At 43.2% G+C, this 67,629-nt stretch overlaps 1 protein-coding gene across 1 annotated transcript; it reads right to left on the bottom strand.

Moving 5' to 3' along the window:
- Positions 1–29,558: 29,558 nt before the first annotated feature.
- Positions 29,559–53,805, bottom strand: PDCL3 (phosducin like 3). Its single transcript, XM_044285061.1, has 6 exons — positions 53,564–53,805; positions 49,648–49,771; positions 47,048–47,138; positions 45,476–45,619; positions 38,351–38,559; positions 29,559–29,762 (listed from the first exon to the last, which is right to left on the bottom strand). Exons 1-6 carry the CDS (start codon positions 53,567–53,569, stop codon positions 29,620–29,622), a joined length of 717 nt encoding a protein of 238 aa, XP_044140996.1. The 5' UTR covers positions 53,570–53,805; the 3' UTR covers positions 29,559–29,619.
- Between the last annotated feature and the right edge of the window lie 13,824 nt (positions 53,806–67,629).

Raw genomic sequence — 67,629 nt, 5'->3', positions numbered from 1 at the left:
CCCAGGGCTTTGAAAAATTACTCCACCGACCGGAGGGCCAGAGAACCGGGCGGCAGAGAAAAAGCCCAGGATTGCGCGTCCCCTTTAAGCAGAGACATGATGATACCAACCCTCTGACTTTCATCACCTGACGAAAATGGATGAAGTCGAAAATACAGTTTGCATGACTCTTTAAAGCAGATAAAATCACCCGTAACCCCTGTAAATTTCTCGGGAAGAGCGACTTTAGGCTCCCCACCAATTTGACTTGCACCTGATGCCAGAACACTCTGACACTGTGTGACCGAACTACGACCGAAGATCCGCAACCTCCAGGGATAATCCCTGCATGCGGTCAACCAGTGCATCAACTGACGCCATCACAAAACCGCTGAGTAATGGCAGTCACAGTATGGCGGGTTATAATGTCACGGCGGACAGGAACTCAGATACACAAACAACCAAATACACAGGTGTCTAGGCTAGATGCTGGGGACAGGTCACCTCCTAGCACATCCCTGACTTCTCTCCCTATGCTGCTAAGACCACTTTCAGACCTTGATGGTAGGTAAGAAGTGTCCTCGTGACTGGGCTGCAAACACCCTAGAATCCCTGAGATGGTGAAAGGGGAGAAGGGGCAGAAGACACACAAAAAGCCTAGACCGCAAACAACCCAAACAGAAATGAAACTTATCTGAGCTGGAACAGACAATCCTTCCTTCCTGAATCCAAGACCAGAATGAATACTATAACCCACACGGCCCTCTGGGATAGAAGACAATTTAAGCCAATGACCCCACCCAGAGCACCTGAAGGAAGGCGGATCCAGCATGACTCCAAAACAAACAAAAAGGTTAGACATGTGCTGCCAATCTGACAGACCTCCGCACACCGTCCGAGCAAGGCATGACAGAAACACTACCTTTGAGGTCCTTGCCCTAAGCTTTTGAACTACTGTAAATCCCTAAAATCATTTTAAGGACGCTCTACCTACCTCTAACTTTGTCATTAGTTCCGATAAGGACCATGACTGCTGGATCATTCCCAGCCCCTCCCAGTAATCTGTCAACCCGATCCGCGATGTGTCAAACTCGAGCGCCAGGAAGACAACACATCGTTTGAAGATCCCGTTCTTTGTGACAGATCGCCCTATCTGTACCCCTAATAATTGGATCTCCCACTACCAGCACCTGTCTGGCCTACCCTGCTCTCTTGGTCCCCTGCTTACTGGAGCTGACATTCCCCTGACTGGCAGAGGAAGGGTTCGGCTGCAGCAGTGCTTTTCTTGAACTGACATCCCCCTCATCTGCCAACCTTGAAAACTTGTTGGACTATGTTAGATCAGGGCTAACCTCCCTGGGCTAGTCAAAATGCAGGTTGGGTTTTTTATAGGCCAGTCAAGACCCGGCCTGGAACATGGGGAGTAGTCAACCACCCATCACTTTGACTACTCCCAATAAGAGCCGTCCCATATCAGCTATACAGCCATACTAAAATAGCAAAGTGTCAATCAGTATTAGCTACTGCTGACACCTGAAAATACCGGCTCTTACTTCACCAAGGCCGGCAACCTCGATGATACATACCTTCCATCAGAACTTTCTCCCCAACAGATAATAGCGGAGAGACTCGAGTGCCCATTTGAAGGCCAGGCACTCTCTCTCCACTATACTGTACCTAGTCTCGGCTGTGGTGAGTTTACAGCTCAGGAAAACAATAGGATGTTCCTCCTCATTGATCTCCTGAGAGAGTACAGCTCCGAGGCCTACTTCAGAGGCATCGGTCTGTACCACAAACTCCCTCTTGAAGTTGGGCGTCGCCAAAACCGGTGACCCGCACAGGACCGACTTCAACACGGAAAAAGCCTCTTCTGCCTGGTCATTTCAGCGGACTATCCCGGACTTCCGTCCCTTCAAGAGCCCTGTCAATGGAGCCGCTAAAGTGGCAAAATGGGGAACGAACCTCATATAATAGCCCACCATTCCCAGAAATGACTTTACTTGCCTAGTGGTGACAGGTCGGGCCAATTCCGAATCACCTCTATTTTACTCACTTGGGGCACCTCTCGCACTGCGAACATGAGATAGGGCAGAAGAAGGTCCCAGTCCCTCCCATCCTTAGACACCACTCTTTTAACATGTTTTTTTAATGTTTGATTAAATCTTTCTACCAGGCCATCCGTTTGTGGATGATACACGGACGTCCGTAGCTATTTTATATGGGGCAACTTATGTGGAGTTCCCTCATGACCTTGGACATAAAAGGGGTCCCTTGGTCAGTCAGAACCTCTTTAGGTAGTCCCACTCAGGAAAACATCTCCATTTACTCCTTAGCTATGAGTTTGGCTGATGTATGTCGCAGTGGCACCGCCTCCGGATACCAAGTGGCATAGTCGAGGATGACTAAGATGTGTTGGTGCCCTCTAGCAGACTTCGGTACTGAGCCTTTGAGATCCATAGAGATTTGCTCAAACAGGACCTCGAAAATCGGGAGAGGCACTAGGGGGCTCCAAAAATGTGGCTGGGGGCTATTTATCTGGCAGGTTGGGCAAGACTTACAAAACTCTTCTACCTCTATGAACACACTGGGCCAGTAAAACAGCTGTAGTCCTGCGTTTTCTGCCACCCCAAGTGACCCCAAAGAACATGTTGGTGGGCAAACTCCAATACGAGCTTGCGATATGCCTTGGGCACCACCAGCTCACCCCGTAGTTGGTTTATCCGATACAGCATTTCCTGGTGAATGATAAAACAGGGAAACATCGACTCAACCCCAGGTTTTTGTGGTTCACCATCAATTATTACCATATCCTCCCATGCCCTGGATAAGGTTGGGTCCCGGGGTTGTGCGGTTTTTAAATTTTCAGAGACATTGAGGTCTGCAAATTCAGGACCCAGCGGCAAGTCCTCAACGTCTCCTACCAACACACTCAGCAGAGTTGTCTCCCCCTGCTCCACTGAAGTGGCGGTCACCCCTACCACTGGCCCTTCGGCTTCGGGTTCCCAGGGTTCTGGCCTCCCACCCGAGCCAGGCCACTCTGCTGAAGTTACCCCTGACTCAGGGGCATCAACTGCTCTCACAGACGGCCACAGGGCCAGAAAGTCTCTCCCTATTATTAGTTCATAAGGTAGAGTGGTGGCAACGGCCACCTCATGGGTCCACTTGCCGCCTCCCGGGTGGTGGGGTAGTCCTTTAAATCTCCATGTATACACACAACCCTGATTTTCGACCAGTATACTCGTCGGGCTGCACCAGGGACACCATACTCCCTGAGTTCAACAAAGCCACTGCCAGAGTGTCTCCCACTTCTACCTGGCACTGGTAGTTATTGTCTATAGTCTCTGTGATTCCTGGTGCACACAGCTTCCTGGTGTACAACGCGTTTCGGAATCCATAGTTAGTCTCCATGGGTTCGCCCTTACGTGGCCAGGCTCCTGACACTGCCAGCATACTATCGGAGCCGGGTCTACGGGGGTACAGCCCGGGCAGGCTTGGTTGGCACAAGTCTCTGGGTCTGGGATGGAGATTGCTGGGGTTTGGCTGCCCCCTCCCAAACGAACCCCCTTTCCAATTCCTGGTAGCCTCATAGCGTTCCACCAGGTCCACCACCTCAAGGGCATTACCAGGAGACACCTGGCCGATCCAATGATGGAGGGGGTATGGCAAAGCCCTCCAGAACACATCAGCCAACAGACGGTCCAACATAGCAGTGGTACTCAGCATGTCAGGTTGCTGACATTTTTTGCAACAGGTGTAATAGGGTATAATACTGGGGCCTCGTGGGTTCATCCGGGTTAAACTCCCACTGATGCCCCCGCTGGGCCCGGACTAATACATTCACCCTCAGTCACGCCAGGATCTCACCCTTTACTGTCGGGTAATCAGCCGCTTGATCATCCGGTAAGTCAAAATACACTTGCTGGGCTCGTGACGCCAGGAACAGAGCGACAACCTTAGCCCATTGCTCCCGGGGTAGCTTCTCTCTCACGGCTACCTTCTTAAAGATCGCCAAATAGGTCTCGACGTTGTCTGCAGGTGTTATCTTGGGGATCGCCGCACGGACCGCTTTCCGTACATAGTGGACTCTCTGGGATGCTCCTGCTGCTTGTAAAGCCATCAGATGTTGTAACAGCAACTGGTTCCATGAGGGCTTTCACAAAAGCTTCCATTTTGTCGAGGGACACGGGTTGTAATCTCGCTGGTTTGATGTAAGACATCCAACCGTGCCCGAAAAAAAATAATATTTCAACCTTCACGCCAGCCTCACTGCAATGCGCGCATCCTCCACCATTTGTGGGCATTCGCTCTGGTAGTTGGGATAAGCGGGTGTAGCACAGAGGCAAAGTACAAGTTCATAATTCAAATGTCCGTGTTTATTCACACATAAGGTCAAACAAATAAACACACTTTGCAAGGTTGGTGTTTGTTCACACCAAGTAGAATGTTCATGCATAACAAAAAACGTCACCTTGTCGGTGGTTTTGCCTCCAGCAGTCAAAATGCAGGCTTTAGGTGGCCTGCTCTCCCAACACACAGGTCTCAGCTTTTCAGCCCAGCACAGGGCTCAGTTAGCACACCAGCGATTCCCAGAGCTTCTCTATCAGAGAGAGGTAATCACTCACAGCTGACACTGATGGCAGTTTTTTTTATAGGCCAGTCAAGATCCGGCCTGAAACGTGGTGAGTAGTCACCCACCCATCACTTTGACTACTCCCAGTAAGAGCCGTCCCGGATCAGCTATACTGCCATACTAAAATAGCAAAGTGTCAATCAGCATTAGCTGCCGCTTACACCTGAAAATACCGGCTCTTACTTCACCGAGGCCAGGAATCTCTGTGACACATACCTTCAGTCAACAACGGACCCTTGCGCCTTCCTACATCGGTTAGATATGCGATGTGCGATTCCAAACGGGGAATTTGCTCACATTTTGAACAAAGATATGCAACCTCAAACGGCTGTTCCAGGACTGCATACATTAGACAAGATGTGCACTGGACTGCGCTGTCAATAATGGAACACATACTAAATAGGGATTACGCAATGTGACGAATACCACGCCCTAATGCCCGCTTGACGTCACCTACGTCGAGCTCACGAGACGCAGTATGGTCATTTGTTACCAAAAGCGTGATGTTACGCCCTCCAGAGGAGCAGGTATGGTCAGCTTGGTACAGTTTACACAGACACCTCATGTCTACACGGGCACAGAGAGGCAACAAGCTGAGAGAGCCTTTTCACTGCCGCAGTGAAAACAGCGCTGTCTCTGCCCGGGAAATCTGCCACCAGCTTCTCGTTTGATATAAGCCTGGTCCGCTAACGGGATTAAATAGGGTGAGAAACCAAGAAATTGAATTGGATTGGGCGTCACTCAATATCAAGCAACCATATAGACAAGTTGGATTGTATCAGATAGATTTTATAATATCACACTCAAAATTATTTACATGTTGCATAAATCATATACATTAATTTTTTTAATTAAACCCTTAAAATGGCTAAAATCCTATGGCACTGAGACCCTGAGAGGGGCTATGTGGCTGTAGCTGTTAGCGAATGGCCCCAACGCTATAGTCCAGAGACACTTGTGACTATAGATTACACAGTTTCTGATGTAAGCGGTTTCCAGGTCTTTCCAAACACATTTGCACGATGTGACCCCCCTTTCAGAAAAAGACACTGCCCGTTGGCTTGCATGGGCTTATGATGAACTGTAGCCGGCTGCTCCCCACCTATGTGTAGGGTCCACCACTCCTTCTCTGGTGCTGGCAGCAATTGACCCATAAAACCCCTTAGGGCTCATAGCCCCAGACCAGAATTTCGCAGGAAGATGGTTCTGGGCCCAATTGATCCACCTGGGTTCCGGCTACAACTAGAGTCCAAACATGGTGCCGCGATGTGTTTTCTGTGCAGAGATATGTATATCTCCCCTCCCGGGCATCCTATCCACAAGCCAGGACTACGTGGATGTTTGCCTTTGCCCCAGGATAGCAAAAAGATAACCGAATTATGCCTGGGATGGACGGACGATTCATAATTCGTTATGAAATGTAGGTGCCAACATGTCTGGGAGGTATCATTGATCCTGAGCAAGTGCTGAGACCTCCTGCTGGGGGGTTTTCTTGCAGGATTAGCTTGCCTCCAAACTGGCTGGTTTGAGGTGTGACTTTATTCACCTGGGGCCTTCTTGAAGCCTGGACCCTTGGGGCTTGCTAGCTGACATCAGATGGCTGGGGGGTGCGAACATATTTTGCATGTACACTCACTGTGTACATGCCAAAAGGTGAATCAAATAACAATCAGGGCTGCCAATAAATGATAATCTATATTCCTCACACGCAAGAAAAGAGAAAAATACAATATGGTGCAGTGATAAGAATCTAACTTACTGTAGTCCCTGAATCTCAAGTCACGTAATCTAAAGTCACACACTTAATACAAACACACACTTGAACACAAATTCACGTTGTTTGTCTGCTTGTATAAGTGCAGCTCTCAAACCAGACTGCTTTTTTTTCTTCTGGATTCAAAGAGTTATCTCACAAAATCAACCACTCACAGGCATTAGTGGCGGTCTGCATTTCTCAGTTATTGCCAAAATTCTCATAGAGAATGAATAGAGGGGCAGAGCACATGCTCGACCACAGGGCCACTGTTCTCATGATGGTTCTCTGAATATAACTTTATGAGTCAAGGATATAAAAAGCAAAGCTCCTTATAAAGTATAAAATAGAGGGCCCTCTTGGATATTAGTAATTACATCAAGATGTCATTTTTTGGTTTTCCTGTACTAGTGTGTGACACCATGCGGATCACAGGCAGCATTATGGGGATGTTGGAGTACAAGAGACATACATTTAGACTGTATCTACTACATATTGAAGTTTTGATGTTGTTTTGAATTCTTTTCTCTTATAATATTAATAACCTTTATATAGTGTAACATATTGTACAGAAATGTACAATTCAGAGGGTATATGTACTGACAAAATCAACATTACAGAGTATCAAACTAATAAGCAATACAGACAAGAGGCTTTAGGGCCCTGCTCACAAGAGCTTACAATCTATGAGTGCAAAAAGTGTAGGGGATACTGATGAATGAAGGGATCAGGTTCTGAGGAGTCAGATTAGAGAATGTGATAGGCCTGCCTAAAATATGTGTTTTCAGGGCACGATTAATACTGTGGACATTGGGAATCAATGTCTGGTATATGGCATTTTTTTAAGACAAAATCAAAAGTGAATCAGAAAAGTTGGAGAAATATAGCAAAGCACTCAGGTTACGTTCACATATGGTATATTTGTTACAAGAATTCTGAAAATATATTCCATAATCTGAATGGGGTTGCTCCTGCAACATGTGCAAACCTCATTCAGATGTTAGGGACAGTCACAAAAGTTTCTGTAACAAATAAACTGCATGTGAACCTACCCATACACATATCGGGGATCCAGTTTTGACCACAACAAAATGCATTTAAAACTGCACTGTGCCTTAGACCTCTTTCCATTTAAGTTCTGTTTTTTTGCGTTCCATATACTGTCCGTGTACGGAACCATTCACTTCAATGGGTCCACAAAAAAAACAAAATGTACTCTGTATGCATTCCGTTTCTGCATTTCCTTTTTTTCCGTTCCGTTTAAAGATAGAACATGTCCTAGTATTGTCCACATAAGGGACAAGGATAGTACTGTTCTATCAGGGGCCAGCTGTTCCGTTCCGCAAAAAATGGAATGCACACGGAAGTTTTGGGGGGATTTTTTTTGCGGGCCGCAAAATACTGAAAAAGAGGTCTTAATGAAATTATTGACTTATTTTTGAGAATCTGTAGCATGCTTCTGGATAGAACGTAACCAAACAGTTAAGTACAGTATGTCATACACCAGAGTAATGAACTTAAATAACTATGACCTATAATAATATAATGTGAATACGCTGTAATCTGCGAGAACACAAGCTGGCTCTATAGTGCTACCTTTTGGATGTAAGTTGGACATATAAATCAATTTCTGTCCCTTTAAACATGACGTGGAACAATGACTTGGGATAGAAGCCAAAACCAGAACCAGAAAAGGACACCCATATGCAGACAGCATTTTCGAGGTTTTTGCTCCTCCTCAGTGCAGGTCAGGGCACTGGTTTGGCTGTGTGAGAGGCCTTTGACATGAGTCTGGGGGAATTAAGTCTCTCCTATAAGACAGACATTATTAAAAAGCATTTTGGACAGGATTTTTATATAGGAAAGCCTATATAAACTAATGACTGAAAGTAAAAAAGCTGCCAAATCAGCACTGACCACTATTCGTATATCACCAATATATAGTGGTTATTCATTCTTCCTATGTTCACATCATGAGGATATGTTTCACTACAATTTTCTGTAAACCTACAGTCCAAAAAACATCCATGATAGCTCATTGTGTAAATTCCCAAGACTTCAAGCAGGTTCTCTATTTTAGCTGGCGACAGATGATAGCTGCAAAGTAGGTCAAAAGCTCCTTAGAGATATATTGGCTGCATGTGAATTTTGTACACTGAAGTTCAAAGCCTATAACAAAGCACTCAAAAGGGAGATATTGATTTATCTAAAGTATGAAGTACACAGGGAAGCAGATCCCTTTATACAAAATAGATATTTTGAGGGATATCATACACTGTTTTGTATAAAGCACACATATCCATTCTTCAGACATTTTTTTGTATTCATCAATTCTATGACCTAGTGTTCAACATGGATAATTTAGATAAAGAGAGAAACACTGCATAGATGAGAAAACCTGGGCAGGATGGACTTTCCATTATGCACTGCTTGTTTCCATGGTTATGACCACCATGCAATCCAGCAGTGGTGGCCGCGCTTGCTGGTGGTGGCCGTGGGCGCTGACATAGAGTGGTGCTTTTTTCTATAGTGTGCGAGAACGGCCACCGCTGATGGATTGCAGAGCGGTCGTCACCATGGAAATGAGCAGGGTATAATGTGATGGAAATATTAATCCAGCCAGAAAAGGAGGCAATATGGAGAATCACAATACATTAGAAAGTGGCTTGTATTAACTTTCTCTACATATTAAATGCTACACTATTTGCTGAAGTGACACAACCCCTTTAAGTCCAACTTTGCTATCAAAATGTTTTTACATTTCTACTTCATCTAAATATAAAAAAGGTGACTTTGCAAATATTCTTGATTAAAAATATGATAGGTATTGTACAACTCAACTGCGTGGAAAATTCCTCCTTATACCAGGGGTGACCCCATCTGGAACCTGACCTTCAAGCGGCCAATTCCCACACCAATGTCCCTCACACACCACTCCCAACATGACATGTTTCATCCCGTAGGTTGCGAATCTTTCACACCACAGTGAAATTATAGGATTATCCTTGGCTAGTGCTAAATAGTGGCCCCTCCCATGATGCTCAAACAGATGGAGGGGCCCTCAATAGCAACCATAAGTCAATAGGCCAAGGTTAGGGAGATAAGTAGTATCACTACCATTAGCCAGTGGGCCTTGGTTTGGGAAATAGGCAATATTCCATTAACGATAGTAGTCACTGTGCTTGATTTCATGGAGCAGACTCATCAAATCAAAGTAAAAGTCAATGAATCTTGAGATTTACAGTATCATTAGCCACAATCAGACAGATTGGAAGAAGGAAATAGTTAATAGTTGAAACTGGACTCAACATACAATACCTCAGAATCAGATCCAGCCAATCAAGGACTGTAAGGACTTATCTTTCAGTTATCTGCTTATTTTTCTTAAATCTTCATTTTCTCTTATCTTGGATGACATTTTGGGACTTTGGAACTGATTACTCAATGGTTTCAACATACAATCGTCGTCCTGGAACCAATTAATATTGTAACGTGAGAGGCCACTGTACTATTCTGTACAGCAATAAACCAACATATACTGACTGCTCCAACAGAGAGTAAACAGACATTCTTTCAACTCTGTCAGGTGAATGGAGGCAGGGCTGGTGCAAGGATTTTTGCCACCCTAGGCAAAAGCTAATTTTGCCGCCCCTTGACTCCGCCCATTGACCACACGCATTGACTTGACCCTCCCCTTCGGCTACCTATTTAATGATTGTTGCATGCAACATTTTACTTGACCAGCTTATTTTAGATATTCTTCAGCAGTCCCGTTACAAACCCCCCTCCCCAATCAGCGTTTCGACAAAATAGTAAAAATAGTAAAATAGAACATTTAATTAAAACATTTTAATTGTAAACATTTTCTCATATGCAAAACATAAAATATGCAGCATTGCACATACGGTATATCAAGTGCTAACAAGATTTCCAAGCATAACATAAAAATTACATGGTAAAATAACAAAAAAATGAAAAACAGGAGAGATATTAAAGACTAATATTCCAATATTTCTAACACCTCAAATACAGTACAAAAAATAAAAATAATGTCAATAAACTGAAGTACAAAAGTGCAAATTGTATTTAAATTATAGTGCAAAAAAAGTGCAAACTAACATAAGAGTGCATAACAGTACAAACTTAGATACAATCAATAATGCAAGTGCCAATCTGTGATCTTTACACTGTACAAGCATAATTTCACCAAGGCTATTGGGTCTACAAAAAATTGACTTTCCTTCAGCAATATTTAAAAATCAATATCTTGAGCAATGGCATTCTCAATAGACAGCATGGCAAGACCCACCAGCCGTTCTTCAGACATTGAAGAACGCAGATAATTTTTTATGATTTTCAGTTTTGAGAAGCTTCTTTCACCTGAAGCCACTGTGAATACTTACCTAGAACGCTGCGGCTCCTCTTCCTTGTGCTCCTGTCTTCCCGCCGGTGCTGCACTGTAACCTGACAGCGTGCAGCGTCAGGTCATAGTGCGCACACTACTATGATGCTGTGCGCACGATGTATGCCGCTCAGGGACATATGGCCCGCTCATGAACCGTATGTTTCAGAGGGCATACGGTTGTGTGCATGAGCCCTAAGGTAGAAAAAATACATTTGTCCATCCAGTTCAGCCTGTTATCCTGCAAATTGATCCAGAGGAAGGCAAAAAAAAAAATTGTGAGGTAGAAGCCAATTTTCCTAATTTAAGGGGAAAAAATTCCTTCCCGACTACAATCAGGCAATCAGAATAACTCCCTGGATCAACGACCCCTCTCTAGTAGCTATAGCCTGTAATATTATTACACTCCAGAAATACATCCAGGCCCCTCTTGAACTCTTTTAGTGAATTCACCATTACTACCTCCTCAGGCAGAGAGTTCCATAGTCTCACTGCTCTTACCGTAAAGAATCCTCTTCTATGTTTGTGTACAAACCTTCTTTTCTCCAGATGCAGAGGGTGTCCCCTCGTCACAGTCCTGGGGATAAATAGATGATGGGAGAGATTTCTGTACTGACCCGATATATTGATACATACAGTTGTGTTCAAAATAATAGCAGTGTGTTTACAAAAGCGAATAAAGCTCAAACTCCTTCTAATAGCTTTTATTTCCATACACACAAATGCATTGGGAACACTACACATTCTATTCCAATTCAAAACATGAAGAAAAATATATCAAATTTGTGTTGCTCCTCTAAAAAAATTAAAGAAAAGTAAATATTATACTGTTAAAAAAAATAGCAGTGTTTGTATTCTTCTTTACAAACTCAAACATTCACTACATAAACTGAAAAATGTTTGAAGATTTTGCTTTCCTTTGAATCACTTAGCTAATATTTAGTTGTATAACCAGTGTTTCTGAGAACTGCTGTACATCTGTGTTGCATGGAGTCACCACCTTCTGGCCCCTGTGAACAGGTATTCCAGCCCAGGATGATTGGACTACATTCCACAGTTCTTCTCTATTTCTTGGTTTTGCCTCAGAAACTGCATTTTTTATGTTACCCCACAAGTTTTCTATTGGACTAAGATCGGGGATTGGGCTGACCACTCCATAACGTCAATCTTGTTGGTCTGGAACCAAGATGTTGCACGTTTATTTGTGTGTTTGGGGGTCGTTGTCTTGTTGGAACACCCATTTCAAGGGCATTTCCTCTTCAGCATAAGGCAGCATGACCTTAGAATGATTTTGACATACATCAACTCTCAACCTTTGTTTCAATGCGGTAATGTGTGATACAGGACTGTTAATCCCTAGGGCTGTGATGGCTAACCTCTGCAACTCCAGCTGTGGCAAAACTATGACTCCCAAGATGTAGACTTGCTTGGCTGCTCTCAGAACTCCATAGAAATGAATGGAGCATGCTGGGAGTTGTAGTTTCACCACAGCTGGAGTGCCGAAGGTTATCTATCACTGCCCTAGGGCATGTGTATATCTTTGAGAATATCTGAATGCAGAGCTGACACCAAGTGTACAGAACCCTTTTCAACAGCAAGTAGGCTCCTAGTCTTCCATGCCCTCATCTAGAGCATATTTACAGAGACTGCCACGTACCCTATAATCTGCTCATACTTCTCACCCCTTTGTGAAAGGGTTTTAAGTGATTTTTAGCCTTCTAAAATTACATGCAAATGATTTACATGCAGTAAGATTAGTAAAGTACTAATGTGGTGGCTGTAGCTGAGATGTCTGTGCAACTTGGGTGTCATTGTATACAGTTGAATATACAGTTGAAACCAGAAGCTTACATACTCTATATAAAAAGACACACATGCAGGTTTTTCTCAATATCTGACATGAAATCAGAATGAACCTTTCCTGTTTTTGGTCAATTAGGATTACCATAATTGTTATTATTTGCCAAATGCCAGAATAATGAGAGAATGCTTTAAGGCATTTTTCTTACTTTCTTCAATGTCAAAAGTTTACATACACTAAGATTACTATGCCTTTAAACAATTCTGGACTGCGCATATGATGATGCGATAGGTAGATCAGTCGGCACTCCGTAGTTTAGTGAGCGGTGCACGTGTCCAGGGTCAGCGTCCCATACATATCCATGCAAAGAAGACCGGCACTCGCTGATGTCAATACGATAACTTTTCTTTTATTGTTGTCACATGGAGGAACAAGTACAGGTGACACTGCTTAAGTGTCATCAAAGGGGAATATTTTGTACATCCACACTCTGGAGAGAAATTTCTCATTAAAGGTTTTTTCACCTGTGACAGCAGTTTTATAGTCTATATTTTGAAATGTCCATGTGGATTGTTGTATGTTGGGGAGACATCGACCAGAATAAAAGATAGGTTTTCTAAACACAAATCGACAATAAGAAAGAAAAATGTACTGTTACCCATACCCTTTTATTTTGATCGCTGTCGTCACAACATTTCCCAATTATGTTTCCAAATTACAGAGCAGGTACAACCTCCTCGTAGGGGAGGAGATAGAGTTCAATTCCTAAGAAAATGTAAGGCCTTCTGGATCCATAGGTTACGAACCTTGGAACCAGGAGGCCTAAACCGTAAATATGAACTAAATGCCTTTTTATAGGATCTAATCTGTATGCCTTTGTTTCCCTTAAAGAAAACTTGATGTGAAATGATATCACCCCTACAGGTTCTCTTTTCCTTTTAAATATAATATTAACTACTAATTATTGAACATCTTTGTATATCATTTATTAAGATATCTTGTATTTTTTGTCCTTAATATTTCCTAATTTTGGCTATTCACATTAATTTTATTATCTTGATGTTCCTCCCCCTGTGTATTTCCGCCTAGATTCTTGTGTAAGCTCTCAATCTATTTGTTTGAATGTTCCCCTGGTTACGGAACATCACTTCCGCTGACGTAGTAACAGGAGGTCTATTTAAATATACTAATTTTGTACTCACATTCACTGGTTTGACAAAGACTTGTATAGAGTCGAAACGATGCACCTGTACTTGTTCCTCCATGTGACAACAATAAAAGAAAAGTTATCGCATTGACATCAGCGAGTGTCGGTCTTCTTTGCATGCCCATATGATGATGTCATGTGTTTGGAAGCTACTGTTAGGTTTGTTGGCAAAATCTGAGTTAATTAGAGACACACCTGTGGATGTATTTAACTGCACATTTGTTTAGCATCATGGGGAAGTCTAAAGCCAAGATATCAGGAAGAGAATTGTGGACTTGCACAAGTCTGGCTTAACCTTGGGTGCAATTTCAAGATACCTGAAGGGGCCTCGTTGATCTGTACAAACAATTATACGCAAGTACAAACAAGATGGGAATGTCCAGCCATTATTATCAACCCAAGAACAAAAGCAAAAGACCTTGTGAAGATGGTGGCGGAAGCTGGTAAGATTGTGTCAATATCCACAGTGAAACGAGTACTGTATCAACATGGGCTGAAAGGCCAGGAAGAAGCCATTACTCCAAAAGAAACATAACAAAGCCAGATTAATGTTTGCAAACGCACACAGGAACAAAGACCTACATTTTTGGAGACATGTCCTGAGGTCTGACGAAACTAAAATCAAACTGTTTGTCCATAATGGCCGACGTTACATTTGGAGGAAAAATGGGGAAGCTTGGAAGCCTAAGAACACCATCCCAACTGTGAAACACGGGGTGGCAGCATCATGTTGTGGGGTTGTTTTGCTGAAAGAGGGACTTGTGCACTTCACAAAATAGATGGCGTCATGAGGAAAGAAGATTATTTGGAAATACTGAAGCAACATCAGCAAGGAAGTTAAAGCTTGGGCGGAAATGAGTCTTCCAAATGGACAATGACCCGAAGCATACTGCCAAACTGGTTACAAAGTGACTTAAGGATAACAAAGTCAATGTTTTGGAGTGGCCATCACAAAGCCCTGATCTGAATCCTATTGAAAATGTATGGGCAAAGCTGAAAAGACAGGTGCGAGCAAGGCGACCAACAAACATGGCTCAGTTACACCAGTTTTGTCAGTAGGAATGGGCCCAAATTCTGACCAACTATTGTGAGAAGCTTGTGGAAGGATATCCAAAACGTTTGACCCAAGTCATACAGTTTAAGGACAATGGTACCAAATATTAATGAAATGTATGTAAACTTTTGACTTTGCAGAAAGTAATAAAAATGCCTTAAAATTTTTTCTCTCTCATTATTCTGGCATTTGGCAAATAATAATAATTATGGTAATCCTAATTGACCAAAAAGAGGAAAGGTTTATTCTGATTTCATGTCAGATATTGAGCAAAAAACATGCATATGTTTCTTTTTATATAGTGTATGTAAACTTTTGGTTTCAACTGTATATATAAACTCCCCACTTGTCTCCACTCTGCTTCATGTAAGAGACGTCATAGATCACATGCCTCTACTGCTCCCTGCTTCCCGGTCTCTGCAGGGAATTGTTCCACACGGTAGGCAGCAAATTATGGCGTCAGTGAGAAAAAGAATAATGGCGCAGGCAAGGTGTAAAGGCACTACTTTACTAATTGTAATAGAAAGCTATGCAGGCAGCTGTAAATAGAAACGTTGAGCGTCAATTAATAAGATCACTATGCCAGTTTTTGGCATAAAAAAATTTGCAAGACCACATTTTTCAACTTTTAAATGTCCATGTTACAATATTTTGTCGCATGGGCGTTTTTACGCTGTCCTCACCACTGCTATAACCCTGGCAAATTCACTTACATTTATGCCTGTTTCCCGGCTTAAAGGACATAAAATCTAGGTGCACAGACTGCCAGAGGATGCTCATGTCTCCTTATATGTTAGGCACATCTTCTTGCTTAAAACAACCACCAATGACTGTGAAAGGAAAGAATCATGCAAATTGTAGTCCTTCACATAGATTAATTTTTCCTCAGCAAGCCCTAAAAGAATCAAAACAAAGGTTCATCACAGAGCTCTGCAGGACAATGAAAAATAACTACCGTATCTAAATGATGGAGCATCATTTGGTGAGCATTTAGCTAAGCTCTTTAATGTTGAAACTGCAACACAAAGAAGGAAAAGTCAAGTAATTATGGAAATCGTGGGATCAATAGACATACGGGAGCCACATGCAGAAATACATACACTTACAGTGCCTTGTAAAAGCATTCATACCCCTTTAACTTTTCCAAGTTTTTCACTTTACACCCACAAACTTAAAGGATATGCAGGATGTTTTTATTTATTATTATTGCATTGTACTCATTTTGAGCTAAAAATCATTTTTTTCAACTGATCTTTATTAAAACGTTGAAGCCACGGTCTTTGTGCAGCCCTGAGTTTATCTAGTAGCAGGCTCTGAATTCTCACATTGTTCCGTCAGGCAGCTCACCTGATGGGCTCCTTACCGCTGACCTTATAAACACTCCTTATAGCTCAATTCATATCTAACTGATAATAATGTGGCTTAAATAACTGTTTATGACCTCTTAGTAATTTAGAGATAACATTTATTAAAGGGCACAAAGTTAAAGTACATTCACACAGCTCAATATTTTTAATAAAAAACTATTGAAAAATTATTTTTAAACACAAAATGAGTAAAATGCAATCATCAATCAATTGCCCCCGAAGGTGTACATAGTCTTTAAATGTATTTTAATGGCATTTATGTGATAGACCAACACAAAGTAGCAAGTATGGTATGTGTCAAGTGCAAAGAAAATAATACATGGTTTTAAAAATGTTAATAAACAAAAAATCTGGAAAGTGTGGTGTGCATTTTTTATTCAGACTTATCCTGAGACAATACTTTGTAGGACCAACTTTCACTGCAATTACAGCTGCAGTTCTTTTGGGGTATGTCTCTGCCAGCTTTGCATATCTAGAGGCTGAAATTTTTGCCCAAAATAGCTCTCAAGCTCAGTGAGATTGGATGGAGAGCATCTGTGAACAGGAATTTTCAAGTCTTGCCACATATTCTCAATGGGATTTCGGTCTAAACATTGACGGGGCCATTATAACACATGAATATGCTTTGATCTAAACCATTCCATTGTAGCTCTGGCTGTATGTTTAGGGTCGTTGTCCTGCTGATAGGTAAACCTCCACTCCAAGTCTTTTGCAGCCTCTAACAGTTTTTCCTACAGGATTGCCCTGTATTTATCTCCACCCATCTTCCCATCAACTCTGACCAGCTTTCCTGTCCATGATGAAGAAAAGCATCCCCACATCATGATGCTGCCACCACCATGTTTCATGATTGGGATGGTGTGTTGAGGGTGATGTGCAGTGTTAGTTTTTGACACACATAGTGTATTGCACTTAGGTAAAAAAATTCAACTTTGGTCTCATCTGACCATAGCACCTCATGTTTGCTGGGTCCCCTACATGGCTTGTGGAAAACTGCAAACAGGATTTCTTATGGCTTGCTTTCAAAAATGGCTTTCTTCTTGCCACTCCTCAATAAAGGTTAGAGATGTGGAGTACACGACTAATAGTTATCAACAGATTCTACCACCAGAGTTGTGGATCTCTGTAGCTCATGCAGAGTGACCGTGGGCCTCTTGGCTTCTTCTCTGGCTAGTGCTCTCCTTGCCTGGGCTGTCAGTTGAGCTGGACTGCCATGTCTTGGTAGGTTTGCAGTTGTGCCATACTCCTTTCATTTTCAGATGATGAACAGTGCTTTGTGAGACGTTCAGAGCTTGAGATATTTATTTCTTACAACCTAACCCTGCTTTACACTTCTCCACAACATTATCCCTGACAAGTCACCACCACAAGCTGTGGTAGCACATTTAGGCCATGCAAGCTACTCACAGTAGGCATGAGCAACATCTGTCCTGGCATTGTCATGCTGAAAAATGGCTCTTGGGACAATTTAGAGAAATGGCCATACCACTGGTTCCACGACCAAATCAATGTACCTCCAAGATGTTAGTGTACCCAAAATGAAGACTAGAGGGACCTACCGTAGCTACCGTAAATTATGCCACCCCACAGCATAGTCCAGGGAGTAGTATTAGTGTGACATTTACAGCAGGCCCCTTCACAGCATTGCCCATGTGATCTCCAGCCCAATCTCTGGCCATCATTGTGTTCAATGTTGCGTAGCGTACATATAAATACTGATACAAAGTGTGTATTTTTTAATCATCCTCACTTTCAGGGACTTTTAATGTCATTTTAGACCAATTGTGTCAAGTAAATACATTGTATTGCAGCTTGAGAGTGTTATTTTTTACGTGTTGCATTCATTAACTTCTGGCTTTAATTTTGTTCATTCTAACAGTCTAGAAAGGCATAATTCTGCCGTTTGACTATAAACACACTGTAATTTGCTTTAAGACATCTGTTTTTCCTTGCATATGGAATGCCGCTAATAATAGTACCTTTCTATATTTAATGAACTTGTTTTGCGTTTCATAGATTCCTCTTCACTATTCTTTGGTAGTGTGACAAGCATGACAATGAGCCTATACAAAAAGAATGGAAGTGCACCACCTACAGTGTCTTTGCGGATATGAATATAATCCTCAAATAAAACTTCACATTAAAATCATCTTATTTTGTCCTCTAGCATCTTCATTTCTCGATGCTAACAATAGAAATTAACCACATGGTAACCAAGCACATTTTGATCATAAGAATTTATTTTGCTATGGCGCGACCGCTGCAGCCAATCATTTGTCCACAGTGGTCGAGATCGGAGGACAGCGATTGGCTGCAGCAGTCATGTGCCATATTCAGGCACTGCCCCTGCTGCAGTTTGCAAATGAGAAAGGACCACTTACGACTGAGGGCTTTTTGGGCAGAACCAATGCCGAATCTGGGGTAGAAATCATACCTGAAGCTCTCATGGTCAAGCTAGTGGGCAGGCTCAAGAAGCCCCCAGGGGTGAACAACCCATTTAAACTATTGGAGAGCTTTCTGAGAATTGTAATTATCTCAAACAACCTCTTTAAGTGACATAAGCAATCTTTTTTATTTTCTTTTGTAAATTCTTTATTTTCAGAGTTTTTCAGTCAAGAAACAGACATACATTGGCCTATTGGCCCAAAAAAGGAATTACATCAAGCCAATGGTACATGTATACAAGCAAAAAAGATAGCAACTTAAGGTAACATCATGCAGCCATATGTGGTAGTTCATTTTATCGGAACAAGATCAGACTTCTATTTAGCTCCTAGAGGCGTGTAGTATTGACTAGAAAGTAGTCTAGTGGGGCGCCTAAGGAAGCTAAGGCTGCATGGATAAGATACACAATTATAAAATACATTATAGAGGTAAGATAAGAGAGAAGAGAAAGAAGAAGAAGGCAGGGAAAGAGAGAGAAAGAAAAGGAGAACGGGAGTTTAGATAAAGAAGAGAGGGAGAGGGGGGAGTATAGGCTATTGTCATATAGCTTCAGTATGCAATGAGATTATATGTAGGTGAAAGGGCAAGCCCCTAAATTGAGGCACCGGTCAGGCGATGCTATCTCACTATTATTGGCCATGTGGTCACCAAGTTAATTTATACACTGCCCATCACCCATCAGCCTCCAAGGGAGCCAGGTTTTCATAAATTTCTCGTGGTTCCGGTTAATCCAACTGGTCATTTCTTCAAATTGGCAAATTTGGTTTACCTTAGCTATCCATTCCTTTACTGAGGGAGCGTTGGCGTCTTTCCAGTGAAGAGGTATGATGGCTTTGGCTGCAGCTATGAGATGGGTTACTAGGTTGTGCTTTGATGGTCTGTAAAGTTCGGTTGGGAGTGAGAAAAGTACCATCTTAAGTGTAATTTTAAGCTCAATAGGTGAGACTTTATTTTTGGTCTTGTTAACATCATCCCAGAAGGGAGTGATTAGGGGGCATGTCCACCATATGTGGGACAAAGATCCCTCTCCCTCGCCACATCTCCAGCAGGCCCGATCCGGGGATAGACCGCACTTGTATAAGAACTCAGGGGTCCTATACCATCTGGATAGGAGCTTGAAATGATTCTCCTGTAATCTTGTGCACGGCGATGATCCATGCGAGAAAGCTAGGAGTTTTTTTAAGTTCCTGCTCTGAGAAAACAACGTCAAGCTCCCTTTCCCAGTCTCTGACATATAAGGGTTTTTTCGCCTCACCCTCGGCCCCTACCAAGATGTAGATCGCTGAGATTTTTCTCTGTTTACGAATTGAGGATAGGAGCGTTTTTTCAAACTCTGTCAGTTGCCTCGGTGAGTTGAGCTTCTCTCTCAATCCTCCGCACACAGCACCTATATATGCCCTTGTGAGAAAAAAGCTAGGAGAGTTTTTTAATCGTTCTGGAACCCTGCTTAAAATTGACGTTTCTATGTCTAGTGTTAACTCCCCCAGTCGGACCTGAGCTAGATGCGACCATATTTCCTGGTGGATATCTCCGTTGATACCTAAGAGGTCTGGGATGAGGTTTGCAGGCATTAGGGGGGACGGGTCAGGTGCTAGCTTTTTACCTAGCTCCTTCCATGTCTCTCTTATCCCTTTCAATAGGGGGTCCATAGTGCTACCCTTATTTTGACCAGTATCACTTAGCCATAGAAGCCGTTGAAGTGTAGGTCCAACACTAAATTTCATAAGCTCCAATACATTTGGTTGTCTCTGGGGGTCTACTGATTCCAGCCATCTATTTAGTTGGATTGCTTGATAATATCTTGAGACGTCTGGAAGTCCTAAACCGCCTCTCGCTCTGCTCCTGACTAACAGGTCGTGAGCTAGTCTGGGTTTTTTCCCCATTCCACAGGAATTTCAGGAAAAGTTTCCTGATTTCCAGAAAGAATGGTTTTGGTAAGTGAATTGGTACAAGTTGCATGGTGTATAGGATCTTGGGGAAAATATAAGCTTTGATCACATTCTTTCTACCAATCAAAGATAAATAAGGCAGGTTATATTTCAGCAGTAGTTGTGTGATATCCTTTTTGAGGGGAGTGTAATTACATTTGAATAAATCATCTAGATTTTTTTGGATCATTATTCCTAGATATTTTATTGGTCCTTTGGACCAATGAAAAGGAAGGCTGTTTTGTAAAGAGGTAGCTTTGAAGTCAGTGAGTGAGATGTTCAGGATTTCAGATTTAGAGTGGTTGACTTTAAAGTCAGATATCTGGCTAAACATCTCAATCTTTTTGACCAGTTGGTCAAGCCCTTTATCTGGGTTGGTCACTAGGAATAGGTCATCTGCGAAGGAGGTACATTTTAGTTCTCCCCTTGTGTGCATTTCTTGAGTCTGTCTGACTAGCTGTGTGAGTGTCTCTACGACTAGGATAAATAAGGAGGGTGATAATGGACATCCTTGTCTGGTTCCATTTGATATTTCAAATGTTGGGGACAATGTTCCATTAACTTTTAGTCTGGCATGTGGTTGTTGATAAAGTGTGAATACTGAATGAATGAAGGGGTCAGGAATGGCAAATCTCTCTAATGTCAGTTTCATGAAGTTCCAGATGACCCTGTCAAACGCCTTTTCAGCATCAATGCTCAGCAGGGTCAACGGGAACCTCTTTGTCTTGGCGGCATGGATTGCGTGGAAGATCCGATGAGTATTGTCTCTCCCTTCTCTACCCAGGACAAATCCCGACTGTTCTGGGCCAATTAGGTAAGGAAGTATTTTACTTAGCCTGGAGGCCAATATTTTGGCCCAGATTTTCAGGTATAGATTAAGGAGAGAGATCGGCCTATAGCTCCCACCGTTCTGGGGGTCCTTGCCTTCTTTATGGATAAGTGTTACATATGATTCCTGTGTCTGTCTAGGCAACGAACCTCCTTGCAGTAATATATTGCATAAATCTGTGAACCGGGGGGTTAAGATATCCTGGAAGCTTCTGTATTACAGTAGGGGTAGGCCGTCTGGGCCTGGGCTCTTACCCAGGGGGAAACTGTGAATGATCAAAGACACTTCCTCTAGAGTGACCGGGGAAGTTAAAAGAGCCATGTCCTCTTGGCGGACTGTCGGGAGCCTGAGGGAGTTTAAAAATTTGCTAATAATAGTCTGTCTGGGGACAGTTTGGTCTATAGAAAAAGGCTTATTTAGGTTGTATAACCCCTCATAGAATTGTTGAAAGGCTCTTGCTATTTCAGGTGTGTCCTGGGTAACTCTACCATTAGGCTGTTTTATTTTGGGAATGTAAGTTAAGTTTTTTTGTCTTTTTTTAGCAGTGAGGACATCAACTTACCCCCTTTGTTTCCGTGCGCATATACTTTATGCTGAAAATTCAACATTTGTTTCCTTACTTTCTGAGCTAGGAGGTTTTTGAGTTGGAGTCTAAGTTCTGCTAGTTCCCCCTGCTTCTGTCTACAGGCAGACATTTTGTCTAATTTCTCTAGCGTCATTATTTGGGCTAGTATGGAGTCGACCTTCTTCTGGTGTTCCTTCTTTACCCTAGTGCCTATAGATATGAAGCAACCTCTGATGTAGGCCTTATGTGTCTCCCACTCCATAGGTGAGGTGCTGTGTGCAGAGGAATTGATCTTGAAGTACAACTCTAGTTGAGACCTAACCTGGTCGAGGTGTAGTTTGTTGTTCAACAGGGATTCGTTAAGTCTGCAGTTCCATTCTCTCCTTGATAGTGAGGCCAGAGCGAGGGTCAAATGGCATGGTGCATGAGCAGAGATGGTAATATTCCCGATCATAAGCGATCTTTTTTATAAGGCATTGTGACTTTTTTCTCTCAGTCACCTACTGACCTCAACAATAAGAAACATTTTTACTATCATGGATCACGTCAAAACTGTTAAAGATACCATTATTTTTTAAAATAAAAGACACACTGATAACACATGTCTGGTAGTTTGTTGTCTAGGGAGTTTTGATTGCCAGGGATGGAGTCGGGAGGGAATTTTTTTCCCGCAAGAGGAGGAAAATTGGCTTCTACCTTATTGGGTTGATAACATGATAACTGGCTGAACGGAATAGACATTTATCATTTTTCAGTCTTACAAGACATGTAAATCAACACACCGTAACATGGGAAATGAATTAACCCCTGCCCGCTGCAGCAATTTTGTATTTTACTCCCTACCTTACATGATGGTATGAGGGCTGAATAGTAACAGTTACTATCTCTTTTACTGTACTGCCCCCGTGAGGTAGAAGCCGATTTTCTTCATTTGAAAAAATCCCTTCCCAATTCCTAACTTCAGAATTACTCTCTGGATCAACGACCCCTCTCTAGTAACTATAACCTGTAATATTATTACACTGCAGAAAACATTCAGGGTCCTCTTGAACACTTTTAGTGAATTCACCATCACCACCTCCTCAGTCAGAGAGTTCCATAGTCTCACTGCTTTTACAGTAAAGAATCCTCTTCTATGGTTTGTGTAGAAACCTTCTTTCCTCCAGATGCAGAGGATGTCCCCTCATCACAGTACAAGTCCTTGGGATAAATAAATGATGGGAGAGATATCTGTACTGACCCGATATATTTATACATAGTTATTAGATTGCCCCTTAGTAGTATTTTCTCTAAATTTGATAATCTTTCTGGTTTATGTAGTTCACCCATTCCAGTTATTACCTCAGTTGCCCTCCAGCTCTGCTATGTCTGCCTTGTTCACATGAGCCCAGAACTGTACACAGTACTCCATGTGTGGTCTGACTAGTGATTTATAAAGTGGCAGGACTATGTTCTCATCATGGGCATCTATGCCCCTTTTTATGCACCCTACAGTATTATTGGCCTTGGCAGCAGCTGCCTGACACTGGTTTCTATAGTTCAGTTTGCTCTTCACTACAATATCTAGGTCCTTTTCCATGTCAGTGTTACCCAGTGTTTTACCATTTAGTATGTCTAGGTGACTTGCATTATTCCTTCCCAGGTGCATAACCTTACCTTACATTTGTCAGTGTTAAACCTTCTCTGCCCAAGCCTCCAATCTATCCAGATCCATCTGTAGCTGTATACTGTCCTCTTCAGTGTTAATTACGTTACACAGTTTAGTGTCATCTGCAAAAATTGCTATTTTACTGTGCAAGCTTTCTACAAGATATTATATTACCTATATATATATATATTCACAATAGGGCCAATACTGACCCCTGAGGTACTCCACTAGTGACAGTGACCCAAAGTGAAAGTGTACTGTTTGGGGTTTCTGTCACCAGAATTAACCCTTATTAAACTAGCTGACATAAGCAATGTCAGCTTAACCTAACTAGCCTATTCCTACTTTTATCTATGCTCCCGTTACTTCAGAAATATAACTTTAGCATATTATTAATTAGGGGAGGGGGCGTTGCCCCTGCTCCTAGAGGCTCCGGAGAAGTCAAGATATACGACATCCATTGATTCGTCGCTGTCAAGTCTAGAACTTACCTCCTGATAGAAACTAATTAAATTAGTTTGACATGACTGATCCTTAATGAAGCCGTTCTGATATGCCGTTATTTTCATTGAGGTCCTCCAAAATAGCATCTCTTAGAAAACCTTCAAACAGTTTACCCACGACAGATGTGAAACTTACTGGCCTATAGTTGCCAGGCTCTGTTTTTGACCTTTTTTTGAATATTGGAACCGCATTTGCTATGCGCCAATCCTGTGGGACACTATCAATATAGAGTCCTTAAAGAGGACCTTTCACTAGAACATCTAAACTAACTATACAGACATGGAGAGCGGAGCCCAGGGATCTCCCTGCACTTACTGTTATACCTGGGCGTCGCTCCGTTCTCCCGGTATAGCCTCCGGTATCTTCATAGTTAGGCTCCACCCAGTTGAACCTGCCAGCGTCTCCTTCTCCCATGCTGTAGCGCTGGCCAATCGGAGCGCTCAGCTCATAGCCCGAGAGGCTTTTTTTTTTCCTCTCAGGCTATGAGCTGAGCGCTGCAATTGGCCAGCGCTACAGCCTGGGAGAATGAGACACCGGCAGGTTCCACTGGGTGGAGCCTAACTATAAAGATAGCGGAGGCTATGCCGGGAGAACGGAGCAGCACCCAGGTATACAGTAAGTGCAGGGAGATCCCTGGGCGCCGATCTCCATGTCTGTATAGTTAGTTTAGATGTTTTATTCTAGTGAAAGGTCCTCTTTAAAGGGGTTGGCCACCTTCTGGTTACTGTCGACCAATGTGTTTGCGAGATGATTATATGGCCCTTACTAATACAGCCTTTGTTGAAATCCTGCACCATATTCTATATTTCATAAGGTATGCCCGTTCGTTTACAAAGTCTTTTTTGCTGTCCATAAGATGGTGTCTGATGGAGGGTCATGCGACTATGCAAATCACCTCCACGTGACATGGCCTATATTCAAATACACTGTACCTGCCATCTCTACTTGTTCTGTTGGGAGTTTAGTGCAGGTGCAGTGTGTTTGAATGCAGGAGACACATGGAGTTGATTTTCCTGGTTACATGACCGTCTATCAGCAGCGATTTTATGGACAGGACCTCTGTGTGGACAGCACAAAAGACTTTGTAAACAAGGGGGCATACCTTATGAAATATAGAAAATAGTGCAGAATGTAAACAAAGACTACATTCGTAAGTGACATAATCATCTCACAAACACATTGGTCAATAGTAACCTGAAAGTGGCCAACACCTTTAAATATCAGGAATAGCAGTCTGGCTATGACATTACTTATTGCTCTTTTGGTTATGGGGGTCTTTGCCATCCAGTCAAAGAGATTTGTCTATTTTAATGTTTTCAAGACACCGCTGTACTTCTTCCTGCTCAGAAGCTGTCTTACAGAACTGGTGCTGGATGCGCCAAAGTGATGAAGAGGTCTGCACCTTTTCATAACTTCGGCTGATCCACCGCCAGCTAAGGGGCCTTTATTAAGACCAGCGGCTAAGAAGCTGGTCATAATAAATGTGCCCCCCAAACGTTTTTACCAGGATGAAAATCACCAGCGTGGCACTGCGTTCTTATATGCAGTTACTCTGATGCTTTTTGCCATTTCAAAATGAAACAGACAAGAATACCACACAGTGTAAACACGGGCTGTTGAGTTCACACTGTGCAGTTTACTTGCGTACTGGTTTCATTTTGAAATGGTAGTGGGGGAAAAAAAAAACCATAAAAATAATTCCGCATAGGTGACAATAATACTGGGAAAAACATGTGGTGTTTTTAATGTGGCATAAACCACAGCAATAAAGGAGTCGGAAAATTGGTTTTGGGTTGCACCTTGAAATGTTCTTGACTTGATGTTGTTTCCCAGACAATGAGGACCTAACATCAGCAGCACTGACTATTTCATGAAACTATAAAGGCGGTGTGATAGTGATGAGCCTATTGGCACAACACCAAGAGGAGTTGTGCTAATATAAGCACCTCTTTCTTTGTTGCCACACTTTCTTAAAAGGGGTTGTCCCATGAAATGTATTTTCCTGCGTATAAGACTACTTTTTAACACATGAAAATCCTCTCAAACGCCGGGTGTCATCTCATATGCTGGTATACGGGGTGCTGAAACTTACTTCCTAGCCGGATTGGAGAAGCTGTCCTTCTCCAGCTTCAGGGACAGGCACCCTCTAGCTGAGCCACCGTGCGCTGCATCCCGGCCAGCCGATCCTGAAGCAGCCCCTCTCACTGCTCTCAGTGATTTTCTCATGCCGTGCACAGAAAATACCGGTACATCGCTTGCCGTGATTGGCTAGTTGTTGTATACTGGGTTGGATTGGTGATTCTGAGGGAAGGCAGGGGGGGGGGGGAAGCAGGAGCATCTGCACTTCAGCCAATTCTAATGTTGGAACAGCAGATCTCTAATGAAGTTTGGGGTGCATCTTATCTGTGGTGAAAAAAAAAACAGTCTATCTGGGGAGCAGATACACGTGGTGGTGAATACAGTACAGTGCCAGTACATACAGTACAGTATACAAATGGCTAACAGTCAAGACCCCATCATGGCTCTACCAGCAAGAAAGAAAGAAATATGAAGCCAGTTTCAAACTTAAAGTTGTAAACTTTGCCATGGAACATAATAACTGCGCTGCTGCAAGACAATATGGAGTAACAGAAAAGATGGTTCCGGACTGGAAAGCAAATGAAAAAGCATTAAAGAGTATGTCAAGGGGTAAGTGTGCATTAGGAAGAGGCACTCCACATTGGCCAGAACTCAAAAAACATGTAGCAGACATGGTGAATGACCATCACCAAAACGGTTATGTAGTGACACAAAATAAAATACGTTTGTTTGTTTGCACTTTAGTGGGCCAAATCTAACCCAGATCACAGCAACACATTTAAGGCCACTGTATCCAGGTGTACTAGATTCTTGGAAAGGCATAATATGGTGCAGAGGCAAAAGACTAAAATTGCACAACAATTACCTGCAGATCTTGATGCCAAAGTAAATAACGTTGCAGGGGTAGTCTTATACGGCGAGTATAGCCCAAACCCTATATTTTAACTGGAAAAGTTGGGGGTCGTCATACGCCCAGTCGTCATATACACCGGAAAATACAGTATTGTACATTCTTCAAACCAGCAGAAGAATCTGAATACTTTTGCAATTGCATGCAATTAAAAATTTTGTAAAGCTACCAAGTTATTCAAGAAAAGGCATCTACGTAGCGCCATCTACTTTGTTTTTTCTTATTTCTGTGTCTGGTTCACTGAGATGGCCGCACATGATCAGTTTTACCCTTCAACTGCATCCTGAGCTGCAATAGGGAGAAAGTTTCAGCAGAAAGGACACTCCCCTTGTGCCAGCTTGATATAAATCTAGTGGTGAGCAGGCACAGCACTATGAAGTGCCTTTTGCGCTGTGGCATTAGAAGAATTGATATCTCTGACTTAATCTAACCAGACTGTCTATTACTCTAATTCCTCTAGCGCCATTCTATGGAAACAGTAGGTTTAAAGAGCACACCAAATGCTTCAAATAACTTCTTTATTAACTTCCACTTTTCTTCAAATATAACACTGCCGCCTCTGCAGCAGATAGTCCATGTACAAAACATGTGTTGAAAAGGTATCACAAAAGGGCGGTATGCATAAGACTGTGGTTCAACTGTTCAATCTTGTCATTCAACATAAAATTATGGATATATTTCTCTCTTGAGTACCTGTACTCTCACTTTAAGTTATTTAAGCACTTTATGATCTCTCTGAGAGGTATATCTGAGGTCTAACTAATAGTTCACTTGCTGAATTTGGTTGCAATTTGCAGTATGCAGTAACTATTTGCAGATTGGTTGAGTATGATCTGGTATGGTTGTATGCAATATGGAATTTGGATTGTGAACTTTGTAGTTTGAATTTGTGGTTTTCAATTGGTGGAACTATTTTGGCCTCTCTGCTTCCATAAAACACAGCTCTTAGTGGAGTGAATGTCTGTTCAGCTTCTCGCTCTGGTGAATAATGATTTCTAACAGCTCCTGCTAGGGGAATTTTCCACACAAGCTGTGTGTGAGGCTGGCTGTAATTGGTCAAAACTCCTGCTTTGAGTGAGGCTGGCTGTGATTGGTCTAGACTCCTGCCCAACAACTACAGTTTAACTATGCTTTCTGTTGTTTCTGCTGAGTCATTGAGCTTACCTTACATTATATAATGAATCTTAAAGGCATATTATATATATTGTTCACAGAAGCAGAAAAGATAAGTTATATGACATCCAAACATGAAGTCACTGCAAACAACGCTGCCCTTGTCTTTAACACACAAACATAGGGACTGTATTAAGGTTATTGGCAGGTCTAGCTGTATAAACATAAGCTATATCAGCAACCTAGGACAGGTCTTAGCTGGCGAGCTACAAGTGGAGCAATGAACATGGATACCTTTGGATCCACGTGAGTTGTAAAGATATTGTCGTATTATATCATTTTAATATTTTACATTAATCATGGGATAACCCCTTCTATATTATAGGATGCTAGCATTTGCACTCCTACTGTACAAGGGCAGAATGTATAAATGGGTGGGTAGATGGGCACATAAAAGTACACCAGACATCACAAATACTCCATCTGATACACTTAAGACAAGGTCCCACATAAATTAATGTGAGAACACCTATACGCTGGTAGTAAAATGTGGCCTGATAAATGTGTGCAGCTCAATGGAAAAGGAATGTGGCTTTGTGGGAAGGGGGGGGGGGGGGAGGGAGGGGTAGTCATCAAATCTGCAACATTTTCTATCAATCACTCAATAACCAAAACTAGGCCAACAAATAGTTGGAATAAATTTAGGGCTCATTCACACAAATGTGTGCAGCCCACTCTCGTATTGCAGCCCGCAAACAGCAGGTCCGCAATATACGTGCACCGTCTATGTGTGCTCCATATCACACACAGATGCAGACGCATTCACTTGAATAGGTCCACAATGCACAAGATACAGAGCAGTGCGGAATCCCTAGGGAGCGCGTCTGTGGAATTTCAGTCTGTGCCTCTGCACCGCAAAAGAATAGAACATTTTCTATTTTTCTGAGGTGTGGACTGAATGTTGCAGATCACAGATGGGTCCGCATCTGCAAGCGGCAGCCACACAGCCAGTGCCCGTGCATTGCGGTTCACAAGACGGACACTGGCAGCACACTTTTGTGTGCATGAGCACTTAGATAAAAGTGTCTAGCCTTCCACGAAATATATCATCCAGCCTGAGCCACTGTGATAAATCTAGTCCAGGTCTAGACAGCTGGTCTAAGGTTACACCATCTGTAAGATTAGTAAATCTGCCCCATGATCTCCAGTGACTGCAGGACAGACGTTGACAATTTCACTTTGCTGTATCAGCACAAAGTACATGATTTTCTTGTTTTATTGGTCTTGTGGAATTCTATTTTTTACCTTGCGAGCACCAGCTACATATACGATTCAGACGGTTAATACTTGTGAGAAATGATATATTTTAAAAGGACTGTACAAAAGTCAAACTGAAGCATATAAATTAATCCTCATCTGAATCAAAGTCTCTGGTTTTGATAAAAGAACTCCTAATGGAAGACATCAGCTGGTCCTGGATTTGTGGTCGTGGGTTTTCCTCAAGGTCTGTCTTGATGGCTCCAGATTCCGATAGTTTCCACTCTAACTCTATAGTAGAAGAAACAATATTATTATAGTTAAAAGGAATCTTCACATAAAAACCGATCAGTTGAATGGCTCTACCATTGTGCCTTTTCCACCAGGGTTTCATAACATGCTGCGCTATTCTATCTAGTAAGAAGAAATATATACCCGGTGGAACTGCAAAAAGGATTAAAGGGGTTGTGCAATAATGCAGGCAACGTTGGCAAACAACCCCAATTGGGAGGACCCGTAAAGGAAAGATTATTTACCTGCTCTCTAACCTGCGATACCATGCTGTGCTACCTTGCTATCAACATCCACTTTGAAATAAATAAATAAATAATAATGAAACAAATCCTGATACATTTGTCAAAAAGAGTCATGGTATTCTATAAAAACGAAATCTATGACGTAGTCTGGCCTAAAATATGCAAAAGCTGGCTCTCCACTGACAAACAATGGCACAAACCTTTAAAAAAGACACCACATTTGGTAGTGACTAGTGTTGATCGAGCAAAGTGCTCGGGTCGAACTACCGAGCACAATGGAAATCAATGGGAGAACCCGAGCATTAAACCAGGCAGCCCCTGCTCTGAAGAGGGGGGGGGTTCTGGTTCACAGGAAAAGGTCAGAAATTGATGGAAACACTACCAAAATGGTAAAATGGTTTGGGAACAGCATGGGGAAGATGTCTGAATGCATCTTGGACTCCCAGGTCGCTGCTGGGAACGATGTTGTCCGAGTAGTACACCACATTTACAGACAGGAAAACATGTTAGGAAACATTCTTTCCTCTATATTTACTTGTATATAAAGTGCTGCAAAAAATTACAAGAGGCCCTCCTATACAACTTGTATATCACATAATGGAGGGCCTCATTTACATTGTGGTACAATTGTTCAGGTAGTGGGACTCCTACACTCATAAAGCCTATGCACTAAGTAAAAGGGCTGCCAAAAATTACAGAGAATCGGCACTACATTACACCCTTCATGACACAAAGGAGGGCATCATACACAGCCTTGAAAAATTATGATTGATGGCCTGTGGGTGACCCTCAAAAACATTATGGGCAAGGGCCTGCTGTTGTGCTGACCATCTAAAACATTAGGGGTGGGAGTCTGCTGTAAGGCTGCAGTAAAAGATTATTTTAGAACTAGAGTATTCTACCGATTAATCGAGTACTCTAATAAGAAAAAAAATGAATATACTGTTTTCCTTTATAAAAACTCAGACCCCCTGCAATCAGTCCCCAACACCCTTCGTTCACCCCTGTGCGATCAGCCCAAGTGCATCAGTTCCACCCAGTGCCACCAAGATAAAAGCTGTGGAGCAGCATCATGCATGATAGATGCCAGCTACCACAATAAGCTGCACAACCCACATACCGCTGTAAACTGGCACTGAGCCCTGATCACACATGTACAACAGAAAGCCAGGACATAAAGTGCCACCTAGGCTGTAAGTCTCGTCCCCTCCTCTGCACCAGTGTGACCTGTCATCCTCCAGTGCCAGCACATGGTACTAGCAGTGGCTGGCATCACCGGTTACACCAGCCCCGATCTTCAGGATCCTCACCTCCATGATCTTGTCCCACTTCTGCTTGACATCAGGATCCTTGCCCACCACTCCGATAGGCTCCTTGAAGGGCCAGGAATTTAACCTGCCCCGCGGCTATGCCCCTGCCCCCGCAGCCGATCCTTCTCCTCCTGGATCTCCCCCTTGATCTGCTCAGGCAGCCAGGGGCTCCTGGAAGAACACTCCACACTGAAAGGCAGCAGACTGCCGACCGGCATGACAGATGGACGCGCACACAAAGTTTACCTCAGCGGAGTGCAGCAAGGTACAGGCCGGCGGGTGTCCATGGAGCGGTGAGTAATAGCAAGCGCTTCACTCCTGCTCCATGGACACATGACACAAACGAATCCTCGATGCAAAAAATTTGCATCGAGGATTATTTTTGTGTGTCTAATTACTCGATTCAAATAGACTAATTGTTTCAGTGTTTCAGCCCTAGTCAGCTGCAGCGCTGACTCTCAAACATTTGGGGCGAGTGCCTGATGCTGAGCTGACCAGTGAAAAAAAATGAAGGGCGAGTGCCTGCTGCTTAGCTAACCATTTAAAAAAAAACTATGGGCGAGGGCCTGCTGATGAGCTGACACTGTAAAACATTATGGTTGAGGGCCTGCTGGTGAGCTGAACCTCTAAAACATTAGGAGGGCAGACTAATAAGTATGTTGATATGATGGAGGACGAGAAAAGGAAGATTGAATTATATACCTTTTTTAGTGGTGGAAGGGGTGCATGGGAATACAGTGTATTCAATACACCATAAAAGCCACATTTAAAGTGCCTTTATATGCAGCCGCTTTGCTCTGGTGGAGTAGAGGAGTCCGGGGCAATCCAGGCCTTATTCATTTTTATAAGAGTCAACCTGTCAGCATTTTCAGTTGACAGGCGGATACGCTCATCTGTTATAATGCCACCAGCAGCTCTAAATACCCGCTCTGACAAAACGTGGGCAGCAGGGCAGACCAGCACCTCCATGGCGTAGAGCGCCAGTTCGTGCCACGTGTCCAGCTTGGACACCCAGTAGTTGTAAGGCACAGAGGGATCATTGAGGACGCTGACACGGTCTGCTAAGTACTCCTTCACCATATTCCAAATTTTTACCCTCCTTGTGACACTAGGCCGCACATCATGGTGAGAGTGCTGGCGGGGTGTCATGAAACTGTCCCAGGTTTTGGAGAGTGTTGGCCTGCCTCTGTTGGAACTGCTGTGTGTTCCCCCTCCCCGGTTGGCCAAGGAACTATGGACTCTGCCGCCAGAGTTGTCACCTGGTAATTTTTGGAGCAATTTTTCCATAAGAACCTTTTGGTATTGCACCATTTTGCTCGTCCTCTCCACCACAGGAATGAGAGATGAGAAGTTCTTTGTACCGGGAGTGGAGAAGGGTGAACAACCAGTAAAATCTGTGTTGTCCAAAATGCATAAAACTCGTAAGTCACGGGAAAGGCAGCCTAAGAGTCAGCCATGTGTGCCAAAGTCCCAACAGGCAAGATTTCACTGTCGTCATCAGGAAAACGACTCAATATCCTCATCCTCTTCTGCCCATCCACGCTGAACAGATGGAATTGAACTTCCATGGGTACTACCCTCTGTAGCGGAGGCAACAGTCTCCTGCTCCTCCTTGTCATCATCCAATTTGCGCTGAGAAGACGAACTGAGGGTGGTCTGGCTATTACCCTGTGTAATGTCTTCCCCCATGCAAAGCATCGGCCTTAATTGTGAGCGTTTGAGTAGACACAGAAGTGGGATGGTGACGCTGATAACCAAATTACTCACCAGTAATTCCCTTTTCATGAATCCACCATGACGGCATACTATGCGAGATGACCCGTCTCCAACCGGGTAGGGACAGGAAGTATAAATTTGACCCTCGGCTCTTCTTCAGTGTCTTTCTGGACAGACAGCCTAGAGAGTCTTAGCCATATATATATATATATATATATATATATATATATATATATATATATATATATATATATATATATATATATATATATATATATATATATGGAATTCCTATCGCCCGAGACATGCAGTTCCGGGCAAGTAGTCTGAACAGTTGTTTAGCCCTGTGCGGGCAAGTAGCAGGGACATGTCGGTTGGGCAGTAATGGGAGCGGTCATATGCTAGCCGCGAGCTGACCGCTCCTACATCTATGTCAGCCTGCCCCTGCATCGATCGTGCATATGAATACCGTACATATCACTTCCTGCAGGCGGCCCCCGCTCCTGCCGGCTCCTGTATCGAAGGAGCGCACAGTAAGTCAGCACACCGTCTCCAGAGACGGAGTAATTGCAGGCCAAGATGGGAGAAGAGGAGCGAGAGACCCCACGGCCCCCTGCAGATGAGCGTTCCTCCCGGAGCCTGTCCACATCGCAGCTCCCGGCCTGACCTGCAAGCGCTGACTGTGGTCACATAGCATTATACTGATTTATGAGGCTATGTAACCCTTACAGCATAACATCTCCTTGTGGCCCCCGCCCCCATACAGCATAACGTCTCCTTGTGGCCCCCGCCCCCATACAGCATAAAACATCTCCTTGTGGCCCCCGCCCCCATACAGTACAACTTTAGTATAAGTTCAGGACAAGTAGATGGTCATGAGGGACAAGTAGATTGAGCCCCCACTTTAGTCCTTCGACAAGTAGTTTTTTATTTCCACACCCATGTATGTATGTATGTATGTATGTATGTATGTATGTATGTATGTATGTATGTATGTATATCCCTACATATATATCCATATACGTACTTTTGGGTGGGAAACCCGTGCCATCATGGAGGATTAATGAAAAGGGAATTACCGGTAAGTAATTTGGTTTTTCATCCTTCATGACGGCATACCATGAGATATAACAGATTAATACTCCTATTCAGGGGGGACTATGGCCTGAAGCATCTTTCTGCCAAAAGCGAGCTCCTGACTAGCTCTAGTATCTACTCTATAGAGGGTCCCTGAGAGGCTTCCATCTGACCAGCACCTTGTTCAGACATGTTTACACTATCCTCTCTAAACCCCTCTTAAATACTCTCACCTGCAGACCTCAGATCAGTGGGTGTGCTGATTGTAGCCCCGCCCCCTCAGCATGCGTTCCACAGACCGGAAGTACCTTTTGGAATGCACGTGAGCCGCATACGACTTCTGATGGCATCATCGTGAAAGCCGAAACTATCGGATCACGATGAGGAGCTTGCGAACAGACCGGAGGGACCAGCGATACCTGGCCATCTTCACAGCACCTTAATACCCAACTAGGGTACTGGTGCTTTTGCTCCTCTCATGGGCAGATAAGGCATTCTTTTCTTCTTACTGCTCTGCCTGAAAACAGAACGGGTTCATAGCATGTGCCATGAGGATGATCCTTCTCCTACCTGGAGGGACAGGAAGACACCAAGGAAGAGCTGAAGGAGAGTAAAATTTATACTTCCTGTCCCTACCTGGTTAGAGGGGGTCATCTCATGGTATGCCGTCATGGAGGATGAAAGGGAAAAATAGCGTTATCGCTGTTCACCATCTGTGTGGATTTCTCAAAGTTTCTTAAAACCTCACAGAGGTCAGACATCCATGCCCACTCCTCGCTTGTGAAAAGTGGAAGCTGACTGGAATGGCGATGAACATGTTGCAGCTGGTATTCCACTAGTGCCCTCTGCTGCTCACAAAGCCTGGCCAACAGGTGGAAGGTCGAGTTCCAGCACGTGCTCACATCGCACAACAGCCAGTGAGCTGGCAATTGTAAGCGTTGCTGCAGTGTTGACAGACCGGCGGAAACGGTCGATGACTTGTGGAAATGGGCACACATACGGCGCATCTTCACCAGTAGCTCAGGCAAATTGGGGTAGGTTTTGAGAAACCGCTGAACCACCAAGTTGAAGACATGGGCTAGGCATGGTATATGTGTAAGCTTGCCGAGCTCCAAAGCCGCCACCAAGTTACAGCCATCATCAGACACAACCATGCCTGGTTGTAGGTTGAGTGGCGAGAGCCACAGCTCAGTCTGGTCTCTTAGCACACCACCACAGAGCTGTGGCAGGGGATGTTTGTCACCTAAGCAGATCAGCTTAAGCATGGCCTGTTGACGCTTCTCCACTGCAGTGCAACACTGCTTCCAGCTACCGACTGATAGCCGATTGGTGCTGCAAGTGTATAATTCTGAGGTGGAAGTTGAGGAGGAGAAGTGCGGGTTGGCGCCGTTAATGTAGGTGGTGGCAGAAACCCTGATGGAATTAGGGCCCGCAATCCTTGGAGTCGGTAGCACCTGTGCCATCCCATGGTACGACTCGCTCCCGGCCTCCACAACGTTCACCCAGTGTGCCGTCAGGGAAATATAGCGTCCCTGGCTGAAAGCACTTGTCCATGCATCAGTGGTTAAGTGGACCTTCCCAGTAACTGCATTGGTCAAGACACAGGTGATGTTACGGGACACATGCTGGTGTAAGGCGGACACGGCACACGGTGAAAAACAGTAACGACTGGGGACTGCGTAACAAGGGACGGCCGCCGACATCAGGTTGCGGAAGGACTCAGTGTCCACAAGCCTAAATGGCAACATTTCCAGGGCCAGTAATTTGGAACGGTGCGCATTTAGTGCTATGGCCTGTGGGTGGGTATATGCGTTCAAATGCCTAGGGTAAGGACATTTGTACGCTGCGCTGGGACACGGAAGTGGATGTGGTCGCTAATGGTGCTTACGAAGGTCCAGGTGCAGGGCGGGAGGCATCCGGGCCTGCGCCTTCGAAATGGGATTGGCCAGCACGTAACACGGGAAGAGGAGGCAGTGGTGTGACCCACTGACACTGGTTGTGGACCCAGGCGTTCGACCCACCTATTACCATGCTTTGATGCCATGTGGCGGATCATGCTGGTGAGGTTGCTAGTGTTCGCGCCCCTGCTCATTTTTGGATGGCACAGGTTACAAATTACAATTCTTTTGCCATCCGCGCTTTCCTCAAAAAAGTGCCAGACTGCGGAACACCTACCCCTTGGCAATGGAGATTTCCGCAAGGGTGTGCTCCGGGGAACAGTTGAGGGCCTGTTTGGTGTGGCCCGCCTTCTCCCTTTTGCCACCCCACTGCCTCTTCCAGCCTACTGCGGATCCCTCCCCCACTGTACTGCTGTCCTCGCTCGGCTTTCCACCTTCCCAGGTAGGGTCAGTGACTTCATCGCCCACCACTTCCTCACTCTGCTTATTCTCCTGACTTGTTGACCTAACAAAAACCTAACTTATTGGCAACTGTGTCTTATCCTTATCATCCACCTCGTGAAACACTAATTGCCGTTCCCCACCGTCATCTTCTTGTGACTGGATGCTCAAGAGTTTGGGAATCAGGGCACAATATCTGATGTCCCTCTTCAAGCAGGCTTGTCGAGAGGCCCAAATTAAGGAATGGCGCTGAAGACGACCTCAGAATATCCAAGTGTGGGATCACTTGTTTGGCAAGACTCTCCATGGTGGGAGGAAGGATGATGAGGGTGAGGATTGTGTTGACCAGACTCTTGGCTACTGAGACTGGACTTGGTGGAAGACAGGGTAGTGCTTAATCGATTGGAAGCATTATCTGCTGCAATCCAACCGACCATCTGGTCGCACTGGTCTGACTTAAAGAGCGTTGTCCTACGCCACCCTGCAAACCGGGACATGAAGCTAGGTATCGTGGATGATTGTTTTTCTTGTGCTCTAACAGAAGGCACAGTTTCAACGCACCCAGGACCACGTGCACCATCAGCATCACGGCCACTTCCCTGTCCCTTACTGCTCGTTTTCTTCATTTTAAAAGTTAAATATACACTTGAAAGTATGTCACACGTACATTAGCGTAGGATTTGTAAGTCTATGCGCAAATAAAAAAAAAAAAAAAAAAAAAAAAAAAAAAAAAAAAAAAAAGGTATTTGCAATGTGGAAACATTACACAGGAGGAATACCGCAGATAATGTCGCTGATGTCACCAGCGGATAATTAAAAAATTTAAAGGGAATGTGATAGGTATTTGGGATGTGGAAACATCACACAGGAGATGTACCCCAGGTAATGTTCCTGTCCGCAGCGGACACAGTCTACGGAAAAAGTACACTGGATGTCAGATATTTTTGGGACGCGCACACACGTTACACAGGAGATGTAGCGCAGATAATGTCGCCGTTTGCAGCGGCCCAACTATTGTACACTATTTAGCGCAGGATGGCTAAAAATAGATATTGTTGCCACACACAATAGTCCTTAAAAAGGACTTTTGGGTCTGTAAAGTTTTAGCAATTTAGCGCAGGTTGCGCTAAAAATATATATTGCTGCTGCCACACACAACAATAGTCCTTAAAATGACTTTTTGGGTATCTGACAAGTTTTTCAACTTAAAAAAAAAAAACAAAAAAAAAAAACATTTCACTCCCTATCTTTCCCTTCTTCAGCACAGCTCTCCCTGACTAAGGCCTCATGCACACGACCGTTGTTCTGGTCCGCATCCGAGCCGCAGTTTTTGCGGCTCGGGTTTGGACCCATTCACTTCAATGAGGCTGCAAAAGATGCGGACAGCACTCCGTGTGCTGTCCGCATCCGTTGCTCCGTTACGTAGCCCCACAAAAAAATATAACATGTTCTATGCTTGTCCGTTTCGCGGAAAAGAATAGGCATTTCTACAATGGGCCGCCTGTTCCGTAAATTGCGGAAGGCACACGGACGGCTTCCGTGTTTTGCGGATCCGCAATTTGTGGACCGCAAAAAACAGAACGCTCGTGTGCATGAGGCCTAACACTGAGCTGAACACAAGTCATCGGATGACACGTTCTGGCCAGCCAATCACTGTAATGCCAGTAACCAACATGGCTACGGCATTAAAGTGAAGGACAGTGCGGGGAGGAGATTCGGCCGAATACAGACATGTGCCGAGCATAGAGATGCTCGAGCCGAAATGGTGTTCGGCCGAGCCTGCTCAATCAATACTAGTAATGACAGCACCCTCATCCTTCTTCAAATGAATGCATACTTTTATATTTAAAGTTAGTAACTCAACAAAGATTTCAAACTTAGGAAACAGTAAGTTTACTTACCATCCTGTGTTAGATTCATGCCACCAAATACCAGAGGTCCTATGAACTGCGCACTGATGTTCCCACCACGATAAACAAATATAGTAGGAAGGTTTTTGTCAGGATAGTTTGGTATACAGGTCGTAGAAATGGCTTTCACAAATTTCACATCTTTAAACTTTCTTGCAAGAAATGCTAAATGTTGGTTTATTAATGTGCAGAGAGGAATTCTGGAAAACAAAAATGGCCAAATCATATCAAAGCATATGTATGATGCACTGCCAGCTGCATTTAAGGACTTTCGACACGACAACGTGCCTTGTGGCCCAGAGCAAAATTTCTCACTCTGGAATGTTGCATATTAAAGCCCAGGACTCCAATAGACTATCATCATAAATAATGACATGATACATATAAGATGGGATGCCACTGTACGTGTCGTTACCCGGATCTCAGTTATCAAAACTGCAAAATATCTGAACACTGAGAAGTAAGATTAGAGGGCACTCAAACACCTCAGGAAGTCAAATGGAGTTGAAATATATTTTAAAAAACCTTATTTAGTATAAAAAAGTAGGACTAAATGGTCCTTCTGAAACACTGGACTGTGATCTTAATTCGGTACTTCTACTATGGATCCCTGTGTAGATAGTCCACGTGGATATTAGTGCTCGCCCCTTAATAGTGGGATCGTGATATGGTACTTAGCACTGTTTCCACCTGGAGCATCACCCCAGCGATGATAGAGGATAATGCAGTAAACTAACAATACTGTACAATAACACAAATAAATAGAGAAATCCAAAAAAATATATAAGTAAAAAAGGAGATTTTTGTATAACTTACCAGTTAAATCTCTTTCTCGCTCTTCCTTGGGGGACACAGACCTTGGGTATAGCTCAGCTACCTAGGAGGCGTGACACTAAGTAAAACTGTTAAGCCCCTCCTCCATCAGCTATACCCTCAGCCTGGAGATAGAGGCTACCAGTTGCGTGTCCAAGTAGTGAAAGGATAACAACCAACAAAGTAAACAACAGCCAGCAACCCAACGGGCGCCAGACCAGAACCCTATAACCAAAACACAGAAGGGTGGGTGCTGTGTCCCCCAAGGAAGAGCGAGAAAGAGATTTAACTGGTAAGTTATACAAAAATCTCCTTTTCTCGCCCATTTTCCTTGGGGGACACAGACCTTGGGACGTTCAAGAGCAGTCCAAGAAGGGAGGGACTACAACCCAAGGCAGAACACCACCGGAGCATCAGGAAACCGCAGCCTGCAAAACCAGGCGGCCCAAAGCAGCATCCGCTGACGCATGCGTATGCACTCTATAGAACCTGGTGAAAGTGTGCAGAGAGGACCAAGTGGCTGCTTTGCACAACTGCTCAGCCGAGGCCCGATGCCTCTGCGCCCAGGAAGCCCCGACTGCTCTGGTGGAATGAGCAGTGACGCCGAAAGGCGGAGCCCTGCCCTTGGCTCGATAAGCCTCAGACACCGCCAGTTTAATGAAACGGGCAATGGCCACCTTGGAGACCGCCAAACACTTGCGCGAACCCTCCGGAACCACAAACAGGGAATCCGTGCGCCGGAAGGATCCGGTGACCTCCAAGTAAATCCTCAACGCCCTGACCACATCCAGACGGTGCAGTTCCCGTTCTCTGGAGTGGGAAGGAGAGGGACAGAGCGACGGAAGGACGATGTCCTCATTGATGTGAAAGGCGGAGACCACCTTTGGCAGGAAGGTCGGGACTGGCCGAAGCACAACCTTATCCTGGTGGAAGATCAGGAAAGGTTCGGAGCAAGAAAGAGCCGCCAACTCCGACACCCGTCGGAGAGACGTGATGGCCACAAGAAAGATGACCTTGCAGGACAGAACAAAATTAGAGAAAAATTAAAACAACAAGGAGAAAACAGCCCTGCAGTAGCAGGGGGTGTCTTGCCTCCTTGGACACTAAGCTAAAACTGGTAGCCTCTATCTCCAGGCTGAGGGTATAGCTGATGGAGGAGGGGCTTAACAGTTTTACTTAGTGTCACGCCTCCTAGGGAGCTGAGCTATACCCAAGGTCTGTGTCCCCCAAGGAAAATGGGTGAGAAATAAGAATAATAAATGGTAATGATACCGATGATAATTTGCCAGATAAAATATGTCGCAGCGGAGCACAAAGCCGCAGCATACAATAGATAATTAGGAATCCTCCAAATGATAGTATGGATACCGGGTCCCATTGTAATGCAATATAATGGTTCTCCAAGGTGCAATGGAATGAATATTTGGATCCTAAAAACAATACATTAATCCCCTTCAGTCTGGGTAATGGTCAGTGGTCTTCATTCACAGACTCACACCTCTTATTCATTGTATTCACACGGGGGTATACATATATTGTCCCGACCTCTCTTGCTATGGATTACCACAGAAATTGTAAGGAAATGTCGTTTAGGTATAGTAATTAATCAATAAACACTGCCACATAAACCAATAGATCTCTTAATCTATGTGATTGCCGCAAAGGGCTACATTACCCTCCGATGGATTCGGTAGGATGATGACGGCTTGTGGCTGTTTCTCATTATGCGCTCCGATCGGCGTCCCGCGTATGCTGGGATCGCCGTTCTTTCCTTCACTGCGCTGTCTGCGATTCAGGGATGATCATCCACTATCCGGGTCAGGTGGCTATCCTGGTATGCTCCAATAGTTCGATGTGTAGTATGTCCATTAAATATATAATAACTTGAGTTCATATACTGTCTTTTGTCAGCACCAAACGTGTTTCGGGACTACAGTCCCTTCCTCAGTGGTAGACAGTATACTACTGCTGATTCCTTTTTATAGCATAGCTGGTATTGTGGGGAAATCAAACCCCAGAAGGGTATAATATATGGAATGGATTCCAATGGATCGGCAAATGATCAGCCTGCAGAATAGTTTTATAAATACTATGCGTCTCTTATGCGTCTTTCATGTAATAAAATTCAGGATGTGTAGATATAATAAATAGATAAACAGATATATACACACACACACACACATATATATTGGTTCATATATTACATCCTAAAATGGTTAAACATAGTAAAAACTAAAAAAATATAAATAAATAAATTAATTTCTATTTTTACTATGTTTAACCATTTTAGGATGTAATATATGAACGTGTGTGTGTGTAAAATATATATATATATATATATATATATATATATATATATATATATATATATATATATATATATATATATATATATATATATATATCACAGAAAAAACTGCGGCACTCCTTAAAGTAGAAAAATGTGCAATTTATTCACACATGTCAGCAGAGACAACGTTTCGGTTCTCTCTCAGAACCTTTTTCAAGTCAAGTCTTTTTCAAGTCAAGTCAGGTCCTCGACTTGACTTGAAAAAGGTTCTGAGAGAGAACCGAAACGTTGTCTCTGCTGACATGTGTGAATAAATTGCACATTTTTCTACTTTAAGGAGTGCCGCAGTTTTTTCTGTGTTATATTGCTGGTCCTGGATCGAGGGATCACTGCGGGCACCGCTACAGCTTCAGCTGTATACTAAGGAGTGCTGCCTGACCTTTTGTTATGGATATATATATATATATATATATATATATATATATATATATATATATATATATATATATATATATATATATATATATATATATATATATATATAATTTACACACACACACACGTTCATATATTACATCCTAAAATGGTTAAATATAGTAAAAACTAGAAAAATAGAAATAAAAAACAATGTTTAACCATTTTAGGATGTAATATATGAACTAATATATATGTGTGTATATATGTGTTTATTTATTATATCTACACATCCTGAATTTTATTACATGAAAGACGCATAAGAGACGCATTAGTTTTATAAAACTATTCTGCAGGCTGATCATTTGCCGATCCATTGGAATCCATTCCATATATTATACCCTTCTGGGGTTTGATTTCCCCACAATACCAGCTATGCTATAAAAAGGAATCAGCAGTAGTATACTGTCTACCACTGAGGAAGGGACTGTAGTCCCGAAACACGTTTGGTGCTGACAAAAGACAGTATATGAACTCAAGTTATTACATATTCTATGGACATACTACACATCGAACTATTGGAGCATACCAGGATAGCCACCTGACCCGGATAGTGGATGATCATCCCTGAATCGCAGACAGCGCAGTGAAGGAAAGAACGGCGATCCCAGCATACGTGGGACACCGATCGCAGCGCATAATGAGAAACAGCCACAAGCCGTCATCATCCTACCGAATCCATCGGAGGGTAATGTAGCCCTTTGCGGCAAGCACATAGATTAAGAGATCTATTGGTTTATGTGGCAGTGTTTATTGATTAATTACTATACCTAAACGGCATTTCCTTACAATTTCTGTGGTAATCCATAGCAAGAGAGGTCGGGACAATATATGTATACCCCCGTGTGAATACAATGAATAAGAGGTGCGAGTCTGTGAATGAAGACCACTGACCATTACCCAGACTGAAGGGGATTAATGTACTGTTTTTAGGATCCAAATTTTAATTCCATTGCACCTTGGAGAACCATTATATTGCATTACAATGGGACCCGGTATCCATACTATCATTTGGAGGATTCCTAATTAATTATTCATTGTATGCTGCGGCTTTGTGCTCTGCTGCAACATTTTATCTGGCAAATTATCACCGGTATCATTACCATTTATTATTCCTATTTTTTGGATTTCTCTATTTATTTGTGTTATTGTACAGTATTGTTAGTTTACTGCATTATCCTCTGCTATCATCGCTGGGGTGATGCTCCAGGTGGAAACAGTGCTAAGTACCATATCATGATCCCACTATTAAGGGGCGAGCACTGATATCCACGTGGACTATCTACACAGGGATCCATAGTACAAGTACCGAATTAAGATCACAGTCCAGTGTTTCAGAAGGACCATTTAGTCCTACTTTTTTTTTAAATAATAAATAAGGTTTTTTAAACATATTTTAACTCCATTTCACTTCCTGATATTTTTGAGTGCCCTCTAATCTTAGGACTCTTTCACACTTGCATTGTCCGGATCCGTCGTGTACTCCATTTGCCGGAATTACACGCCGGATACGGAAAAACGCCTAAGAACGCATATTTCTTTTTCTTTCCTGAAGCCAACATCAACGTTTCTTTTCCGGATCAGTCGTACGGATCCGGTATGTGGCCGGATCCGTACGACGGATCCGGAAAATAAATAAATAAAATCGTTGATGTTGGCTTCAGGATTTCCGGATCAGTCTCTTTTCGCGCCAGCCAAGCCCTTCCTACTTCCTGGCGCAGGCGCAGACGCAACTGCCGGATCCGTCGTAACAACTAAAGATGTTAGGAGGGATCCGGAATAATACATTTCAATGGGCCATTATTCCGGATCCGTTGATGCGGCAAGTGTTCAGGATTTTTGACCGGAGCAAAAAGCGCAGCATGCTGCCGTATTTTCTCCGGCCCAAAAACCTTCGGGTCCTGAACTGAAGACATCCTGAATGGACTTCTCTCCATTCAGAATGCATGGGGATAATCCTGATCAGGATTTTTCCGGCATAGAGACCCAACGACGGAACTCTGTGAAAGAGCCCTTACTTCTACTTGTTTATACACTTTTACGGGTTTGGGGTGTTGCCCCTGGAGTGAGCACCATCTCACGGTAGTACATGCAGGTGAGCCACTGTCACCCAGTATATTTCCAAATATTTGAACACTGTTGGAATTTGGGCAATAAATCTATAAAACTAACTGAATACCCAACCTCAGACTTACTAATATTGCATGAAGCAAATTCATACAAGTTTGTTCTGCAATATAACATGAGATTACACCACAACATTTCTCAAACCCCTACTGTTAAAGAGTCACAAATGTTCTCACAAACCACACCAGCACCACTTTTCAGTAATGTGGGCAGAGCAGGCATAACTTTTCTGGGTGTAAATTATACTTGACATCTACGCCAGCTCCCAGCTGGGCTAAAAATATATATATATATTTTGTCAGGATAGGTCATCAATATCTAGTTGCCTGGGGTTCTGACACCTCCCCCCCCCCCCCGCTGATCAGCTGTATGTAGATAGAGTATGTGGCACTTCATCTCAGGATACAAGTACTCGCTCTATTCAAGTGAATGGAGCTGGTACTTGTAATTACACTACGCCACCGCTCCACAGGAGACGACACGTAATGTAAAGACAAGAATGCGCCACCTCCTAGTCAAACAGCTGATCGGCATAGGTGTCAATCTGATATTAATGACCTATCCTGACAATAGTTCATCAATATATATGGTCAGACAACCCCTTTAACACCAGTATATAAAACGCTCATCTTAAAAAGTTTGCCCCACTGTGTATGAAATGTTACTGAGCAACCTTTCCCTAAAGTGGATTTTACTTCCTAGGCTAGGTTCACATACATAGTCATCACATGTATCTGGCTCTGGCTGCAGAAAACTGTTTGTGCACTTAGCCTGAGTGACATCGGAGGCTACAAACAATCCCACAGAAAACCACGGGATCAGTGCTGGCATCAATTTCCCTCTGGTATTTCTGTACCACACCAGAGCACGGTAGATGCGAACAGAGTCTTGGTTTACCCGAGCATTTTAACCCCCTTTAGTGGGAAACACAGGGCTTTGTAATTCATCCAAATTTTGTAGGTCTCATGCAAGGGAAAAAAAAAAAAAAAGGGCAGAAACAGGACTAGGTTACTTGGTCAGCCAATTACATTTACCGCACAATTAATGCCCTAATGATAAAAATTATAATTATTTTGTAGAACGCTGATCCAGCACTAAAGAATAAAGCCCGTTTAAGTTTTCTATGAATGCTCTCTCCAGAGATTTACAGACAATGTAAAGATTTCAGTTTGTGGTCACAGTCGACGTCACAGGGCGCATAAAATGGCGATAATGACGCCATTGCATACTAATTTAAGTGGGAAAGGCAGGAGCACGGTACTGTGCAATATCAACCACTAAACGATGGAGACCACAGCGCAGCTCCTACAATTTAAAACTCCAAGAGAGGTCGCCTCCAGACTCTCCCTCTCTCACCTATCAGATAACTTTTTCCCAGAAGATTAGTTAATCCATGAGATACAAATCCTTACCCTTGTTTGTAAAGATGCAAAATCACCCAGAGATCTTTACTAGCGTTTGTCACTTCTTGCACATAGTCCTGTCCAGAGATCTCCAGCATCTCCCCAAATTTATTCTTTACTTGGGCTGCTTGCCACTGAGCCAACCTTTGCTGCCTTAAACACAAGAGCACAAGTAAATAAGACATAAGACTGAAAAAGCTTATGAAATGCAGATATTCAGAAAATTTGGATTTTGCCACCGATTTGTACTGCAAAAGGTACAATCGGCGGCAAATTATAGGGCATAATATGGATTTGAAAATCTACAGCATGGCCTAAAATCTCCTGAGTTTTTACCCATATATGGAGTTTTGTAAAAACCCTTTAATATCGTACTATAAATCGGTCACTGCTTTTCAATGTGGAATCTGCAGCATCTGAACATAACCTGCAGGTTTCTAATAGAAGAACACTACAGTCAGTCTCTCTGCTTGGCCACTGGTATGCATACTGAGCTCAAGAGCGCCCAGGTCCACAGTGTGAAGGTGGCTGTGCAGGGACCTTCACTCTGCAGGACCATGAATGGGTTACACAAACAACCAACTGAATGCACCAGTTAACAATCCTTTACTTATTTTAGAGACTAGTGACAATTGTGAGTTCAGCTGTGCTAATGTCACCTCCATGCCAACAGCTGCAAAGTGACATCTCAGAAGTCTCCAAGCATGTGTGTCCATGTCAGAACAGCAAAGTGTATGCTTTGTAAAGCTGCACGGATTCAGTTCAGTTTTAATGTGGTCCAGTTTGTACATACCATACATATTTGGAATGCCCCCTGCTGGTGATCTGTTGATAGTGAGGGGGATCCCACAGCCCAGGCCACTTGCAATTAGTTACTTCACTTGCCCACTGTAATCAATGAGTTATGGATGAGAGAGGCCCTCTGGAGGTACCTGGATGTAGGCCACTGTAGAGTCATATGGCCATGCCATCCAAACAATGCAAGAACTAGATGACAGCTCACCATGAAGCTTAGTCTTTACACAGGTCTGATGGGGGAGCCAAACTAAATTTCAGTGGTATGTAAATTCTCCTTTTTAAAGGAGTACATATCAAGCTGCTATAGTCAACATCTAATCTAAGCTCTGTTGCACATTTTTCAGAAATGAACTGCACTATATCCCAAATTTCAAAGTGAACCTGTCATCACCTTTATGCTGCCCATACTAACGGCAGAATAAAGTAGACAGATGATTGCAGCGGTCATTTATAAGTTAAAAGTAAGTGGTTGCCGAGAACCAACATCCCAATCATTGCAGACTGGGCCTGGAAAAGGAGTCACGACTCTTCTCAGGTAGATTTGACTCTTCTCGAGGCCTGGGCTGCAATGATTATGCTGATGGTTCTCGGCAACCACTTACTTTTAGCTGATGAGTGACACACCTCTGAAATCAGAATTTCTGTCACTAATTTATGCTGCCCTCAGTAAGGTCACCATAAAGTTGATGACTGGTTCCCTTTAAGCATTTATCGGGGGAGGGTCAGTAAGGTTTCTGGGTTTATTAACTCGGGAAGTAGAACCATTTTAGGACACATGCTCACTTGTATAGTTCTATAGCCCTCTCATCCTCCTCACTAAATTCATCCTCATTCTCATCAAGTTCTTCCAGCGTCATGTCCTCATATGTTTTCACTGAAATGGAAAGAATACACAAAGGTATCAAACACAACCTAAATAAAGCAGAAATAAATCTTACACATTTAATATATCACATTCCCCCATGTAGGCCATCAACATTGCGCCATCAACATTGCTTCCAGGAAACCCCCTGCTCCTAGCTGCGTCCTAATGTAACCCCACGGGGCTCTGACAGGTTAGGCTACTTTCACACTCATGGATCTGCACAGACGGATACGCACCGATAATACAACCGCATGCATCCGTTCAGAACGGATCTTTTTGTATTATCTTTAACACTGCCCAAAAAGTTTTTTATTGTGCCATATTGTGTGTTAGTGAAAACGGATTCGTCCCCATTACCTTATATTGTGTGTCAGGACCGATCCGTGTGCCTCCGCATCGTCAGGCTGACACCAAAACGCTGAGAGCAACGTTTTGGTGTCCGCCTCCAGAGCGGAACGGATCCGTCTGAGCGGATCCTTTTCCATTTAGAATGCATTAGCGCAAAACTGATCCGTTTTGGACCGCTTGTGAGAGCCCTGAACGGATCTTACAAATGAAAACCAAAACGCCAGTGTGAAAGTAGCCTTATCCTCGTATTGCAACATTCACGACCACGCTGCATCCGAGTGGACAGTTCAAGTTCTGTTTCTACAGCTCTAGAAAGCAGTTTCCATTTTGCATTTGTCTACTGTAAATTGAAAGCTGTCCTGCGATTGGAGAAAGACCGACTTTGTTGCCTATAGTAGCCAAAGTACCAGACAAAAAGGAAGCTTTGTGTAGTTTGATCCTGTAATAACCCATCTGTCCTCAGATGCATGTTAAGATAAAAGTAGGCGACAATGAAACAAAGTATGAGAAACAGGATTACAATGCAGAGTTTGTGACCTTTACCATAGCAACATTTAGCATGTACACACACACACACACACACACACACACAAGAAAGAAAAAAAAAAAAAAAAGTTCAATGAATACTGTAAGGATGAGAAAATTGATTTCACTGGTTTGAATTTGGTCCCAAATTTCCCAAAACGCTTGGAATCTAAGAAAACCCGATTTTTTTTGTAATTTGTTTTGGGGAATGTGAGAGTGAGTGCAAGCCTAGAATGCTACTCCCGATTTCTCGGCAATATATTTGCATTGTCTGGGGGTACTCTCTCTCTCTCTCATTACAGAGAGCACCTAATAAGCGTAGTACATGTGTAGTATATTGCAGGCCAGGCAATGCCCCTCTGGGTTTCTGGGATATTCAAATTAGCTTTAGTAGCCTGATGGCAACAGATGTAAGTTGTGCTAATTTTCATATATTTTCCCAGGGAAACCAGAGGAACGTTGACTGGCTTACGATAGTCCTCAAATACTCTGTGCCCTCCATAGGAAGAAATAATGCCCCAACCAAGGATCCTCAGGCAGCTAAGCAAATTTTATTTGCTCAGCTGTGTTAAAGGGAACCTGTCACCTGGATTTTGGGTATAGAGCTGAGGACATGGCTTGCTAGATGACCGCTAGCACATCCACAATACCCAGTCCCCATAGCTCTGTGTGCTTTTATTGTGTAAAAAAAACGAGTTGATACATATGCAAATTAACATAAAAGAGTCATATCTTACTTGTGTGACCAAAGAAGAGTCATATTTTCAAGCTCTGACTCATCTCAGGCTAATTTGCATATGTATCAAATCTGTTTTTACACACAATAAAAGCACACAGAGCTATGGGGACTGGGTATTGCGGATGTGCTAGCGGCCATCTAGCAGCCCATGTCCTCAGCTCTATACCCAAAATCCCGGTGACAGGTTCCCTTTAAAGAGCAGTTACCCAGAAAGAGCTTGATTCCTGGTTTAAAACAATTTTCCTTTTGGAAAGGAGACTAGCTTGTACGTCTTTTCAGGAGAAGCATTATCCAGAGATACAAACACAGCAATAGCTAAAAATCTTATTATGAAAAAATAAATAAATCACTGATTAAACAGTTTGAGGCTGCCACCAGTGGATAAAAAAAAAATTAAATAAAAAAAATACAGGGGAAAACTAATCTATAAAGCACAAGGATCTATGTATGAATATGCATACTAGTTACGTGCAAATCAATTCTGTCAATATGGAGTTAATCATGAATTTTAAAAAACCAAAAAGGATTAACAAAAGCTGAGTGTTTTACAGACTTTTAAAGCATAACTAGAAAAAATATCTAAGCCAGCCTCACATCTGCAACTAGCTTTTAGAACAAAAGTACTTTATCAGAGCAGGTAGAATCAGCTTTTCTAGTTGAGAGGCCTAGGGGGGGGGGGGGGGCTTTGGCTGGGTACTATTTCTATTCTGGATACCAGTGAATACATATGATGACTTTTAGGCTAGGCGATGCTCCTCTTGGTAAAGGTTTGCAATATAAAATGAGGAAACTAAACATTTTCAGGAAAAAAAACAATATAAGTTATCTATGCCTGTGAGAACACGGATAAAATAAAAAAAAAAGTTAAAAATACTAATTACTACTATCATGACATCAAGTACTCACCAACTGATTGCTGCTTAAGGATTTCAGCTTCTTCCTCCTCTTCATTCTCTTTTGGTACCTCCTTTGGAGGAAGGATGCCTTTCCTGCGCAAGATGTCATTCCACTCTGTGTCTGCATTGGGGTCCTGAAATCATATTGACATTGTTAAACTACACCTTTCTTTCACATGACCTACTAGGATACAAGTGAGAGAGAACAGCCTGCCGGAAGATTTTAGCACAAATTTGAAAGAACTGTCTCAAGGGAATAACTTTCATGTGCTGGGAATTACACTAATTGGAGGGGATTTATCATGAGGCTAATATTTTAAAGGCTATGTACACCTTTGGGGGCAATTTTTTATTATTATTACATTGTACTCATTTTAAACTAAAAATCATTTTTAAATTGGTCTTTATTAAAAATATGGACCCCTTTTTTCTGTACAGGGCTGAGATGCTCTAGAGCAGGCATGCTCAACCTGCGGCCCTCCAGCTGTTGTAAAACTACAACTCCCACAATGCCCTGCTGTAGGCTGAGAGTTGTAGGCTGCTCGGGCATGCTGGGAGTTGTAGTTTTGCAACAGCTGGAGGGCCGCAGGTTGAGCATGCCTGCTCTAGAGGGACCAGAATTTTCTCCCTGCTCCATTAGCCAGCTCATCTCTGCTCTCTGACATTCTAAAGACTCATTATAGCTCAGTTCTCATCTTACTGATAAGAATGTGGCTAAGGCCCCTTTCACATGAGCGAGTCCCACACAACGGACTCGCAGCGTGTGTCAGGGAGAGCACCCGTCCTGAACTTCCAGCACTGCCGGGGTTGCATAGCATTATATTGTTTTATGATGCTATGTAACCATTACAGTTCTGTAATGTATTGGATAACACTGACAACATTATGCCTGTGTTATCCAATACATTCCAGAACTCTAAGGGTTACATAGCATCATAAATCAACATAATGCTATGCAACCCCGGCAGTGCTGGGAGTTCAGGACGGGTGCTGTTGCATACTCGCGCTGCGAGTCTGGAGCGTGACACTCCCTTGTCTGAAAGCAAAATAAATGTCTCTTTCCACGGGACAATATTACAGCAGATAGTCGGGAAGGAATCGTTCTTTCCTGACAATTTGCTGCTCACTGGTGGAGGAGACCGATGCATTTACATGCAGCGATCTCCTCCAGAGTATGTAATAGGCAGTACATTTACACTGCCCAAAAATCTCTAACGAGCAATGCTATGAACGCTCGTTAGCAATAATCTGCTCGATTCTCGGCCCTGTGAAGGGCCCTTTAAATAAGTGTTTAAGACCTCTTAGTAAATTAGGCTACTTTCACAGTAGCGGCAGGGGACTCCGGCAACCTGTTCCGTCGGGTTAACAGCCTGTTGGATCCGTCCTGCCGCTAGTGAACGTGTGCCCCCGGACTGCCGCTCCGTCCCCTTTGACTATAATAGGGGCCGGGGCGGAGTTCCAGCGAGAGGCTGCCGGAATAAAACTACGACATGTCCAACATTTATTCCGGCAGCCTCTCGCCAGAACTCCACCCCCATTATAGTCAATGGGGACGGAGCGGCAGTCCGGGGGCACATGGTCACTGGCAGCAGGATGGATTCCGCAGGCTGTTCACCCGACGGAACAGCCTGCCGGAGGTCCCTGCCCGTAGTGTGAAAGTAGCCTTAAAGAGGACCTTTCACTAGTTTAAAAACTAAAAACTAACTATATCAGTGGGCAGAGCGGCGCCCAGGGGTCCCCCTGCACTTACTAGTATGCGTTCGCCCAGTATAGGCTCCGGTATCTGCAGCTCCCTCTGTTGTACTGGGCAGAGTTTTTGTATTAGGGTTATCCCTTGCTGCAGCGCTGGCCAATCGCAGCGCGCAGCTCATAGCCTGGGAGTCCCAGGCTATGAGCTGTGCGCTGCGATTGGCCATCGCTGCAGAAAGGGACACGCCTAATACAAAAACTCCGCCCAGTACAACAGAGGGAGCTGCAGACACTGGAGCCTATACCGGGCGAATAGAGCGGCGCCCAGACATACTAGTAAGTGCAGGGGGACCCCTGGGCGCCGCTCTGCCCACTGATATAGTTAGTTTTTAGTTTTTAAACTAGTGAAAGGTCTTCTTTAAAGATAAGGGTTATTAGATGAGCGCCACCAAGTGAAAGTAAGAAGTACGATTCACACAGCTAGAAAAACAGTTAACCCTTTGTAACAGAACAGCTCAATATTTTTAATAAAGACCAATTGAAAAAAAAAAAGGATTTTCCACCTCAGAAGGTGTACATAACCTTTAAGTCCATTTTGCTTGCTTCTGCGTTTGTGTAGTGAAATCTGCAGTGAAAACATGCTCCCTTTCCAAAGCCAAAACCAACCACAATTTTTTTTGTACAAGTCACAAAGCCCTATTGTGGAACTTTTTGAAGCCAGAATCCTGGAGTGCGGAGCATGACAAATCCCCAGGGGTGCACCACCAATGAGGCCAGGTGAGGCGATCGGATCAGGCAGCACCAGGTAGGGGCAAGAGGGGGGCAGCAGAAGGGCCATGGGCAATGTCACTTGTCACTTCAGCAAATTGCACTTACTAATGTATTGTGATTGTCCATATTGCCTGCTTTACTCGCTTAATTTTATTTTTGAATCGCATTATACACTGGTTGTATCCGGGGGTTATGACCACCATGCAATCCAGCTTGCACACTATAGGAAATAGCTGGTGACTGGGAGCATACATAGGCACGGCATGCGCAGCAGCTCCCGTCCCAGCCACTTCGTATCTGCGCTGCGGCAGTGGACAGCATCTACCAGGGCTGTGGAGTCAGCATCAGCAAGAAAGTACTGTACTGACTCCTTCTCTGGCTTTAAACTAAAAAGTATTAAATAAACTAAATATTAGCTCATTTATTAAATGCATAGCTTATCGCTTATTTACTTTCACAGTAAAGTACCATGTTATGTACTCAGTGATACCTCGCAGAGCCAGTTTTGGGTGGCTGGAGTCAGAGTATGGAAAATAGAGGTATCAGGATATGCCCCCAATGTCCGATAGGTGCCAGTCCTATGAGATCGCCGAAATGGCATGCTTGGCTATTTTTAGAAGTCCCATTGAAATGAATGGCAAGTGCGGCCACCACTCCAATCACTTCTATACGTTTTGCGGAAATAGCCGAGCCTAGCGATATGCCCCCAATGTCCAAGAAGTTTACATCTGTGATCCGTTCCTGACATTTCAGGATCCTAGCAGGTCCTGCCACACACAAAGTCTTTTACAGGTTAAAATCGTCTATAGAGTCATCAAGAAGAAGGGAAATGGTGTTAGGCTACGTTCACACCTGTGTTTTGCTTTCTGGTTTTGAGATCCGCCAGAAGATCTTAAAACCGGAGGAAAAAGCACCAGTTTGAATAATACAACTCACTGCATCCGTTCAGGAGGGCTCCAGTTCTATTATATCGAAAACGAACATGACAGCACTAAAACCGCTGTAAGTCAGTGAGTGGCGGATCCGTTTTTTCATGTTGTGTTCAGTTTCCCATGCCGCACACAAAAACATTGCTTGCAGCAGTATTGGGCCCGGCATGGGATTGCAATGGGAACACTTTGTTCCGGTTTGTCCCCATTGACAATAAATGGGGACAAAACTGAAGCGTTTTCCTCAGATCCTATGACGGATCTCAAAACCTGAAAAAGAAAACGCAGATGTGAAAGTAGCTGTTTCTTCCAAGATTACAGGGATCGAAAAGAAAACAGCACATGCTAGCAGTATGGAGTTGTCAGGACCCGTTAGTGGACGTACATGTATGACCAGTGTAGCACTACTCACCAGACACAAGGGCAGCCCCTGCAAGAAAAGTGCAAAGAGGGAAGCAGGACAGACACCACCCTGACACCGGCATGTCATGGAGAAGTGACTGAGGCGCCGCATACAACTACACGCCCAGCACTAACCTGCATGGTGGCGGCACGGCTCCTTCTCCCTACAGAGACCGGGGTCAATAGCCAAAGACACAACAGGAACGTTCTCCCACACTGGGTATGGCGGGGGAAGCACACAACAGGAACGTGCTCACACACTGGGTATGGCGGGGGAAGCACACAACAGGAACGTGCTCACACACTGGGTATGGCGGGGGAAGCACACAACAGGAACGTGCTCACACACTGGGTATGGCGGGGGAAGCAATTCTCTGTCACACCGCGCGCGACTTCCGCTCCTTCACATCTCCATATAAGGAAGGGCAGAGTGTGTGTGACGGGAGCAGCTGGGCTGTGGCAGGAGTGTGGGCTGGAAAATACCTTCCCCCAGTATTTCTGGGTGAATCAGGAGGGTAACGCGCCCCTCGCCCCTCGCCCTCAGGCAGTGCGATAGACGCAATGCTGGTGTATAATACGGACGGTACTAGGAGGGGTCGTCAGGGACCGACATATTCCCTGTCCAGACCCCCCAAGTCCCTCTTTTCCACTTAAATCTCCCTCTTTTTGATGCGAGGTATAGATTTGCATTGTCACACTTACAAATTGATCAAGAAAGTGTTTGGTGCTTATCTGTATATTTGGTGCAATTTGGATTTTTAGACATTTCTCTATTCCGATACTTTTTGTGCTATTGTGCGCTAGGAAAACTGCTAGGGAAAATGGCCTTTCACACAATGAACCATAAGGCCCCTTTCATACGAGTGAGTATTCCGCGCGGGCCGTTAATTTCAATGGGGCTGTGTACATGTGCGTTGGTTTTCACACATCACTTGTGCGTTGCGTGAAAATCGCAGCATGTTCTATATTCAGCGATTTTTCACGCAACGCTGGCCCCATCGAAGTGAATGGAGCTGCGTTAAATGTGTTTTTCACGGATGGCTGCTAAGAGATGTTGTTTCTACACATTCAGTTTTTTTTTTATCACGCGCGTGCAAAACGGATTCAATCGCATTGCACCCACGCGATAAAAACTGAATGCGATCGCCGACCAAACTAAATCACTTTGCAAAATCGCGCATTTTTCACTGAACGCATTCGCAACGCATGCGGATCTAATCCATACAAGCTTGTCTGCAAGGGGCCTAAGTGTCTCTCTTTGACCGTCCAAAAGTTGGGCGGTATTCCTGTCTTCATGTGAGTCACTGGATGGAGGGATCAGAGCCTGTGGTACCTGGCCGAAAATCGCTGGTTTCCCAGTGCCCTAGATCTGTCTGGTTCCTGGTAGGGTTGCCTTGCCACCTTTCCCTGCAGAAATAAAAATGCTGGCCAGGTTTTATAGTTCAAAAGGGGTTGGTTTTGTTGGCATGGCTTCATGGGGTGCCATTGGACACAAATGCTTTGATCATTTGAGTTTTGAAGCCGAAAATGCATCAAGTGTTAACGGGTGTAACTGAATTAGCACCTAACCCTTTAGGCTAGGTCTACACGACCACATTTGTCGTGCGACAGAGCACAACTACACTGCAACATTTGTCGCACCAATGTCGCGCAACAATTTTTCTAATGGTAGTCTATGGTGTCGCACTGCGACATGCTGCGACTGTGACGAGACAGTCGTAGAAAAATCCATCTCAAATGGATTTTTTGCGACTATCGCAGTCGCAGCATGTTGCAGTGCGACACCATAGACTACCATTAGAAAAATTGCTGCGCGACATTGGTGCGACAAAATGTTGTCGTGGCCGGAGATTTTCCTTTTTTTGTTCTTTTTGTTTTTTACTCCCAGCCTTTCCAAAGCCATTACTTTTTTATTTTTCCATTCAAATAGCCGTATAGCTTATTGTACTTTTTAATGGCACCAGTTACGGTTGCATACAATGTAGTGGAAAGCCAGAAAAAATTCCAAGAGAAAAAAGTATGGTTATCAGAAAATGGCTGCACTGGTTCTCAGAGACTGAAAGCTACATGGTGCCTGTAAACCAATCCATCAAAATCTGCACTGCAAAAGGTGGTCCTCCCCTTCTGTAACCTGCAGCGTACCCAAACAGCAGTTTAAGTCCACATTTCTGTACCCAGTAGAAGCCACCTAATTTAAACGGTGTGGTATCTCTCAAATGGCACAAGCCGGGCACAAGAAATTTGGACTCTAAAATGCCACATTTGTGCAAACCTTCCAATTTTTATTTTGCATGCTGCACTGCCCATTAATTTCTACAAAATAACTTTGGAATCAAAATGCTGACCCTTGATTAGTAACATGAGGCGTAGTTTCTAAAATGGGGTCACGTTTTGGGTTGGTTTTCACTGTATGGGCAAATGTGATGTAGCACCCGAAAAATCTACATGCCAAATGCCACTCCTTTTCTTCTGAGCCCTGCCACGTGTACATACAGTAGGTTATGTTCACATGCACTGCATTTCTGTACCCAGTAGAACCTGCCTAACAATTTAAGAAGTGTGGTGTGAGTCTTACATGGCACCAGCTGGGCACAGCATATTGGGCACTGAAATGCTATATCTTTGTAAAAATTTTAATTTTTTATATGCACAGTCCACTGCGCTTTAATTTCTGCAAAAAAACCTGTGGCATCAAAATGTACACTCGACCCCCTCGATACCTCGATGAGCGTAGTTTCCAATATGGGGTCACTTCTCAATGGGTTCAATTTATTATTTTGCCCCAGAACCCCAAGAGTTGTCAGTATCACCATTTGGGGTTCAAATGCACATGGTGCTCATTTACTCCTGAGCCCTGTTGTATGTCCAAGTAAAAGATTGGGGCCATGTGAAGGGTGTTTCTAATACCAGGAAGCGGAGCATACTAATCAGAGGGCTGATCTTTAACGCTGGCACACGCCAGGCACAACATATTGGACAGTGAAATGGCAAATCTATGTAAAAATTGCAATTTTCACTTTGCAGCATCTGCTGTGCATTCATTTTTTTGCAAAAGACCTGTGGGGTCAAAATTCTCACTAAACCCCTTGATAAATTCTTAGAGGGGTGTAGCCTCTAAAATTGGGTCATTTATGGGTGGTTTTTGTTATGTAATCTTTTCAAAGTCACTTCAGAACTGAACCCATCCTTAAGAAGATGGTTTTGATAATTTTCTTGACATTTTTGAAAAATTGCTTCTAACATTCTAAGCCTTCTAATGTCTGAAAAAAATAATACGACATTTACAAAGTGATGTCAACATCACAATCTGTCTTAAAACGAAAGAGAAGTTCAAATGTAGAAAATGCTATTTTTGCCAAATTTTCTGGTAAAACATATAGACCCAAATGCAAAATAAGACTTGGTGAGAAAGCAGAAAATGAATGCAGTCTGGACTTTAAATACCCTAAATCCAGTGTATATGTACAACAGATGTTGCAAAGGGGTTAATAGCACTAATACATTGAATAGACGGAAGCAACATAAAAATGTCCCTTCATACTGCTAGGGTGGCTGTATACGGTGCAGATTACGTGTGGGTTTTTTTTCACATGGATTTTGTGCGGAAAAGCTGCAGCTCATTACAGTTCCAGCAAAGTGTATGAGATTAGACAAATCTCACGGGTAGGGATGAGCGAACCCAGACCGTAATGTTCGGGTTTGTACCGAACACTGCAGGGCAGTCAGTCAATAAGCTTTTAAGCTGTGGGCACTTAGAAGCCATGACAGTCATGCCTAGTATTGGCATGGGTGTGATTGGCTGGTGCAGCACGTGACCCCGTGTGCATGTGTTACTCCACCATTCTGCTATAACTAGTGTAGGGACAGGACACTGCTGCAGTGAGGGGTAGTGTTAGGCCTCTTTCACATGGACGTTGCAGGAAAAGGTGTGGGTGCGTTGCGGGAACATGCACGATTTTTCAGCACGAGTGCAAAACATTGTAATGCGTTTTGCACGCGCGTGAGAAAAATCAACATGTTTGGTACCCGAACTTCTTCACAGAAGTTCGGGCTTGGGATCGGTGTTCTGTAGATTGTATTATTTTCCCTTATAACATGGTTATAAGGGAAAATAATAGCATTCTGAATACAGAATGCATAGTACAATAGCGGTGGAGGGGTTAATAAAAAATAATTTAACTCACCTTAATGCAGTTGATCGCGCAGCCTGGCATCTCTTCTGTCTTCTTCTTTGCTGTGTGCAGGAAAATGACCTGTGGTGACGTCACTTCGGTTATCACATGGTCCGTCACATGATCTTTTACCATGGTGATGGTGATAGGTACGCAATTGCAGTCAGTTTTGACTGCGATTGCGTTCCGTTGTTAAGTTTTTATCATGCGGGTGCAATGCGTTTTGCACGCGCGTGATAAAAAACTGACTGTGGTACCCAGACCCGAACTTCTTCACTGAAGTTCAGGTTTGTATTCAAGGTTGTGTAGATGTAATTATTTTCCCTTATAACATGGTTATAAGGGAAAATAATGGAATTCTTTAAACAGAATGCGAAGTAAAATAGGGCTGGAGGGGTTAAAAAAATTTAATAAAATTTAACTCACCTTAATCCACTTGTTCGCACAGCCCGGCTTCTCTTCTGTCTTCATCTGTGAGGAAAAGAACCTGTGGTGACATCACTGCGCTCATCACATGGTCCATCACATGACCCGTCACCATGGTAATGGACCATGTGATGAGCTCAGTGACATCACCACAGATCCTTTGACAGGTCCTGAAGAAAGAACAGGAGAACGGCAGCTACGCGATCAATTGGAGGAGGTGAGTTAATTTTATTTTTATTTAACCCTCATTGGCACTGCACCACCAATGTTTATTATACTGGGGTGTTGGGGGGGCACTGCGCCACCAATGTTTATTATACTGGGGTGTTGGGGGGGCGCACTGTGCCACCAATGAAGATAACTGAACTCTTAATACAAATACAGGAGGCGGGTGCCAGAATCAAATAGCCGGCATCCGACCTCTATGACAGGGAGCTGCAATCCACTGCAGTTAACCCCTCAGGTGCGATACCTGAGGGGTTAACTGCAGCAGATCGCAGCTCCCTGTCATAGAGGTCAGGTGCCGGCTATTTGATTCCGGCACCCGCCTCCTGTATTTGTATTAACAGGTCAGTTATCTTCATTGGTGGCTCAGTGGCCACAGCCCCTCCCCTCCCATCTCTCTTCTTATTGGCGGCGGCAGCACCACAGGGCGGAGGGAGAGACTCCTTCTCCACTGCGCGACTAAGAAGAACATCAGCGGCGGGGTAGAGAACTATCATCTCCTGTGCCCCGCCGCTGTATTCAACTGCAGAGCTGCGCGGCGAGTCTAGTCGCAAATGGAGACAAGACTAAAAAGTCTTGTCGCCATTTGTAAATTCTAAGTCGCATTGGAGGACCATTTTGGTCGCCATCTGGAGCCCTGTACCTCCTCCCTCTCTTCCACCAACACTGCCATGTCCACCTCCTCCTCCACTCGGACCTTCACTTCCTGGTTCAAGATTATTACGTCTTATATTGGCAGAGTAGAGAAGTATACCGGGCGCACCCCAAAAATGGCTAAAGGTCACACACAGAATTCACAGACAAATCAAACCACAAAAACAGTGTTGACTACCTCCTCTTCCTACACCGCCACGTCCACAGCCTCCTCAACATACCACTCCACTTGGACCTCCGCCTCCTGGTTCAAGATTATTGTTCTTTATTTTTATGTATCCTATGTTATTTTAAGTCATTTCCCTATCCACATTTGTTTGCTGGGCAATTGTTCTCTAGACCTTTCTACGACTATTTTACAGCCATTATACCGCCCTAAAGTTTGGGTACCGATTGACTTCAATGGAGTTTGGGTTCAAGTTCGGGTACCTGAACCAAACTTTGAAACAAGGTTCGGTCGAAGCCAAATATCCACGGGTTCGCGCATCCCTACCCATGTACGCTTAACTTTTTTTTTTTAGGTGTGAAAAGTCGCCTGTTGTGCAGATTTTAAAATCTGCAGCATGTCAATTGGTTTGTGTGATTCCGCACTGTAGAGTGGTTTTCTCCATAGACTTCAGTGGGGCTGTTTACATAAACAGAAAAAACTGCATAAAGGCTGCACAAAAATGCACCAAAACCTCATTAATTGTCATGTGTTTTCTTTGTACGGTTTTGGTGCAGACTTCTTGCAGAATTTCTGTACTCTGTGCAGGCAACCTAAGAATACTGAAAATGAGTATAAATGCCATGGCACTCTCCCCAACCGATCCTGTGAATATAAGCGGATAGCCTGGACGGAGAAGAACATTTTACACGAGAAATTGTCTGCTTGATAATGAAACAATCTCTCTGTGTGAAAAAATTCAATTTTCAGCTACACTTGTGATCTCCTCAGAAAGTGAAATTTAAATTATCCTTGAGGAAAATGATTTAACCTTTTCATTTAGCTTGTATAATTTCCCACTTCATAGTAGACGAGGTACGCTGGAATAGTGCACTTTGTATGTCCTGTTTATATACTACAGTTATTACGCCATGGTATATTCACGCTGCAGGTTTTAGCTGGCTGTCTGAGCAATCAGGCGGCAAAATTTTGGGTCCCACGCAATGAAAGACAACCATGGACCCTGGAGAGCAAACAAAAGCAGTTTTTACCATTTCTGTGTTCTGTATTCTCTCAATGAGTGCTACGTATAGAATACAGGCAGTGGCGGTCCCATGACTGGTTATATGGCCACCAGGATTTCAGTACTAGGAAGCTACTGCTGGGCCTAACTAGAACCAGCGCAGTCCTAAGGCTAGGGCTACACTGCAACGCTGGCCGTGGCCAGGATCACAATAAACATACACATACATGTTCATCTTGGCCGTACCTGTGTATTCTATGGGGACATTAATGGACCTAAGCTAAACTGCAGCATCTACATGTGTCCCTACTTTAATTTTTGCTTATATGGCCACAGATTAGCGTCTGTGCCTGGAGTTCAGTAAAAAGGGTCAACTGACTGAGAATCTGGATCTCTAAGATAGAATCGGACTTGGTGGTGCTAAGCCTGTGATGCCACCCAATGTGAGTAAAACTGTATTAGGGTACTTGCACATGTAATGGATGCAGTGTGAATTTGCTGCTGTGAATTTGTGTGCAAAAAATCTGTTGCATTTTAGATTACCAGCAATGTGTATGATATTTTAACAGCTGTCGTCCGCATGCTGCAACTAAAATCTGCTGCGCATATTGACCTGTGTAAGGATTTTAAATCCGCAGAATGTCAATTTTTGCTGTTAACCACCTCAGACATAAACCTTGCATTCAGAGGAATTTCTGATGCCGACCTGATGCAGCCATACCCCCCTCCTCTCCCTAATTAGGTTCTCCGTCACTCTCTAGTTACTAATAAAATGTAGTATGATTTTATCTAAGCCTTAATTATAGACAAAATAACTAGACTATCTAAACTAATTACACACAGACAGTTGTACCATTCATAACTTTTATTGAGAACACTTAGTAAACGTACACAGTGCACGGGGAAAAGTGAACCTTGGTATTAATGATTTCTATATGAGCTGATTGACGCAAGGTCTTTCAATTGAGGAGATGAAAGTGTGGGTATTACATGTGCCTTGCCACTAAATAAAGCCTGTAGTAAGACCTGATAAGTGTTGTGCACACAAGTAGTCCCAGAAATATTGATGAACTTAGACCAGTGATGGGCAAACTACAGCCCGGCGGACCTTTTTATCCGGCCCGCAAAAGAGTGGAGATGAGTGCTTCCGTTATGGAAGCGCTCATCTCCATATTCATCTGTATCGCCGTCATCAGGACGCCGGCAGATCTCATGATATTTGCCGGATAAATGTCAGTGGCATCGAATGAACTGTGTAATGGTGCAGAACCCCAAGCAGCCAGACAGAGGTTAAACAATAGTACAAATGATGATTGTCACTCTCTCTGGATTCACAACAAAAACTTTTATACTTGAAATGGAGTCAATTTATTGATAAAAACAATCCCACTATACAGGGAGTGCAGAATTATTAGGCAAGTTGTATTTTTGAGGATTAATTTTATTATTGAACAACAACCATGTTCTCAATGAACCCAAAAAACTCATTAATATCAAAGCTGAATATTTTTGGAAGTAGTTTTTAGTTTGTTTTTAGTTTTAGCTATTTTAGGGGGATATCTGTGTGTGCAGGTGACTATTACTGTACATAATTATTAGGCAACTTAACAAAAAACAAATATATACCCATTTCAATTATTTATTTTTACCAGTGAAACCAATATAACATCTCAACATTCACAAATATACATTTCTGACATTCAAAAACAAAACAAAAACAAATCAGTGACCAATATAGCCACCTTTCTTTGCAAGGACACTCAAAAGCCTGCCATCCATGGATTCTGTCAGTGTTTTGATCTGTTCACCATCAACATTGCGTGCAGCAGCAACCACAGCCTCCCAAACACTGTTCAGAGAGGTGTACTGTTTTCCCTCCTTGTAAATCTCACATTTGATGATGGACCACAGGTTCTCAACGGGGTTCAGATCAGGTGAACAAGGAGGCCATGTCATTAGATTTTCTTCTTTTATACCCTTTCTTGCCAGCCACGTTGTGGAGTACTTGGACGCGTGTGATGGAGCATTGTCCTGCATGAAAATCATGTTTTTCTTACCTTGCAGACTTCTTCCTGTACCACTGCTTGAAGAAGGTGTCTTCCAGAAACTGGCAGTAGGACTGGGAGTTGAGCTTGACTCCATCCTCAACCCAAAAAGGCCCCACAAGCTCATCTTTGATGATACCAGCCCAAACCAGTACTCCACCTCCACCTTGCTGGCGTCTGAGTCGGACTGGAGCTCTCTGCCCTTTACCAATCCAGCCATCTGGCCCATCAAGACTCACTCTCATTTCATCAGTCCATAAAACCTTAGAAAAATCAGTCTTGAGATATTTCTTGGCCCAGTCTTGACGTTTCAGCTTGTGTGTCTTGTTCAGTGGTGGTCGTCTTTCAGCCTTTCTTACCTTGGCCATGTCTCTGAGTATTACACACCTTGTGCTTTTGGGCACTCCAGTGATGTTGCAGCTCTGAAATATGGCCAAACTGGTGGCAAGTGGCATCTTGGCAGCTGCACGCTTGACTTTTCTCAGTTCATGGGCAGTTATTTTGCGCCTTGGTTTTTCCACACGCTTCTTGCGACCCTGTTGACTATTTTGAATGAACCGCTTGATTGTTCGATGATCACGCTTCAGAAGCTTTGCAATTTTAAGAGTGCTGCATCCCTCTGCAAGATATCTCACTATTTTTGACTTTTCTGAGCCTGTCAAGTCCTTCTATTGACCCATTTTGCCAAAGGAAAGGAAGTTGCCTAATAATTATGCACACCTGATATAGGGTGTTGATGTCATTAGACCACACCCCTTCTCATTACAGAGATGCACATCACCTAATATGCTTAATTGGTAGTAGGCTTTCGAGCCTATACAGCTTGGAGTAAGACAACATGCATAAAGAGGATGATGTGGTCAAAATACTCATTTGCCTAATAATTCTGCACGTAGTGTAACAGTAAATGCCTAATAAAACAAGTAGTTGGTAAAATTGTATATATACGTCTAGATAAATCGATACTAAAACAGAAGAATAAAATATTCGCAATAATAAACATAAAATATTCCCAACAAAGCAATCCCTCGGATTTACTTCATATTAAACCCACATGCAGGCATGATGAAATCCTACATACAGGAAGGCCATGAACACTAGAGACCTGAAGCCAAGCCGACCTATTGGGAATGAGAAGTAATAAACCTGGTATCAAGACAAATCCAAATAACAAGAGATATTTAATATTATATTAACACAGTTAAAAGTTATAAAGCACATTAAGACTGTGCACTTAAATTATTTACCTCCCCGGACAGATCCATATAAAATGCATATGTGCACCTCTCCATAGAGGATACATCAACATTTTGACTTTTGAACAATCTTGAGTAACACTTGATATGCATATAAAATTTCCAGCTAAACTCTGCACGTAATCATCTACAAGTTGGATCTGTACACAGCTGAACTTTGCAAGCAATTACCTATTGCAGCCAATAAACACAATGCAGCTGAAACTGAAAGTAGAACACAAGCGTCATCTAGTGTCCAAAACATAGTACACTAGCAACTTTTACTAATAGTTGGTCATAAGAAAAGTATACTACCAACTCTCACCAACAGTGTATCATAGAAGCTTTATCATTTGTATGTTATAGGAGTATACCAACAGTGTGTCATAGAAGTTTTAAAGTTTTATAAAGTTATATATATTACTTATTATCTTATATTTAGTGTTTTTATGTATATTTTATGTAATCGCCAAACCTAACATATATGTTTATAAAACAATAAAATAGGATTTTATATTTAAACCTCCTGCTCTCTGAGTGAACCATTGTTGCGAGTGCCCGACAAACACTATATATATATATATATATATATATATATATATATATAGACGAAAACGGACAGCAACTCCAAGTAGTACAAAAAATAATAATTTATTGGGCCACAGTGGCACAGAGGCGACGTTTCGGCTCAAAATCCAGAGCCTTTCTCAAGCATCTGATGCTTGAGAAAGGCTCTGGATTTTGAGCCGAAACGTCACCTCTGTGCCACTGTGGCCCAATAAATTATTATTTTTTGTACTACTTGGAGTTGCTGTCCGTTTTCGTCTAAATACAAGGGTAAGCAGTGAATTCCCTGGACCTAGCACCCTATTTTCTCTCTTTGGTATAAATTGGTGCTGCCACACATTTTTCTTTTTTTTCTTTTTATATATATATATGTATATATATATATAAAACTGACTAGCCATATGTGAAAGTGGAGTGAGCTGTCAGAGTAATGATAAATCTGGCCCAATGTGTTCAATTTACAAATCCATTTACATTCCAACTGGGCAAGTTTCTTTGCTGTGTCCCCACCATGGACATTTTTTGGTATGCAGTCAATTCCCCGCACTTTCAAACACTTGGGATCACAATCGTGATACATTTTAAAGTGTCTTGCCACAGGTTTCAAATTAGTCATATCTCCATTGAGGGCGGCTAAGATGTCACAGACATGCTCCCGCACCCTGATCTTCTACTCCCTTGTAGTAAGGCCCACATATATTTTCGGGCACGTGCATTTTACATAATAAACTACTGCTGTGCTAGAACAAGTTAACCGATGGGTAATCTGAAAAATCAGTGGCCCTTACCATATTAGTGCCACCTATGCATTTCCCACAGGGGTCAAAGTCCCATTTGGATTTTCCAATCCCAGGAAAGATTAGAGGAGTCGGTTTAATCTAAAGGCTTTTCACTAAATGATCTTTTAAATTTCTAGATCTTCTGGCCACTACTAAAGGGCCCGAAGTGGCATATTGCCCAACAATCAGATCCGACAATAGTACCGGCCAGAATTTCTCCAGGCAAGCTTTCATCTCAGGCCATCTGGAATGATAGCCTGTGATGAATCTCACTTTGTCATCCTTGGATTACTGTCTCTTCGAGTAAAGAAGATCAGAGCGAGAACACAATTTAGCCCTTCTATAAGCCTCTTCAATAGATCGTTCACTGTATCTATGATTGGAAAATCGCTGTTTCAGATCACTTGCATATTCTTCAAACTTGTAATCAGTAATACATATCCTGTGTCCTCTCAAGAACTGTCAAACTGGAATTGATCTAATCATCTGTGGAAGATGAGATGAAGAGGCATGTCAAAAAGAGTTCACAGAAGTTGGCTTCCTAAACACGCTCGTTAAAATGGAACCATTGTCTCCCTTCCGAACTTGGACATCCAGAAAATCAATAGTGTCAAATCTGTATGTCGATCTAATATTCCTATTGTTATTGTTAAGGAATCCAAATATTTCCTGTAAATCATAAGTGTCTCTCTGCCAGATCATAAACGCATCATAAATGGCGCGGTCCATTAATGGGTGTCGATCTGACAGGAAGAGGTCCCTCTCCCACAGCCCCAGGAGGAGATTAGCGTAAGAGGGCGCACAAGGCGCCCCCATCGCGGTCCCCTGGAGTTGCAGGTAGAAGGACCACTCAAAAATGAAAAGATTGTGGGTTAAAACAAAATCCAACAGATCCACCAAAAACGTCCTTCTACTGTCCTCTACATTCTCCCTTTTTAAGAAGAATTCCACTGCTTGAATACCATCCTGATGTTTGATACTTGTATAGAGGGATTCCACGTCGCATGTCACTAAATACATGTCTTCATCCAAATAGAGCCCATCGATCCTCCACAAAAAATCTGTGGTGTCCTGAATGTGTGATGGAAGATTAGCTACTATACCCTTACATTTTTTATCTAAATATCATCCTATTTTCTCAGTCAGGCTACCACTCACCGAAATTATAGGACTACCTGATGTGTTTTTTCATTCTTGTAAATCTTTGGTAAGAGGTATAGTGTTAACATAAATCAGGAAAGATAATCTTAAAGCATAACATTTATTTGAAAAATGCAGATAAAAATGGTAAGATCCTAAATATAGTGTGCAAAGACGAACATTGGGATAAGTGGGTCAACACCCTTTCAATTTGCAATAATTATCCCAAATGAAAAATTATACATAAATATGAGTGCGCGGCGGCACTTAGTAACCAGCAGGTCCTACCGGTACCCAGGGACGGTCGCCAGATGCTTCACCACACGTTGTGTTGGTAATTGGTCATCCGATGTAGATATCCGGAAAAAAGGCTGGCAATAATACACATGTGTGCAGGGTCCCTAGTCTGGTCCCTATAGCTATCTAGCCAGTCAGCCCTGATACTAAATGGTATGGTAGCAGCCTGACCACAGGGCACTCGTCCTTACAAGGACGACCCTGTCCGGAACCTGTCCCTCAATCTAAAATTCTATATGTCCCTAGAAATGCATGAAAATCCCTACACGCATGTTTCACTGCCAGGACATGAAGCAGTTCATCAGGGGAGATGGAAAAAAGTAGTGGAACCATCCATAGATGAATGATCGATCTCACAAACCCAAAAATGACTTGATAAATCAGCTGGTCTAGAGGTATGCCAAGATAGTCGGATCCTCAATGGGCTACCTCATAGATAAGAGGTAATGGAATGGTGCAGAATATAGATGCGTATGCCTGCACGTGGGACGCCAATTGAACTTGCGCTCCCTCCTCATTTAAATAGCTACGTAGTTCCCGCTGTTGCCACCTGCGATGTTCATGGCTAATGAGCGCACCCGCCCGTCAGCACGACGCATGCGCCCATTTCAGTATGGGAACGAGGTGTGAGGCGCAGGAAGAGTACCCAGATAGACATGGCACTCCTGCGCATGCGCGATCTTTTGCTAGGTCTTGCGAGATCGCGTTAGCCGTCCAAAGCGGCAAAGATCATCCGAAACAATCGTAATACAGATTGCATCTTTATATTCGATGGTGGTAAAAACGATCGGACTATCGAATGTCCACCCGAATATTCTGGACCACAATCGGACCCAATTAAAGATATTCATAGCCATTTATCCTATGCGGGATAAAATCGATGTATGAGCAGTGGCACAAAAACAGAGAGAGATTATGCCACTAATAAATAGGTACAATAGTGGTCTTTATCAGAGAAAAATATCATTGGTGGTGAATACCAAAAAATAAAAAATGATTGATAGTTCAATAGTGAAATTGTCAGAAGTCAACGACAGAGATAAGGGGCTGGGGAATATGTTGGAATTACCAACACAACGTGTGGTGACGCATCTGGCGACCGTCCCTGGGTACCGGTAGGACCTGCTGGTTACTAAGTGCCGCCGCGCACTCATATTTATGTATATTTTTCATTTGGGATAATTATTGCAAATTGAAAGGGTGTTGTTCGTCTTTGCACACTATATTTAGGATCTTACCATTTTTATCTGGATTTTTCAAATAAATGTTATGTTTTAGGATTATCTTTCCTGATTTATGTTTTGACTCCAGGTAATCCAGAGCGCAGACATATATCAGATCTGACCTCTGACTTTTTTGACTATTAAGAGGTATAGTGTTGGTATGGTAGGTTCCTTCATAATGAAAACATCATATAGGGACTTAGATATTATTCCTTCATCTAAGGCTTTATCCTAAATCTGTTTCATCTTCCTTTCAAATGAATGCAAAG

Source organism: Bufo gargarizans, chromosome 3 (genome assembly GCF_014858855.1).
Source record: "Bufo gargarizans isolate SCDJY-AF-19 chromosome 3, ASM1485885v1, whole genome shotgun sequence".
Lineage (NCBI taxonomy): Eukaryota > Metazoa > Chordata > Amphibia > Anura > Bufonidae > Bufo > Bufo gargarizans.
This window is presented reverse-complemented; position numbering and strand designations above follow the sequence as displayed.

Bases quoted from the DNA above. Each gene is read 5' to 3' on its own strand.
- PDCL3 (XM_044285061.1), bottom strand. The intron at 38,560-45,475 runs GTAAGGATTTGT...TTTGTTTTCCAG, and splicing joins TTGCATCTTTACAAACAAGG to AATTCCTCTCTGCACATTAA. The intron at 29,763-38,350 runs GTAAGTAAACTT...CTTCTACTATAG, and splicing joins CATGAATCTAACACAGGATG to AGTTAGAGTGGAAACTATCG.